Source organism: Triticum urartu, chromosome 6 (assembly GCF_003073215.2).
Source record: "Triticum urartu cultivar G1812 chromosome 6, Tu2.1, whole genome shotgun sequence".
Taxonomy (NCBI): Eukaryota; Viridiplantae; Streptophyta; class Magnoliopsida; order Poales; family Poaceae; genus Triticum; species Triticum urartu.
In genome coordinates this window covers 19,660,602-19,732,690 of record NC_053027.1, presented here as the reverse complement: position 1 = coordinate 19,732,690, position 72,089 = coordinate 19,660,602, and the positions used below count along the sequence as shown (strand labels likewise).

The following is a 72,089-nucleotide window of genomic DNA, read 5'->3' as shown; positions in this document are numbered from 1 at the left end:
TTAAATTATTTTCAACATGAAAGTTGCTCAGGACGATGAGACGAATCCGGATACGCAGCCCGTTCGTCTGCCACGCGTCCCTAGCATAGTGAACCTGCAACATTTCACCTTCGGTTCATCTGTCCAGAAACATGAAACACCGGGGATACTTTCCCGGATGTTATCCCCCTTCACCGGTATCACCTACTACCGCGATTAGGGCACCTCTAACGTCGTTACTTGTCATCTCATGCATCACTATGCATATGCTTGCTTATATATTTATTGTTTCTCCCCCCCTCTTCTCTTCGGTAGACCCCGTGACGATGCTGATGCCCCTGTGGTCGACTACGTCACAGACGACCCCTCTCTCTTGCCAGAGCAACCAGGCAAGCCCCCCCTTTGATCACCAGATATCGCCTACTCTTCTCTATACTGCTTGCATTAGAGTAGTGTAGCATGTTACTGCTTCCCGTTAATCCTATACTGATGCATAGCCTGTCCTTGCTACTACTGTTGTTACCTTTACCTGCAATCCTAATGCTTAGTATAGGATGCTAGTTTATCATCAGTGGCCCTACATCCTTGTCCGTCTGCCATGCTATACTATCGGGCCGTGATCACTCGGGAGTTGATCACGGGTATATACTATATACTTTATACATGATACATGTGGTGACTAAAGACGGGTCGGCTTGAGGAGCACCCGCGAGTGGAGTTTTGAGGCGGAGCGGCAGGGCGGGTTCCGACCACCTCGGAGAGAGGTGGGCCTGGCCCTGGTCGGCGTTCGCGGATACTTAACACGCTTAACGAGATCTGGATATTTGATCTGAGTCTGGCCATTTGGTCTATACGCACTAACCATCTACGCGGGAGTAGTTATGGGTATCCCGGCGTCGTGGTATCAGCCGAAGCCTTCGTGACATCAGCGACTGAGTGGCGCGCGCCGGATTGGACTGGAAGGCCACTAGGCTAGGTCTGCTTTCGGCCGCGTTCGCAACGTGCAGGTGTGCTAAGGGCGATGGGCCCAGACCCCTGGGCGCTTAGGTTTAGACCGGCGTGCTGACCTCTCTGTTGGTCTAGGTGGGGCTGCGACGTGTTGATCTTCCGAGGCCGGGCATGACCCAGGAAAGTGTGTCCGGCCAAATGGGATCAAGCGTGTTGGGGTATGTGGTGCACCCCTGCAGGGAAGTTAATCTATTCGAATAGCCGTGATCTTCGGTAACAGGACGACTTGGAGTTGTACCTTGACCTTATGACAACTAGAACCGGATACTTAATAAAACACACCCTTCCAAGTGCCAGTTACAACCGGTGGTCGCTCTCTCACAGGGCGACGAGGGGAGGATCATCGGTTAGGATTATGCTATGCGATGCTACTTGGAGGACTTCGGTCTACTCTCTTCTACATGCTGCAAGACGGAGGCTGCCAGAAGCGTAGTCTTCGAAAGGACTAGCTATCCCCCTCTTATTCCGGCTTTCTGCAGTCCAGTCCACATATAATAGCCTTATTCCAGTTGATACCAATGCATACATATGTAGTGTAGCTCCTTGCTTGCGAGTACTTTGGATGAGTACTCACGGTTGCTTTCTCCCTCCTTTCCCCCTTTCCTTCTTCCTGGTTGTCGCAACCAGATGTTGGAGCCCAGGATCCAGACGCCACCGTCGACGACGACTCCTACTACACCGGAGGTGCCTACTACTACGTGATGCCCGCTGACGACGACCAGGAGTAGTTAGGAGGATCCTAGGCAGGAGGCCTGCGCCTCTTTCGATCTGTATCCCAGTTTGTGCTAGCCTTCTTAAGGCAAACTTGTTTAACTTATGTCTGTACTCAGATATTGTTGCTTCCGCTGACTCGTCTATGATCGAGCTCTTGTATTCGAGCCCTCGAGGCCCCTGGCTTGTAATATGATGCTTGTATGACTTATTTTATTTTTAGAGTTGTGTTGTGATATCTTCCCGTGAGTCCCTGATCTTGATCGTACACGTTTGCGAGTATGGATAGTGTACGGTCAAATCGGGGACGTCACAAGTTGGTATCAGAGCCGACTGCCTGTAGGAATCCCCCTGCCACACTCCTTGGTCGAAGTCGAGTCTAGACATTGCGAAACTTTTACTAACATGGCTGTGTGCCTTACGGGCCCACGTCGCCATCTGGGTGGTATTAGGATCTTTTACTCCTTGATCCTTACTCTGGGACTCCGATCTCTCTCCTATTCGGGTTTAATGAATTTACTAAAATCTAATTTTAGGATCTCGTTACTACTTCCTCCCGGAGAACCCCTCACTCCAGATGATTGCTCCGTGAACCAGAAGAATTCGAGGATACTCTCCGATATTCTCTCGAGACCTTGTGCCTGTTGCTTTTGCAATTCCCTAGCACCGAAACATCCCTATGGATAAATACTTACACCTGTCGTTCTTAATTTTATTCCCAGTTGATCTTGTTATTACAAGATACCCCGGAATTCTCTCTAATGTTTCGAGTATACTTTGTGCCTACTGCCTTGCAGTTCTTGCCACATGAATACCCCCTACGGATAATTCCTCACACTTACCGGATATCCGTTCTTTCCCCATTGTTTATGTGTTTCACTAAGATCTTCGAAATAATATTCGATCTTTCAAAAATCCTTAGTAGCTTATTGCTCTGCAATACTTGTCTGCTTGCATTATGGATGCTTTCCATATGTCTGACAATATTCGTTAGTATCCTTAGGCACCATCATGTTGATCCTATTGATTCAACATGAGTGCGAATGCACGCAATCATCAGTTGATCCTTTTAAATTATTTTTCTGGCTCAGACGTCATTTTAAACATGAGCTTGTTCTCGATCAATCAGATTGCCATCGATTGTACCCCTAAGTCTATTCAACTTGTTCGTCCTTGATCAGAGCGTTTGCTCCTGATCCCTTGATTTGAAAATCATAATTCCTTTGTTATTTAAACGTTGAATTATTCAGATGTTCTGTAAAACGATGCATTTGCATTCTTTCTTCCTCTGATTGGGTATCGATACTCACATCAGCTCCATTGTGGATCACCATATCCACTGTTGGATTATTATCCGACCATGTCCTTCATAATTAATCACCTTGTGAGTTCTTTCTCCGATACATAATGCCTTTGGTAATTTGTATCCTCTCCTTTTGCCAACCATGCTCTGCTTTCGAGCTGGTAATATTTACTCTCAAAGCTTGTGGTATATGTTTCCACGATACCCTGACGGGTTGAACCTATGCCTTCCTTAATTTGTGTGACCTCGAAAGTTATGCGGGTTATACCCTGCTGACGATTCGTCAGATAACTTTTCAACACTACAACTTCGAAAAGGGGAGGTAAATGTAAGGTTATGCATTGAAGAAGTGGGAGTCGACCTTGAACTTTGTGTTCATGCCCATGGACACGATGTAGATCTTATTATTAAAGCTTCTCTTAAATTAATTACTCCCTTGGTATAAGTTCATATTATATCTGGGATCTGGCCTTTTTCAATCGTGGTTCCGACCATGTTCTCCTTTAAATAACATTTCTCGTGCAAGTTTAAGCACTTGTCTTCTACGGGGTAATACCCCAGTCCAACCTCTACTTTGATTTGCCGTCGAGTATTACCCCCTGGTATCTCAAGGTTATCACGGAACTGCATAACTTCTTATGAGTTCTTCATCAAGTGCTACATTCTCATTGATTCCCAATTTTTCATGGGCTCTAAGTTATTAAACACTCAAAGACACCGATAACTGAACCGAGTCCACACTACGGTTCAACAACTCTTAGTAATCTTCTTTAAGTACGAGTTTGAACTCAATCACGTCATTCCGAGCCTACTCGACTATATCATTATCGTGCCAAATTTTAACTGTGCTACCTGGTCCTTCTTTCCGGAGCACAATTTCAACAATGGGCTAAGCTTACGTCGATCTTCCTTGTCTTATCGTTTCACCTCAAACAATAAACTTGATTTCAAGTTTGTGTCGTACCCGTGGTTCCAATAACCTTTCGCTTCATCATTCCTTTGATCTGATGTTGTCGCTGATCGATTACATCTTCATGAAATCCCGCGACAAATGTGTCGTGAACATCATCAACATCCTGAGCTCTTCCAAAATATCTATTGAATTCTTGAGGAGAAATACCACCCTTTTCTCTGGATGACTTATGTTAACATCGACCACTTTATTGCCTTCTGTTCAACACAAACTTGTCCGTGTTTGGTGTTATACCTTAAGATCCTTGCTATCCAGCAATTGTTCTCCTTTACCTTGGAGTATTACCACCTTTGTTGCCAAGAATGTCATGAGAATATCACCACCCTTATGAATTCTTTATACAAGTGATACTTCCTGCCATCTCCGTTCATTCCTTGGTCCTCGTGTTGATTCCAACCGGGGTACCAACAAGTGAACGGTGCTGTTTGGATTCTACCCTTCTAGCAACCCTATTGCTTTGAAGTTAATGGTCGGCCGTTCATTCTTGGACTATTGATTATTGAATCACCATTCTGACATTGGTCGTGCAACCCAACCCATATTTCGGGTGCACCTTTCAACCAAGGTTTAATTGTGTGTGTTTTCCTCGAGCATATTTCATTATATCATTTGATCTGACAAATGTTATCTCCTTATCCACATAATTGTGGAGATCCATTTTTTGGATACCCCGTTGAATTGTCGCTGAGTCCATCAGCCACCTCCTCATTCTATCCTTGATTTAATAATGAACTCATGATTCGGAACTTGCTTCCACAGTTCAATTCCCGAGAATCTTACAATGTCGTCTCGACAATTTGTGTTGCACCTTTCTTCTCAGGCATCCTGAGTCCGAGTTATCCCGACCCCAATCAGATCTGAATCTCGGTCAGATATGATGGTCGGAACATATTTCCAAGAGTTATAACATTGGTCGTTATATGACCCGGTAAGGTGAAGTCATGCCTAGCACGCCTGGCCGGAGGACCTATTGTTATAGTTTACTTTTAGCAAGGTTATCTAGTCTTCCATGAGGAAATGGTAAGACTTATTCTACAAGTTATTCTTGATGGATCCTTTGTGTTTCCAAAGTCTGATCTTCACCTGATGACCTTGTCAATGCTATCTCGAAGCATGTCAATGGTACTCCGATTTTCAATAGGAACATTTGAAGCACGATGCTAAATTTTATTTATCATTTATCCTAACACCGTTGTATGGGTAATATCATGAGATTCCTCCCCCCTTACCTAAAAGGTTTTCTACTTTATATCCTGTCTTGGATATCATGCTCTGCTTGTCCTTGGGGAGGATATACCCCCGATATATGTGTTTAAACACATTTTCCTTTCCATTATTTGGTTTAACCTTTCTTGTGATCTATATGTTCTAAGCAGTAATATTCTCCTACTTATGTAAACCCCTCGGTGTACAGTTCTGTTAGTAAGAGCCTGTTACTATTGTTGATGGCATTCCGATAACCACCGATGGACGAGAACTTTGCCTATTGGTCCGCCTCGTTCAACGAGCAGGAAAATGGTTCTCTTTGTCCCTCGCCCTTGGTACCGACACTGTTGTCGACATAATCGACATGCTACCCTCTGACATGCCTTGCTATCATGACCATGCAAGATGTCACCGCTCCTCCTACTTTTAAACCACATGGTGGGCCCATAACCCACAGTTCCACAAGATCGAAACCTGACTCTCCTGTACACCCCCTGTTCCCAAAGTTATTCCTCGCTCGTGGCCTCGTATGTAATTCACGGGCCACCGTCCTAGTGATCTATTCTGGTAACAGACGCAATACTCAATCTCGTTGCTCTGGACCCGATTCGCATGTTGTTTCAGACATCGAACGATTGCCTATCCGTTTGAAACTACTCATGGTACCTTCTTACTTTGCTCTCGATAACTTCTTAAGTTTCAATTCGAGAGATACTTATGCTTCTTCCCCTGAGTTAACCGTCCGATGCTCAATTTTGTTAGAATCCATCCTTATAGAGTTTTCTCCCTCTTATCCTTCGTAAGTCCGGAAGGACGACAACTTCATCATGATGCATTGATGCATAGGAATGAAGACATCAATGCTATGGATCGACCTCTTCGAGAAGAGCAACCAAGACCGAGAAGATTCGTTAGAATATAGTAACAAGAACTTTCCCCTTACTCCCCTCTTAAATCTCGGGACGAGATTTCTTGTAGTGGAGGAGAATTGTGACGCCCGGATAATAAAGCTACAGTGAACCTCCGCTAATGATGCCACGTCACCTCAGTTACTGCTGCTAATCCCTCGTTAGTTCAAAAACCGGTTCAAAATTCAAATTCCAAATATGGCATACAGTAAAAGTTTTCAAACATTGAAACAAAAATGTTCGGGGTGAACCAATTATTGCATAGATAATTGTGGTGGAGAAACCAAACCTTGATAAAATGTTTAAGGGCTCTAAAATAATTAAAACCGTAGTGAAAACAATTAAACAAATGCCTATTGAATTTTATAAAAATATTAAAACTATTTTATTATGGGTTAAGATTTAATCTAACAGTAGATTGTTTATAAATACAAATTTAGGTACTAGTTATAATTTTTATAAATCTAAAAATAAAAGAAACTAGAAATAAAACAGTACAAGAAAGTAAATAAAAGAAAAGATAAAAACAAAAAAAAGAAAAGGAGAACTCCCCCCCCCCCCCACCGGGCTCGGGCCCAGCAGGCCACAGCCCCACTGGGCCAACCCACCCGGCCCCCCCATTATCCCCCCATCCCCTGAACCCTAGCCCACTACGCCACCACTCGCACCCCCACTCCCCACGATCCCCTTTCCCCCATCTCGAACGAGATCGAGATCGGGCCAACGCCCGGTCGCTGCCGCCCCCAACACCGCCGCCTCGCGACAGGACGCCGCCCGGTGCCCGCGCACTCGCCCTGGGCCCCGCCGCCGCCCTGGCTCCGCACGGCGTCGTGTTCGGGCCCCATGTCGCCCGACGACCCTGCTGCGATGGACGAGCCGCCCGCCGGCGATGACCCCCCGCCCTCGCGCCTGTGCCACGGCCTCCTCCTTGCCTCGACGCCGCTGCCGCACACCATCACTGCTTCGTCCCGCCACTGCTTCGCCGGAGCCGCCCACAGCCGTCGTCTCCTCCTCGTCCTCCTCCTCGAGCACGCTGCCGATTCCCTGCACCACAAGTGAGGCACTGCCTCTCCTCCTCTCTCCCCTGCTGTCGCTCGAGCTCGCTGGAGCCCGTAACCCCACGGCGCTGCACGCGTTCTGCCGTGCCACCGCGCGCGGCCCCTCCTCCCAACCGTGCCCGCGTCGCCCTGCTCCCGCTCACGACCACCGTCGCCCTGTGTCGTCCCACTGCGCCCCGCCACCGCCATCCTTCGCCGTCCGTGCCCAGCACTGCTGCAGCTCGCCGGACTCGTGGCTCCGCCCCTATTCCAGTCGCCCGCTGCTTCTCCTCGCGCGTGCACGTCACCCCGCTCGCCGTCTCTACTCGAGGTCGCCCGCGGCGACCCCGTCGGCCACCGCGGCCATCTACGACGGCCTCCCGCTCCAGTTCCACCCCTCCGCCGCCTTCCCTTGCCCTGGCTGCCGGCGTTGGCGTGCGCCGTGCGCGCCCAGCCCCCTCGGGCTTGCGCCGTTTGGGCGCCCCGCCCCTTTGCTCGCCCATAACCGCTAAGCCCAGGGGGCCACAGGACAACTGGGCCCGCCCCCCTGTACCTATGACATGGGGGCCCCATCCCCCAGAACTTTATTAAAAAAAGAGAATTAAAAATAAATAAATAATAATTACATTAATTAATTAATCAATAAGTGAATTAATTAAGTTAATTAATCATGTTTAATTAATCTAATTAACTAGTTAGTTTAATTAAATAGTACTTAGTCTAACTAAGACCTAATTAACCTAAACAGAGTATGACAGGTGGGTCCCACTAGACCCACATGTCAGTTTGACCGAGTCAACTCTGTTGACTGCTGACGTCAGCATGACATCATGCTGATGTCATTAATTCATTTTCGAATTAATTTAAATAAACAATTAAAATCAGAAAATGACTTAAATCTTTAGAAAATCATATCTTTTAATCCGTAACTCGGATTAAATTATTTTCAACATGAAAGTTGCTCAGAACGATGAGACGAATCCGGATACGCAGCCCGTTCGTCTGCCATGCGTCCCTAGCATAGTGAACCTGCAACATTTCACCTTCGATTCATCTGTCCAGAAACATGAAACATCGGGGATACTTTCCCGGATGTTATCCCCCTTCACCGGTATCACCTACTACCGCGTTAGGGCACCTCTAACGTCGTTACTTGTCATGTCATGCATCACTATGCATATGCTTGCTTATATATTTATTGTTTCTCCCCCCTCTTCTCTCGATAGACACCGAGACCGACGAGCCCTGTACGACTACGAGTTGACGACCCTCTCTCTTGCCAGAGCAACCAGGCAAGCCCCCCCTTTGATCACCAGATATCGCCTACTCTTCTCTATACTGCTTGCATTAGAGTAGTGTAGCATGTTACTGCTTCCCGTTAATCCTATACCTGATGCATAGCCTGTATCCTTGCTACTACTGTTGTTACCTTTACCTGCAATCCTAATGCTTAGTATAGGATGCTAGTTTATCATCAGTGGCCCTACATCCTTGTCCGTCTGCCATGCTATACTATCGGGCCGTGATCACTCGGGAGTTGATCACGGGTATATACTATATACTTTATACATGATACATGTGGTGACTAAAGACGGGTCGGCTTGAGGAGCACCCGCGAGTGGAGTTTTGAGGCGGAGCGGCAGGGCAGGTTCCGACCACCTAGGAGAGAGGTGGGCCTGGCCCTGGTCGGCGTTCGCGGATACTTAACACGCTTAACGAGATCTGGGTATTTGATCTGAGTCTGGCCATTTGGTCTATACGCACTAACCATCTACGCGGGAGTAGTTATGGGTATCCCGGCGTCGTGGTATCAGCCGAAGCCTTCGTGACGTCAGCGACTGAGTGGCGTGCGCCGGATTGGAATGGAAGGCCACTAGGCTAGGTCTGCTTTCGGCCGCGTTTGCAACGTGCAGGTGTGCTAAGGGTGATGGGCCCAGACCCCTGGGCGCTTAGGTTTAGACCGGCGTGCTGACCTCTCTGTTGGTCTAGGTGGGGCTGCGACGTGTTGATCTTCCGAGGCCGGGCATGACCCAGGAAAGTGTGTCCGGCCAAATGGGATCGAGCGTGTTGGGGTATGTGGTGCACCCCTGCAGGGAAGTTAATCTATTCGAATAGCCGTGATCTTCGGTAACAGGACGACTTGGAGTTGTACCTTGACCTTATGACAACTAGAACCGGATACTTAATAAAACACACCCTTCCAAGTGCCAGATAACAACGGTGGTCGCTCTCTCACAGGGCGACGAGGGGAGGATCATCGGTTAGGATTATGCTATGCGATGCTACTTGGAGGACTTCAGTCTACTCTCTTCTACATGCTGCAAGACGGAGGCTGCCAGAAGCGTAGTCTTCGAAAGGACTAGCTATCCCCCTTTATTCCGGCTTTCTGCAGTTCAGTCCACATATAGCCTTATTCCAGTTGATACCAATGCATACATATGTAGTGAGCTCCTTGCTTGCGAGTACTTTGGATGAGTACTCACGGTTGCTTTCTCCCTCCTTTCCCCCTTTCCTTCTTCCTGGTTGTCGCAACCAGATGTTGGAGCCCAGGATCCAGACGCCACCGTTGATGACGACTACTACTACTCGGGAGGTGCCTACTACTACGTGCAGCCCGCTGAAGGCGACCAGGAGTAGTTTAGGAGGATCCCAAGGCAGGAGGCCTGCGCCTCTTTCGATCTGTATCCCAGTTTGTGCTAGCCTTCTTAAGGCAAACTTGTTTAACTTATGTCTGTACTCAGATATTGTTGCTTCCGCTGACTCGTCTATGATCGAGCTCTTGTATTCGAGCCCTCGAGGCCCCTGGCTTGTAATATGATGCTTGTATGACTTATTTTATTTTTAGAGTTGTGTTGTGATATCTTCCCGTGAGTCCCTGATCTTGATCGTACACGTTTGCGTGTATGGATAGTGTACGGTCAAATCGGGGACGTCACAGTTCGTTATTGTATTGTTGAACTATTTGTTGTGTTTAATTGCACTATTTGTTGTATTGAACGATAAACTGTTTGTTTGAGTTGTAATAAACGAAATTGAACTATTTATTTTTGTTTGTTTTTGATTTTTTTGCTTTTGTTTTTGAATGCATATGTTGTTTGTGCGAGTCACGCGCGCTGCATTTTTGCGCGCTGCTGGAGCGGCGCGCGCGCTGCATTTTAGCGCGGCTACTGGAGCCAGCGTTGCGCGCCGCGTCAAACTAGGCGATGCGCGCGCGGCATACGTGTTTTTTGCGCGCGGCGCGACCGGCGCCTGTTGGAGATGCTCTAATAGCATGACATGAATATGCAACTTGTATTACTAGAAGGCCAAAGCCAGCATATATACACATACATTAGGATGCCAAAAGGCTACAAGAGGATGCAGAGACTAGAATACAAAAGGCCAAAAGACATCAGTAATATAACTCTAACAGTTCTACTGGTTCAGTTGACACATTCAAAAGAAGATGACCTAGTTCACCTCTGCCCAGCCGATTCACTTCTGATGTATGCATCGCTAGAGCAAAACGAAACGTAGAAATAGAAGAATGGGAATTACCAAGCAGAGCTCTGACTAGCACACCAGTGCTTATCTCCAAGCTCCCCGGCGGGAGTGGGGCAGCTCGCGTTCGTGACCACGTCGGGGAGCGCAGAAGGCTGGGATGGTCATCGGCCCCGCGGCCGTCGTCGGAGCGCAGCACCACGTCAGGGGAGCGGCAGATGCGTGGACATGGTCGTTGTCATCGCGGGCGTCGTCGACACAGCCCCGCGTCGGGGGAGAGCAGCAGAAGCCTAGAGGTGGTTGTCGTCGCTGCGCATGGCTGCCGGCAAAGGCCACTCCGCCTCTCCTGCCACCATTCCGCCTCGCCGCCGAGGTTGTCGCCATCGCACGGGTGGGGTGCGGCCGCGTCGCTGGGGTTGAGCGGGCTGCATCTCAGGTGGGTGGGGGGTGGGGTGAGGGCGACGCGCCACGCCGGGAGGGTGGTGCGGTGGTGACGCACGACGGCGCTGCGCCCATCGGCAGCCGCTGCCCTCCTCCCCAGCCGCCGCACATCGACACCCATGCATCGCGCGTCCCCCGGAGCCCACCATGCCACGCACCTACCCCACGCCGGAGATCTTCTCGGGTTCCTCGCGCTGCCGCCGCAGTTCGCCGGGGGAGTCGCCGACGAGAGAGAGATGCGGAGGGAATGGGGATGGCAGAAGAGTGGTGTGTGGGTCAGGGGAGATCGAAAGGGGAGGATAAGCCTGTCGTTCATGACCAAATCGCAGTATCCCGAACACTTCCACATGCTGACGTGGACAGTACCCTGCACTGAGATTCGTGCGCGCAAAAACAACGGCAATGAGTGCGTTCGGCGCCAAAAGACAGAAACCGGCACGTTCGGCACTTATTGATTCCGTTTATTTATGAATATCTTCCAGAAAATAATATCTCCTAGAAAGAAAATGTTTATTCTAAGCCGACTGATTTATGCCTGGCTTAAACCACGTGGATAGCCGTCCGATGGACTTTGATCGCACGACCCTCGTCTTGCCCAGTCGCACGTTCCAGCTGTAGATGTCGCTGGTGTCCACACGCCCACGCGTCTCCACGGGTCCTACCAACCGCTCTCTTATCTTCTTATCTTTAGCGCGACCCGTGAGCCACCCATTTTTCTCTTTTCTTTCCCAAATTGTGCTTCCCTTTCCTTTTGTCTCTGCCCTGCTTCTCAAATTAATCCTCCATTAGCGATGCTCAAATCGCTCCAATCGGTGGTTGTCGTTCCCAAAGATGCAGATCGACGTCGCTACAACGGCTGCCTGCTGCATCTGCCGTCGCTGCAAGGGACGTCTATTACGGCGAGTCGTCCTCGTCGGTGCAAGCACCCCATCATGCTGCGATGCAAGCGACGGTGTGGTAAGCAGTGGGGCATCCATCATGCTGCGAGCAGTTGGGCTTCCTCACTGGCGATGCCTGCTTTAGAGCAAAGCGGGAAGGGAGGTACGTGCTTGTGGAAGGAGTGGTCCTGCAAGTACTGACGTATAGCGGCAACGAGATTTCGGCACCGACGTCTGCTTCATCTCGGCGACAGTGTTGCAGTGGAGGTTCGGCGGAGTCGTTCGTGCTGCGTTGGAGCTCCGCATGGCTGCAATGAAGCTTCGTCGGAATTGCTATGGAGCATCGCCGGAGCTGTCGGTGTGTTGGAGCTCCGCCAGGGCTGTAATGGAGCTTCACGGGAGTTGCAATGGAGCTTCACCGGAGCTGTCGGTGCTGCGTTGGTGCGCCGCCGGGGCTGCAATGGAGCTCCGCCGGATGCCGACGGTGCTGCCATGAGAGCTACAATGAAGCTTTTGTCAGAGTCCATCAATGTTGGTATGAAGCTGCGGCACGTTGGTGCTGCCGTGGCGTTGCTACAATCGTACGGTCACCAGCGAACAGATCTGACGGTTGGTTAGGCGGATGATTTTCTAGGGAAATCATCCGGTTTATTTGTAGCAGCGGCCGTCCTAGAACGGTTTCAACAGGGCCGGCCCTGAGGGGGGCAGGGGGGCGGCCGCCCCGGGCCCCAAGATCCAGGGGCCCCTTTCAGGTGTGATGTACGTATAAAGGTATAGTAGCCCATAGCTCTTATTTCAGATGTACCCAATGAAAGCATTTGGTCCTGACGGATATCCAGCACACTTTTTTCAACACCACTGGGACACCTACGGTGATGAGGTTACAAAGGCGATTTTGAGGATAGTGGAGGGCACGGAGTCGGCTGAATGCTTAAATGACACAATTTTGGTACTCATACCGAAGGTAAAAAACCCAGCCCTACTGTCCCAGTTTCGTCCAATCAGCTTGTGTAATGTTTTGTACAAGATTGCTTCTAAGGTGATATCTAACAGACTTAAGGTAGTTCTATCTGACATAATCTCTGGGAGCAATCAGCTTTTGTCCCGGGCAGGCTGATTACGGACAACATTATCATGGCGTATGAGTGTTTACATTTTATGAAAAGGAACAAAGTCAAGAAAAATCAGTCGTGTGCTCTCAAGCTTGATATGATGAAAGCATATGATAGGGTGGAGTGGCCTTACCTAAGGGCAATACTGATAAAGCTGGGTTTTACAAACCGGTGGGTTGATATTGTGATGAGCTTGGTCACCACAGTCAAGTTTTCTGTGTTGTTTAATGGGAAGAAGCTACAACAATTTATTCCTTCAAGAGGTATCAGACAAGGGGACCCGATATCTCCATATTTGTTCTTGCTGGCAGCAAAGGGCCTTTCATGCCTGTTAGAATCTGAAAGTGAGTCATCCAATTTGCATGGACTACAGGTAGCTCCTACGGCGCCACCAGTAAGTCATCTTCTATTTGCTGATAACAGCCTGCTGTTTTTCAAGGCTAACAGTGTGGGGGCAACTGAGGTGCACCATGTACTGGACACTTACTGTAAAGCGACTGGGCAGCGTATCAACTACTCAAAATCATCAATTTATTTTAGCAAGGGGGTGCCTGAGTCGGTCAGACAAGAGATCAAAGAAACACTTAACGTTCCCAATGAAACACTTAATGAGAAGTATTTGGGGATGCCGTCAGACATAGGAAGCTCAAAGAACGGGGCTTTCAAATATCTTAAGGATCAGCTCTGGAGCAAGGTTCAAGGTTGGATTGAGCGAACTATGTCTTCGGCTGGCAAGGAAGTTCTTGTCAAAGCTGTTGCGCAGGCTGTACCAGTGTTTTCCATGTCATGTTTCAAGCTACCTAGAGGCCCATGTGAACATTTAAACATGCTCATTCGGAAGTTTTGGTGGGGTGCAAAAGATGGAAATCGTAAACCTCATTGGGTTTCTTGGAAAACGTTGACACAACCCAAGGGTATGGGAGGTCTCGGGTTCAAAGATTTTGAACTCTTCAATCTGTCCATGCTCGCTAGGCAGGCATGGCGCTTGTTGCAAGACCCCGAGTCGTTGAGTGCTCGAGTGCTGAAAAGTGTCTACTACCCAACCTCTGATATACTCCAGGCCAAATTGGGGGGTCATCCGAGCCAGGTCTGGCGGGCCATTATAGAGGGAAGAGATGTTCTGAAGCAAGGATTGATAAAGAGAATTAGGAACGGAGCAGACACAAACATATGGACCGAGAACTGGTTACCCAGAGAGGAGATGATGTGGCCCTATGGGAGTATTTCGCCAAACGCACCCACACTGGTTTCGGAGCTTATAACTAATGTGACTGCCTCATGGGATAGACAGCTCGTCCAAGCAACGTTTATGCCAATGGACGATGCTCGAGTTATACTGGGAATACCGATATGCACCCGAAACATCACAGATTTCTGGGCATGGTTTCATGAGAAAAACGGAACTTTCATTGTTAAATCAGCGTACAAGATGCTAGTAGCTACCAGAAATAGGAGAGAAGCGTGGCTGGAGGAAGTACCGGGTCCTTCCAGCTCTAGGGCCGAAGAAGGGGCCTGGAAAAACCTGTGGAAAACAGAAGTTTCGGGCAAGGTACGGATGTTTCTGTGGAGATTGTCGAAGCACTCGCTTCCGACTAATGACGTCCTGCCCATCGCCATATGTCTGATTCGCTACAGTGAGGATTATGTGGAGTTTGGGATTCTTGGCGCCATTCACTGATTGAGTGCACATCTTCGAGGAGTGTGTGGGCTCTCATCGATGAAGAGATCACGCATAAAATAATAGCTACATCGAAGCCAACGGCAAAGCAATGGTTGTTTACGTTGACGGAACCGTTATCACGTGATGAGTTTGCGGTGGTATCGGTTACACTATGGTCTATCCATGAAGCTATCTTTCAGACCCCTCATGCGACCTACGGATTTATCACAAGGTTCATGGCTGAGCTTGGCATTGTAAAGGAGAAGTTGCAGCAGGCTACTGTGAGAGGCGTGACAACAAATCAGGTATACACACATCCACGGAAGCCACCACCAGGTTTTTTCAAGAAACATGTGGATGGTGGAGTACTGGGCACTAGAGGAGGTTCGGCTGCGGCTATATGCAGAGATGAACAAGGGAATTATATGAGGAGCTCAGCACTAGTAGTGCAAGGAGTAACAGACCCACCTACTCTAGAAGCAATGGCGTGTCGAGAAGCTTTGGCTCTAGCAGAAGATCCGGGAATCCATAACTTTGTGGTGGCCTCCGACTGCCAACAGGTGGTCTCGGACATCGACAGAAGAGCCAGGGGAAGTTATGGAGCAATTATTAGTGAGATAAACCTTAGATCATCTTCTTTTCTTTGCACTTTTGTTTTTGAGAGTCATGCTGTTAATGTAGAAGCACATTGTCTAGCCAAGTTTTCATTCTCGAGAGGCCCAGAATGCCACGTTTGGTTTGGTGTACCCCATGACCTCAGATGTATCCCACGCCATGTGGACTTTCATGAATAAACTTGATTTTTACCCCTAAAGAAGGCAAGGATGGCAAGGGATGCTAAAAAAAGCAAGGGATGACATGTAATAATAGTGTACGCACGTAAATCAGGTAAATCAAATCGCGAGGGAAAAAAGATCAGGGTACGCACATAAATCACGTCGTCCCCGTCCTCTTTCCTCTTTTTTTGGCACAGTACCATTCTCTTTCCTTATTCCTTACAATCGTGAAACATTCTCCTAAAAAAAGACGATCGTGCACCATGTATTCATCCCAAATTTTCTATTCTTTGTTCCCTTGTTCCAAACTTCAGATCCCAAGTCGCAGAGGACTGGCTGGTCTCAAGGCGCTGTACGCAGCGAAGACGCAGCATGAACATCGCCTGGCTCCTAAAAATTGACACTGATGGAGTTGGCGCACGCGTACATCGCCGAGCGCCTGCCACCAGACATCCACATCACATCATTGCCCTGATCCAATCAATCTGAGGTATATCATATTACCATTCCCGACAATTTCAAGAAAAATTTCGTGCTACAAGGGAAGAAACAGTTTGATAAAAGTAGTTGACCAAGAAGAAATTCTAGAAGGCGAGAAAAAAATTCATGTTAAATATTTGTTTGTTTTGGATGATATGAATCACTTCATTGAAGAAAGGGTTTAAAAAACTCATGGCGTGTAAATATTTATTCGGATTTACTGTGCATGTGATTTTTGCAACAGCTAAAAGAAGCTTTTCAAACTTGAAATTATTGAAGGAACATTTGGCATAAACAATGACCCAATAGAGCTTAAATGGTTAGGCAACATTATGTATGGGGAAGAAGGATGAGATTGACATCGACACAATCATAAGCGACTTTGCATCAAAGAATGTTACAAGAAAATTATAAGATAATAATGTGTATAAGTTATTATATAAATATGAATTTCTATGCAGTTAAGTATTTATTGGTAACATTTCGTGTAGAATTAAATTAATTATTGTTAATATGATGATTATAATAAGGGGTCTCAAATGTTACTTTCGCCCCGGGCCCCCAAAATCTCAGAACCGGCCCTGGGTTTCAATGTAGATAAAGGTTCTTGACCAACCACAATGTATAGGACATGCCAATCAAATTTTGGATCTCTGCATGATGGAGAAAGCTCGCTCTTTCTTTCAAGTGTTTCACTAGTCTTGTCTCCTATAAAAACTTGTGACTTGTTAGCAGAAAACAAGCTAGAGAAATGGACGAAGGTAGTGCATGTTAGACTATATATACATAGTCTTGTATAGGCCTTGTATTGTACCTCTTGATACATCTATATAATGAGATAGCCACATCCTGTTTTAGGGTGTCGAGCCAGTTTCCCAAACCCTATGTTTTACATGGTATCAGTTTAGGTTACGATGTCTTCCGCTGCACCACCTCCCACCGCCGCCGCGCCGATCTCGACCGCCGCTGCCGCGCCAGCCCTCGCCCCGATGTCGCCCTTCATGGCCTCCCGCCCCCTCGCGATGACGTACGGTGCCGTGCCGCCGCCGCCCACTTCCCCGCAGGCTTCGGGGTCTCCGGACGCTCCAATCGTCCCGACCGAGCCCGCGGCGCTGCCGGCCCCTGGCGGCCCTCCTCCGCCGAGTCTGCACCCGTGGTGCGGTGCTCCCGCGCCATCCTATGGTGCGCCCCCGCCGCCGTCATCCTTCTGGCCGGGGTCGGCCTATGCTATGCTGCCGCCGCAACCCTACACGGCGGTGCCGCATCCGCCGCCACTGCACCACTACTACTAGGCGCCGCCGCCGTCCTATGGGGGCGCGGCCTCCTCGCCGTACGGTGGCCCTGCAGCGCCCGGCCAAGGTGCTTCGGCTGCTGCGGGTGCTGGCCCCTACGCCGCGCCGGGCACCTACGGTCCTCCTGCAGCGCCCGGGCACGGCGCTTTGGCTGCCGCCTCTGCCGGGTCCTACTCCTCCCCTGGCGCCTATGCGATGGTCCCTCGTCCATAGATGGCCCTGTCCATGGATCCCTATGCCCCACTGGCGCAGGTGTACACTGCTCAAACCGCGGCGCCGCCGCCGTTTTATTTCTCGCACCTGCTGCCGGTGAAGCTCGCGCCGGACAACTACCTGTCATGGCGTGCTCAGGTCTTGCCTCTACTCCGCATCCGCTACTTGGAGGGCTACGTCGACGGATCCATCCCGTGTCCACCCTCTCACCATCCGGCATATCACACGTGGGTGGCGCAGGATCAGGCTATTCTCTCCGCTATCCAGTCTTCGCTCACGCCGAGTGTTTCGTCGATGGTCATCTTCGCCGCTACGTCCAGGGAGGTGTGGGCGGCCCTCCACACTAGTTTCACCTCTCAGTCTCAGGTGCGTGCGCACTCTATACGCACCGAGCTCGGTGAGACCAAGCTTGGCGATCTCAGCATCACGGAGTACTTCAACAAGATGACGAGCCTCGCCGACACCTTGGTCTCTGTTGGTCAGCCGCTTCAGGACGAGGACTTCACCACTTTTGTGCTTAACGGGCTTGATGATGATTATGACAATCTCATTGAGAACGTCCATGGTCGAGAGGATACGCTCCCGCGTCGTGAGCTCTATGCGTGCCTCCTTGGGCGTGAGTAGCGCATCAAGGCGCGCCGTGTTTCCCCCAGCTTCGCCTCCGCCAACACCGCCACACGCGGCAAACCTCAGAAGCCGGCCGCATCAGGTGGCAAACCACCGGCTTCCTCGTTGCAGGCCTCGTGGGGCAACGCGCCGACCATCACTGGAGGGACTCGCCCAGTTGCTTGCTGTTCTAGTTGCGGTGCTCCTCAGGCTTGTCAGCTTTGTGGCATCGATCGTCACCTTGCCTCTCGTTGCCACAGACGCTACAAGCAAGACTTCCTTGGCCTTGGTAACAATGGAAAAGGGAATGATAAGCAGGTTGCAGCTGCTGTGACGGGGCACGAGCACAGGCGCACCCAGTCCTACTCTCTTGATCCGACGTGGTACATGGATACAGGAGCGACGAATCATCTCACCAGCGAGATGGGCAGGCTCTCCACTCAGGAACCATATCGTGGACATGATCAGGTGCACACCGCCAACGGAGCAGGTATGCGCATCTCCCATGTTGGTCAGGCATCACTTCTTGCACACAATTTTCGCAAACTGCATCTTTCCAATGTCCTTCGAGTTCCCTCTGCTACGCGTAGTTTGTTGTCTATTCCTCAACTTACTCATGATAACAATGTCCTTGCTGAGTTTCGCCCTTTTCGTTTCTTTATCAAGGATCGGGACACGAGGGCCATTCTGCTTAGTGGTCATCTTCGCCATGGCTTATATGCACTTGACGCACCACCTGCATCTCCTAAGCCGTCTTCTCCTCAGGTGTTCAGTGGTGTTCGTGTGTCGCCTACGCATTGGCATGCGCGCCTTGGTCACCCTGTTGCTCCTATAGTTAGTCATGTGCTGCATCGCCATGAACTACCAGTTGTATCCAATAAAAGTGCTGAAACTATCTGTGATGCCTGTCAGCAGGGCAAGAGTCACCAACTACCTTTTTCAGAGTCTAGTCGTGTTGTGAAACATCCTCTTGAGCTTGTGTTTTCTGATGTATGGGGTCATGCCCAAACGTCTGTTAGTGGTCACAACTATTATGTCAGTTTCATTGATGCTTATAGTCGGTTTACTTGGCTATATCTTATCAAGCGTAAATCTGATGTGTTTGATGTTTTTATTCAGTTCCAAGCACATGTTGAGCGTCTCCTTAAGCACAAAATTATTCATGTTCAATCCGACTAGGGGGTGAATATCACAACCTCAACTCGTTTTTCAACAAGCTTGGGATCTCGCATCGCGTATCTTGTCCTCATACACATCAGCAAAACGGCACCGCTGAACGTAAGCATCGTCATCTTGTAGAGACTGGACTTACTTTACTAGCTCATGCCTCCGTCCCATTTCAGTTCTGGAGTGATGCTTTTTCCACTGCCTGTTTCTTGATAAATAGGCTTCCCTCGCGACTACTGAAAATGAAAACCCCTCTTGAACTCTTGCTCAATGATATCCCAGACTACACGTTTCTCAAAGTGTTTGGGTGCGCGTGTTGGCCGCACTTGCGGCCGTACAACAAGCGTAAGTTAGAGTTTCGGTCTAAGAAGTGTGTCTTTCTTGGGTACAGTTCCTCCATAAAGGGTACAAGTGTCTTCATGTTCCCACCAATCGTGTCTACATTTCTCGTGACGTTGTGTTTGATGAGAATGTGTTCCCGTTTCGTGCTCTTCCGAACCACTCTACCATTAGTTTACCACCTGTGCACTCCGCTACACCTTCGCCTGATCAATTTGTGGATGTTGCAAATGCTCCTGTGTTGCTTCCTAACCATGCTGCAGGTATTGGACGTGGTGCCCGTCTTGAACTCCTAGATGATGAGGCTATGAACAACACTCACGATGGTCATGATGATCCGGTGCATGGCCCATGCATGGCGGGTCGTGCCCGCCAGCCCGATGCATCCACAGCCGACCCGCGGGCGTCGGCAGCGCCCGCCTCGCCCGCGCCGCCGCCAGGCTCGCCCGCCCCGTCGCCCGGCTCGCCTGGCTTGCCCGCCACGCCGCAGGCGTCGCCCTTGCCTAGCCCAGCGGCAGGTGGCCCAACAACCGCTGGCCCAGCGGCCACGGCAGCTACACCGGCCAGCCCCGCCTCGGCCACCTCGGATCCTCGCGAGCCGGCCTTGTCGTCGGCTGGGCTCGGCAGCCACGTCTCGGCCACGTCGTCCGGCACTGAGTCTGATGACTCTGGCTCCTCCAGCCCCGGATCGGTCTCACCTTCGTCTCCTGTGGCAAGCCCCGTGTTGCCGGCGCCGCCTGCTGTGGTCTCTCATCGACCACACACACGCAGCCGGTCTGGTGTTTTTTGCCCCAAGGAACGCACAGACGGGACTGTGGCGTGGCTTGCCGCATGTGTTGCTCATGCTGCTGCGGATCCGACGGCTGAGCCGCGTCATTTTCAGGATGCATTGGGTATCCCTCACTGGCGTGCTGCGATGGAGCAGGAATTTCAAGCTTTGCTGAAAAATGGCACTTGGCAACTTGTTCCTTCGGTTTCTGGTCTCAACATCATTGACTCCAAGTGGGTGTTTAAAGTAAAACGACATGCAGATGGTTCGATTGAGCGCTATAAGGCACGGCTGGTTGCCAAGGGTTTCAAGCAGAGGTATGGTCTTGATTATGAAGACACGTTCAGTCCAGTTATCAAGCCTACTACTATTCGTATACTGCTGTCTCTTGCTGTTACTCGTGGTTGGTCTCTTCGTCAGCTTGACGTACAAAATGCCTTCCTCCATGGAGTTCTTGAGGAAGAGGTTTATATGCGTCAACCACCAGGCTTTGTTGATCCTACACGTCCGCATCATCTCTGTCGTCTGGTCAAGGCGTTGTATGGACTTAAACAGGCGCCTCGTGCGTGGCATGCACGCCTTGGTTCTGTTCTCCGGGCTCTTGGGTTTATTCCCTCCACTGCTGACACATCACTGTTCCTCCTTCAGCATCCTGAGGTGACGATGTATCTATTGGTTTATGTTGATGATATCATCCTTGTCAGTTCTTCTGATGCTGCTGCTGATCGCCTTGTGTCCGCATTGAGTGAGGAGTTTGCTGTCAAGGACTTGGGTGCTCTTCATTACTTCCTTGGTTTGGAGGTATCACTGTCCTCTACTGGGTTGACTCTGACTCAGAAAAAGTATTCTATGGATTTGTTGCGCCGTGCTGGGATGCTCAAATGCAAACATGCTATCACTCCGATGTCTGTGACTGATCGGTTGTCTGCCCTTGATGGAGATCTTCTTTCTGCTGATGACGCCACTGAGTATCGCAGTCTTGTTGGTGGTCTGCAATATCTCACTATCACCGGGCCTGATGTCTCTTATGCAGTCAACCGTGTGTGCCAGTACCTTCATGCACCTCGTACCACTCATCTCTCGGCAGTTAAGCGCATCTTGCGATATGTCTCTTCCACTGCTTCGTATGGTCTGCTTCTTCAGTCTGCACCGTCTTGTGAACTTTCGGCTTTCTCTGCTGCTGATTGGGCTGGAAGTCCTGATGATCAGCGATCCACGGGGGGATATGCAGTGTTCTTTGGTCCTAACTTGATCGCCTGGAATGCTCGCAAGCAAGCCACCGTGTCTCGTAGCAGTACTGAAGCTGAGTATAAAGCAGTTGCTGATGCTACCGCTGAGATCATATGGGTACAGTCCTTATTGCGGGAGTTGAGAATCTCTCCAGGTCATCCTCCAGTTCTGTGGTGTGATAACATTGGTGCTACATACCTTTCATCTAATCTGGTGTTTCATGCTAGGACGAAACACATTGAGGTTGACCATCATTTTGTTCGGGAACGTGTTGCACAGAGACTACTTTGTATCAAGTTCATCTCCTCAAAAGATCAACTTGCTGACATCTTCACGAAGCCTCTTCCACAACCACAGTTTGTAGGCTGTAGGCGCAATCTTAACTTACTTTGTACTTCAGGCTATAGTTAAGATTGGGGGAGGGTGTTAGACTGTATATACGTAATCTTGTATAGCCCTTGTATTGTACCTCTTGGTACATCTATATAATGAGATAGCCACACCCCGTTTTAGGATGTCAAGCCAGTTTCCCAAACCCTATGTTTTACACAGGCTAGCTAGCAAGTAGCAACGCGCATGCATATGCATGCGCATTCGGAAATGTAGTGAACTTCAAAATAGGAGACATCAGGATGCCAAAGCGTAGCAGAAACCAAAGACTCGGTAAGGCACGGTGTTGGGAATATTACTATTGGACGTAAAGCGGCTAGAAGAGGCCGGATTATCCCCATGATGGTTATTTTACCCAGAGCCCATGAAGACAAAGATGGTGACGCTTTATGAAGGCCCAAAGCCCAAAGGCGGGTTAAGGCCTATAGGCATAAACTGACATTAATATATAACTTGTATTGTAAGGTAGAAGGAATAGATACCGAGCCGGACACGTTGATGATCCAGCCTTGGGACTCTGTAAACCGGCGGGCGTCGACCTATGTATATAAAGGGACGACCCAACGGCGGCTTAGGAACACAACAACTCGAGAGCCAGGCAAAGCGGATTCGCTCCCTGGTCATCGAAACCTAGCAATTCCATCACAACTGGAGTAGGCTTTTACCTTCATCGTAAGGGGCCGAACCAGTATAAAACTCTCGCGTCCCTTGTCCGCTTTAACCCCTTTAAGCTAATCTAGATCTAACAGCATGTGATCCAGATTACACGTTGTTAACTACTCCCTCTGTAAACTAATATAAGAGCATTTAGATCACTAATTAAGTTATCTAAACACTCTTATATTAGTTTACAGAGGGAGTACGCATTAAGATTAAAATCTCTAAAAATATGACAAAAAACCAAAAAAATACCTAAAATTGGGCATGTGACTAGAAATGATCTCTAACAATTTAAAATACGTGTATGGTCACAGAAAAACGGTGATGTAATGAGACCATGGCAAAAATCAATACCTACTTTTTTTAACAGCTCATTTTTCACCTCCTTCAATGTTAATATAATAGATCAAGCTAGCAGCGTGTCTATGTAGGTAAAACACTACTAAGTCCCACATATACCATCTTCCATTTAAATGCACATGGAAGTCATCTACATCATCAAGTGCACGCAACCAATAAACCTTTGACTTTCTACTTTCCACCACATACACACCCTCCACATCATAAAGTGCCATGCAATCATTCAACTTTCCATTTGTATCCATTTCCACCACATGCAAGCCCTCCACATCATCAAGCACATGAAAATGCTTCACATGATTGATTTTATTTTTGTTTTTAAATAATAAATAATTGAATATGAATGCATGCATCAGCTTTTCATTTACTCCTAGGCTGAATGGGCTGCGGTAATACTCTCATATATTGTAGTTTTATTTTAAATAAGTTCATTGAAATTCCGCAGAAACGTCCAGGCGTTATCTAGTTCTTCAAATCACACACCTCCCCTACTAACACTCCATATTCTAGCCGCACCTGACAAAAGCTAATGAGACATCGTTGGAGTAAAACGACATGAAGGGTCACCAAACATGAACAGAGAAATGTCTAAGGAAGGTTTCTCGATGAAGGATGAAGAGAGGTTCGATGGCTTATTAGGCTCAGATTATGAGTGCGATGGCAGAAAAATTGAGCGGGAATGATGGAGAGAGATTCGACGTGCATGGGAATCAGTGTCGCATGGGGACCAATCCATGTCGTTGCTGGAGCACTTTCGACACAAAAGGTGATACCAATCCTTCCAACAACTGACAAGACTACAACGCGTTGTCCAATCCCGAGCAACCGCAATAGTATTGCCGCCACGGTACATGGCGCAGGCTCCATGTCATAGGGTGTCTCAATAGTATGTTAGCTGTTGGGCCTAACGCTAGGTAGTTTCGTCAATTACGTTCAGGGGTGGTCCTTTTTGTCAATACAGAAGGGCAGGTGGTCCAATATGCCAAAATTCTTAATAAGACAAGTAGATGGGAATTTTATGCCTACAATGATTAGCTATATTTTATTGTCTAATGTCCCAAAAATTAGAACATAGCCAACTAATGTTTGAATTAATTCGTAGTCTTCTTTTAGTAAGGAGACAAACATATGATCCTTTATTTGATCACCTATCTATCCATGATGACATATACATGTACCATACATTGCTTTCCATCCGAGTGCTAGTTAGCGCATGAACTATGGAAGCATCACCATATAGTTGCCCCATGAGAAAAAGTAGGTCCAGTCACCTTCATTTGTTTTCCCTCTACAATGAAAGCATCAGCCGGTGGGTCTCATCAAGCAAATGAAAAAAAAAATAGAGTACACATGCATGTACTCTACTTTTTCTACCTTTTATCTTAGGACCACTATCTTTTCCTCCCAAGCACCTGCCTCGTGCTGAAAATCCCATAGTACCATTCGAACCCAATTTTTCTAACATCCGAGCCTACATGGTCCGCATGGCATCAGTTTGAGGCTATGCATTGGCCATGCCCTTAGTTCTTCTTTGGGAATAGTGCTAGTTACTTAATTTATTACGGTATGGACATGGAAACTAATGAGTTGAGCTGGCTCACCAAATTTTAAAATGACTGCTAAAGAACTGCGCAAAAGCATCGCATATGAATGAGAAGGCCTCTATGTGGACAATCATTTATTTATATCTTCTAGAAAATAATATGTCCTAGAACGGTTTCAATATAGATAAAGATTCTCGACCAACCACAATGTATAGGACATGCCAATCAATTTTTGGATCTTTGCGATTGATGGAGAAAGCTCGCTCTTTGTTTCAAGTATTTCACTACTCTTCTCTCCTATAAAAACTTGTGCCTTGTTAGCAGAAACAAGCTAGAGAAATAGACGAAGATAGTGCAGGCTAGCTAGCAAGTAGCGACATACATGCATATGTATGCACATTTAGAAATGTAGAGAACTTCAGAATAGGAGACATCAGGATGACAAAGCGTAGAAAAAACTGAATCACCTGTAAGGCACGGTGTGCTGCTCTGGCGTGCCACCGCCCACCAATGGCCATGATAGGCATCTAGCATTTTGTGGTCTAGCCGCCATCAACATGTTTGGCAAATGGATCTACAGAAAGACGACGCCATCCTGTATTTGGGAACAAAATTTCTACACATGTTTACTCGGGTTGTAATTTCCGGAATTCAACATTGGATCTGTGCTTCTGTTTGGCGAGTTCAACTTTGAGCGCGAGCTGCGCTTTGTGTTAGCAAGATTTTGCTTTGCAATGTACCTGTAAAATCCAGTGGGATTAAAGAGGGACACATGTTTTCTAGCAACACCAGAAGAAACAGAATGAGAAGCTAGCTAGCACATGTAAGCCATTGCGCGGTGCACTCAGAAGCAGTTATGTCTTCTACAACGATCACAAATACAGTAGCAAGTTTCAGGGAGCGGTTTGGTGTCTTTTACGATAATCAACGCTGGCCGTCGTCGGCTTCTTCATTCATAGACGCTGCAGGGTCGGCCATGTCGGAGCGAGCAGGGCAGGCTAATCGCCGAGGAGCAAAGCAACCTGCGTGGTACAGGTGGAGATGGAGATCTACTCCAGCGCGCTGGCTGTACCCGGTGTCTCTTCTCTGAATGATTCCTTCTCGACCCTTCCATATTTACCGGACAGGCCACTAGGGCCTCATTCGGTTTGGAGAAAATCAAAACGTAGAAACTAAAAGTAATATAGGAATTTGATAGGACGGCAAGTTGCCATTCTAAGGAATTGTCTTATCTTGTTCCTACGCTCAAAATGAGTTTTGAGTGGATGTATAGATTTCTCCAAAAACACAGAAAATGAATAGTATTCCTATGAAATTCCCGTATGTGTTTCCTACAAACCGAATGCATCTATAGGAATTTTTCTTGTGGGATCTTTGTTCCTACATTTCTCTACTCTTATAAAAGACATAGTTGATGTTGATGGTGTGCCTGCCATCCTGCAATATAGGCCGTCCGATTTATATCTGATGCATAGGAAGGAAACTATGGAATTTTACAAAAAGATACCCACACCCCTCTCTACATTTACAAATAAGGTCTTCTCTCGTTCATCTTTTTCTCTCACAAAATAAACTACTCATAGAAATGCATCTTGACGTTCCATGCAACACATGGGCATCTTGCTAGTTTCCTATAGAAATCCTTCAAACTGAATGAGGCCTAGTAGGGAAACCTCTAGTCTGTTTCGATTGACGTATGAATACTTTACGAATATTTTTTTTTGAACTGCATGTTGTAAATGACCAAGAGCCAATCCGATTTGATCTTGTAACATATCTGCAACCGAATGAATACGCTTTATTTTTCAAATGATTCATATCGTCATAGTCAAGTATACCCATTTCAAATTTCATTCCAATCAAATGATCCATAGCGGACAATACATCTCGTGGTAACAAGAATGTATCGTTTTGAGGTATATCAGGATTAAGTCTTCGATTCATATTTCGTCGACCATTATAAAGTTTTACTACTAGAAGCGTTCCAAGAAAATAGGACGGAACCACTAACTTCACTAACTATCAGCAGTGTCCGAGAAAAAACCAAATGATGCAGACGTGAAGACAGTAGCAACGTTCGGAAAAATGGAACGCTACAAGGTTTGTACATGAAACTAGCCCTTGTACCACAACGTGCAGGCCGCCAGTGTCACTCTTTGTAGCTGCGTGTGCTGTTTTACGAAACACTGCTATTTGGATGTCTGACAGACTGAGCACTGAGAGACACGTGGGTGTTAGAGCATCTCCAGCTGCACCCCCAACAGGTTCTTTTCATGCGTTTTTGCCACGCCAGCGTCGAAAAAACGGCCCAATCGCGTCCCCAGAAACCCGTTTTTTGCCGGCTCGGGTCAAAACTGGTGCCGGCGGACCCAGACCAAACCCAGCGTCCTGGGGCCGCCTGGGGCGCCGGCACAAGCGAAAAGGATGCGTGGGTCCGCCCTATCGGCGAATCGAGCGTCCCTTCCCGCCGTTTTTTCCCGCTTTTCCCCCACTTCCCTCCCATTCTCTTCCTTCCTTCCGCCAATCTCCCTCCCGCTCGCCTCCCAGCCGGCCAACAAGGCCAAGGAGACCTACAAGCCGGACGCGCCGACTCCTGGCGCATCGGAAGGGCGGCCGGACGGCAACAAAGGTGCCAAAAAGGGGAAATACGCCGATGCGGCTACCGCTCGAGTGCAGGAGTCCATCGAGCACTGCCTCGCCAACGCGCAGGCCCGGGCCGTCCTTCGTGAAGAGAAGACTTCTGCACGGTGGTCGGCGTTGATGTCGAGCTGCGCCGTCAAGCTCGACCTGCTCCGGACCAACGTCGCCGCAAAGAAGAGAAACACCGACCTGGCTTTTCTGCTTGGCGGGGCGGACATGCTCCAGAGCACCGACGAGGCGGTCAAGGCGTGGTACTTGGCGGAGCGCGGCCTCATCCTAAACCAGCTTCCCTCGACAGCGTCGCCGCCGCCGCCGCCAAGCCCGCATGATGACGCCTCCACGACGCCCAGCACCACCGAAGCCGCGCCGACACCGCCTAGCGCAGAAGCAGCTCCGACACCGCCAAGCCCGCGCACGCCAACTCCGCCGACGCCTGGGGCAGAGCCCGCCGAGTGATGCGTTGCGCACGCCAACTTCTGCCGCTCTATTTTTTATACGCCGAACAGTGACTTGCGATCGCCGGACTTATTGCGTCTTTTGTGAGTGGGAACGACCAAGTTCAAATTTTCCACGTCCTGGGGGCAGCGCCTGAGGGCGTGATTGGGAGCTAGGTCGCCCCAGGGACCGAACTAGCGTCGGTTCACCCCCAGACCGCTCTTTTTTAGCGCCCTAAGGGGCTGAACGGCTAGAGATGCTCTTATAAGCAAGCGGCGTTTACTTGGCCTGGATGCTGCTAATTGATATTCCCTTCTGTCTTTTTTAGTTCGCATATAAATTTTGTCCGAAATCAAAGTATCTTAATTTGACCAAACTTATAGAAAAAATATTAACATTTACAATGCCAAATCAACATTGTTAGATTCATTATGAAATGTAGTTTCATAGTATATATATTTTGTATTGTAAATACTGGTATTTTTTAATATAAATTTGATCAAACTTTGCAAAGTTCAATTTGACACAAATCTAATATGTGGAGGAAAAAGGACCGGACGGAGTACAAACTAACAACGTTTGCTTGCCCTACACATTGATAAGTTTTGCACTCAACAATTGACCACCCATTCTTCTGGCCTTCCACTCTCTCTTCTTCCTTCATCCCCTTTATTCTGATTAGTGGTTGGGCGCCACCCTGTGACGCCGCTTGAGAGGAAGCTGTGCACATGTTTCCATTTAAAAAAATACATTGAGTCCGTCCCTCCATTTAAAGAAACATTTCAGAAAAAAAATCCTCATCTTCATACCAAAAAAATAAAAATTATAATAAAAAATCACCACACAACCTACGAGCGAGTGCCACTTTGCGTAACCCTCCATTTAAAAAATATCAAAGGTCCTCACCTCCATCTAAAAAGAAAAAATATATTTAAAAAACAATCGACACCTTCATCTTTTTTTAAGATTTCTCACTGCAGCCAACCAGGTTGCGCCATGTGGCATAGCTGGTTGGCCGCCCTTCATGCGTAGCTTAATGGGTTTAATATTCACCCCTCTCCCTCTTTAATTAATTATCCTCAAAATCTGCATACATCACTACATCTAACCCAACCCCACATTTTCATTAATAGATCTATTTCCCACTACTAGGAAAAGGGCTATAGATGAAATGGATACTAATGGCGCACCTGACATGTGATGCGCCACTACAATATAGCAGTGGCGCACCATGTGCAGGTGCGGAAGACACTAATGGCGCACCAGATACATGGTGCGCCACTAGTAACATTTTTTTTCATTTTTTCAAACATAATAATGACGCATCAAGTAGATAGTGCGTCATTACTAGTTAGTAATGGCGCACTGTCCACAGGTGCGCTATTACTAAGTTTTTTTCAAAAAAAAATAATTTTTTTTTCAAAACTAGTAATGGCGCACCGTGGGTGTGGTGCGCCATTATTAGTTTAACTAGTAATGGCGCACCACTCCCACGGTGCGCCATTACTAACTTTCCCCCCTCTATCCCTTTTCCCCCGAGCGCCGCCTCCTCCCCGGCCGAGCCCAATCCCCAATCCCCCCGAGCCCTCGACCTGTTGCTCCGCCGCCACCAGTCACCCCACGCCGCACGGAGACGTCCAGGAGGACCGCCGTCGACTGCTTCTTCATCTACGGGTTCTCAATCGACCGGAGCTGCACCATATCGTCGCCATCGTCGTCTTCCCCAACCTCGGCCTCCCTCGTCCACTTCGTCACATCGCTCTGCCCCGGCCACCCCCGACCTCCCGAGATCATCGTCGAGCACCTCGGTGAGGCCCTTGACCGATTTCCGCCTTCCCCCGTCGGGTTCGTCGCCGTAGCCGCCGTCGTCAAGCTCATGTGTTGCCTCGCTGCTGCGATGTCGCTGCAGTCGGCTACGCCCGTGCACACACACACTTGCGTGTTGCCGCACACGGTCGCGCTCGCCCTCCCCTTGTTGCTGCTCCTCCCTCTTGCTTTACTCCTGTTGCTCCTCCTCTCAACGTCTTGCCGCTGCTCTTCTCTGAAACCTCAAAACTGTTCCTGCTCCTCCTCTCCACTTCCCTCCTACTGCACTTCTCTGAATTTGAATCCTTGCTGTCTCCCTCTCTCTCTATCAAATTTCTATGAATTTGAGAAGTGTACTGTTCAGAATTGTGTAATGTTCAGATTCTATATATTCTTGCAACCTATTAATTGTTCAGTTTAGATTCGTGTTTGTCTAGTTTAGATTCGTGATATATAAGGTACATTGATACACAACATGCAGCTGCGGCCCCCATAGATACTTTTTTTGTTTTGAAAAAGACGATATATGAAATGTGAGAATTCTTAAAATATATCGTGAAGTAGCTTGGTCGTGCCAAGAAAATGCTGCATTTTTGGTACTTGAAAGGTTCATGCTGATTCAACAAATCCATGTGGCCTATTGAAAATTTAGAACTTGTGATCAGGAGATGTTTGGGAAAAAGGAGTGTAGGTACTGTTCTTGTGTTGGGATAATTTTGTAGATTTTTAGGAGCTAGGGGAAATAGGGTTGTAGTTGTAAACTGAAAATGGATCAGAATGGAGAAGTGGGTGTTTCTCTCAAAAATTTCAAAAGAGTAGGATGGGTCTTTTGTTCAAAAATGATTTATAGGAATTATAGGGTCTCCCAAAAAAATTGTGGCAATTTTATAAAAATTATTTGAATTAGTTTTAGTGCAACAGAGGCAACTCAGAGTTTGAGAATGGCATTAAAAGAATTTGTTTTTTGGGTAAATTCTATTATGAAATAATTCCTACTGTTATTTAAAATATAAATGAAATGATTTGGAACACCAAGCAAGAGTTACGTTTCAAGTTGCTGAACCTATTCATATAAGCTTGCAGAAGATTTAATTGATCATACAGAAAATGAAAAACGAAGGTCATACCGATCCTAGTTGGTATTATTTTTCATGGCTACAAGATATATTGTTGTACCCCGAGTGAAGGGAAGGAGTTTGCTAGGTTTTGTCTCCGACCATCGTGTCGTGATGATTTTGCAGGTACTCCCAAAGGCCCTTGAGTTTGCCAGAATGTCGACTAACTTCCGTTCCAGCAAATTCGGGTACTCCATATGTCCTATTTTCAACAAAGGTCATGCTGAAATTTTTCGTGAATTTTAGCATGACTTTTCTAAAAATAGGACATATGGGGTACTTGCGACAAATGCATGGGCTGAGGTATCTTAGTACTTAATTAAGTAGGATCAACTGCCTCTTGTGTTATACATATAGAAGTGTGATATCAACTCATAGTTATTACTAATGTCAGCTGCTCATCATCGATAAACCCTAATCTGGAAGAGGAACCACTCATCCTATGTAGTTTTGAATTATGAATATAGGAAATGTCGTCATCGGACGACGAAAGTCTCCCGGGGGAGTGCGACTGGTGCCACGACGATCGAGGTCTGTGCGGTAGGCCTCACCTGGACGATGATCGGCGCTTCAGCATGAAGCTCGAGGAGACCTTTGAAGTTGAAACGGTACGCAACGACGACAATTGTTTTTTTCATAATTAAGCATGACTTCAACTATTTCAACGTGTAATTTTCATCTTTTACAATTCGAGTATAGCTTATCCCATGCCATGCAAGACGCTATGTCTTGGAGAGGATGGATTTTGAAGACCATGAAATTTCTGAAACAAAAAAAATCACCTAAGGACTCATCACGATGTGGACTTTGAAGTAAATCCGTATAATTCTGGGAGCGTAACCCATTTTGATTGCAAAAATTGGGAAGCATTTTGCAAGATGTATGGTTTTGATGAGGGTATACTTGTCACCATGGATCTTGGTAATCCTGACATCGACCAAGACAATATGGACATTTGGGTCCTTATTGATACGCCTCCAGTTCTACCGCTATGTGAGTTTCTCAAACATAGTTATTAGCTAATTTATATTGTTTATTTCAAAATAGTTGACAGCTTATTTCCATTGACAGCTTATTTTTATTGTTCAAAGAATGTGCGGGAGATGGTAGACAAAACCCACTACACCGATGGCTCCGAATTAACAACTTACAAGGAGAAAAATCATCTGGGCGGATTTTGTACTGACATTGAGAATTACAATATCTACAATCAAACTCCTCAACATTATGGTCAATACGTGCCACTAGTGCATGTGTTCAACTACGGTAACTACCATAGAGATACCCTGGTAAGATTTATTACTATTACGACATCCGTGCATCTTTTGCATACTTCTAAAAACTAGTACACCATTGCTAACTATGAAGTTATTACTATGTTTTTCAACAAATAATCCCAGAGAATTGTGTGCCTCATTTGATATATCAGAAAGGTAGTCTTAATGTTTTGAACATACAGCCAGGTCATCCTACGAATCTCAACTGTCCATACGAGATTTCTAAAAGAAGTGGAGACATGAAAATCAAAGGATGGAAAAAATGTATGGACAGTCGTAAGGAGGTTCTTGGAAGCAAAAGGAAGCGAAACGCAAGAATTGGAGACAGGATGTTCTCCATTCTCCATAATGGAGAGTCAGGGTCTATATTATTTTATGCTATTTTACCTTAAATAGGGTATTTAGGTCCTGCCTAATACTGATGATCATGTGCTAAGAACAATTAAGTAGGGTTGGTTCGATGACTATCAAGATGATCGTATGACTTGTTATTAATAACGAGTAGAAGTTGTATGATGATGATTAGTAGGACTTGTTAGGATTAGTATTACTTCCGACAAACTCGCTACTCGCGGTCTCGAGACTTGTACTTTGTTCGGTCTTTTGAATTCGGAGACTAATATGATGAATTCTATTCAGAGACTAATCTTCTATTGTATTCGATGAATCTGCTGTTGTTGTGTGGTGCTGTCTATATTCTGTCCAATAATATATTTTGTAACCTGTGCAAAAATCAGAAAAGTAAAAAAAACCTAATTCGCCATTAGTATGCCAAAGCACATGGGTAAATATGGCCCCCTGGGAGGCATACTAATGGCGCATGTTGGTCTATACTAATGGCGCACGGCGTGGTCTATATCAGATACTAATGGCGCACCAGTGATGCGTCATTAGTATATGATACTAGTGGCGTGATACTAGTAGCGTATCAGTAGTGCGCAATTAGTAGGCAAAACTGGTACGTCACTGATAAATCCTTTCCTAGTAGTGTCCCTTTGATCTTGGCCTTGTACTTTGCTTCTCTCAACATCAGGTGGCCACCATGAGTTCTCCATTGTTGTCGGATGTGTCGGGTGTCTCATCGCATCGCAATAGCACGTCATCTGGCGGATCCGGCGGCATTTCGTCCACCACCGACAGGGAAGCACACCTTCATCCAGGCAACATGTGCTCTTTTGTGGCTGCAAATACCCTGTTGTGAACAAAACCTTGTACTAAAAAAGAAATCCAACTCGAGAATACCTCATGTGTGCACGCAAGGGAACTCAGGTACGTACAACAAACATATTTTTCTCTTAATTAATTAAATTACATATTTGACTTGTAACTCTAGTTTTCATGGCATTAATTACATACACACTCATGCAGGAACCATGCTCTTGATACACATGGATATGGGTTGATCTCTTAATGACTTACATAAACCAGTTGGTTGAGTACCGCACTCGATCACTCAGAGCCCGGGTTGGATGATGCTTTGACAGACGCACACGAGAAGCAAGGAAAGATGGATGAGGAGCAAGTCAAGATGGATGAGCAGCAAATACAAATGAATGTTATGCACACCCAAAAAAATCCGAGCCAAGATAGAAAACTTTAAGAAGCTTCGATATGCACTCATTGTTATGATGATTTGTTTTGTATTCCCAGCTAGATCAGTTGCAGGATTTCTTCTGGCGGCATCCATTGCACTGGTGATGTTTTCCGCTTAGGCATCATCAAGAGTAGCAATGGCCAGTTATGTATTGCTTTTAGTTCTTGAACTTACCAAAAACCAATTCTTCCAGATTAATATGTATTATGCATGTAGTCCAGATGTTCAAGCAGTACTTCTTCATATATGTATGTTATATATCGATCAAGTAGATAGAACTAATTTCAATATGATATACTGATAGTAAGACAATATGTATAAAAACCTAGTTAGCAGCGTGTGACAGGAAGTGAAACACTATTAAGTCTAGATCTAGCAGCATGCGATCCAGATTACACGCTGTTAACTATGCATTAAGATTAAATTCTCTAAAAATATGAGAAAAACCAAAAAATACCTAAAATTGGGCATGTAACTATAAATGATCTTAAAAAACGTGTATGGTCACCGAAATATGGTCATGTAATTAGACCATGGCAAAATCAATACATAGTTTTTTTAACAGCTCATTTTTCACTTCCTTCAGTGTCAATATAATAGATTAAGTTAGCAGTGTGTCTATGTAGGTAAAACACTACTAAGTCCCACATATACCGTCTTCCATTTAAATGCACATGGAATCTACATCATCAAGTGCCAACCAATAAACCTTTAACTTTCTACTTTCCACCAGACACACACCCTTCACATCATAAAGCGCCATGCAATCATTCAACTTTTCATTTGTTTCCCTTTCCACCGCATGCAAGCCCTCCACATCATCAAGCACATGAAAATGCTTCACATGATTGATTATTTTTCAATAATAAATAACTGAATTTGAATGCATGCATCAACCTTTCGTTTACTCCTAGGCTGAATGTGGTGCAGTAATACTCTCATATATTCTAATTTTATTTTAAATAAATTCATTGCTAAAGAATTTCGCAGCAACGTGCAAGCGTTATCTAGTTCTTCAAAATGCACACCTCCCCTACTAACAGTCTGCATTATTCCTGCCACACCTGACCAAAGCAAATGAGACATCGTTGGAGTAAAACAACAGGAAGGGTCACCAGACATGAACAGAGAAATGGCTAAGGACAGTTTCTCGATGAAGGATGAAGAGAGGTTCGACGGCCTATTTTATAGGCTCAGATTATGAGTGCGATGGCAGAAAAATTAAGCGGGAATGATGAAGAGAGATTTGACGTGCATGGGAATCAGCTTCGCATGGGAACAAATCCGTGTTGTCGGCTGGAGCACTTTCGACACAAAAGGTGATGGCAATCCTTCTAACAACTGACATGACTGCAATGCGCTGTCCAATCCCGAGCAACCACAACAGTATTGCCGCCACGGCGCATGGTGGCAGGCTCCACGTCAAAGGGTGTCGCCATAGCATGTGGCGGCAGGGCCCACCTCTTCCGTTTTCCGATAACCATCAGCTTTGGTAGCCGTTCTGCTCAACTTGCTGCCACGGGCTACGACGGCAGGCCCTGCCTCCTCCAGTTGGGGCGGCAGGTGTCATGTGTCGGCTGTCGGGCCTAATGCCATAGTAGTTTCGTCAATTACGTTCAGGGGTGGACCTTTTTGTCAATATGGTCGCAGGTGGTCCAATATGCAAGAAGTTCTTAATAAGACAAGTAGATGAGAATTTTATGCCTACAATGATTAGCTATTTGTTATTGTCTAATGTCCCAAAAGTTAGAACATACCCAACTAATACTTGAATTAATTCGTAGTCTTTTTTTAGCAACGGGACAAACATATGATCCTTTATTTGATCACCTATCTCCCATGATGACATATACATGTACCATACGTTGCTTTCCATCCGAGTGCTAGTTAGTTCTTCTTTGGGAATTAATAGTGCTAGTTATTTAATTTATTACAGTATGGACATGGAAAATAATGAGTTGAGCTGGCTCACCAAAATTTGAAATGACCGCTAAAGAACTGCGCAAAAGCATCACATATATGAATGAGAAGGCATCTATGTGGAAAATTATTTATTTACGAATATCTTCTAGAAAATAATATGTCCTGGAACGTTTTCAATGTAGATAAAGGCTCTCGACCAACCACAATGTATAGTAGTACACGCCAATCAATTTTTGGATCTTTGCGATTGATGGAGAAAGCTCGCTCTTTGTTCCAAGTGTTTCACTAGTCTTGTCTCCTATAAAAACTTGTGCCTTGTTAGCAGAAACAAGCTAGAGAAATGGAGGAAGGTAGTGCAGGCTAGCTAGCAAGTAGTAGCAACGTACATGCATATGTATGCGCATTTAGAAACGTAGTGAACTTCAGAATAAGAGACATCAGGATGCCAAAGCGTGGCCAAATCTGAATATCAAGTAAGTTGTGGTGTGGTGCTCTGGCGTGCCACCGCTCACCCATGGCCATGATAGGCATCTAGCATTTTGCGGTCTAGCCGCCCTCAACTTGTTTGACGAACGGATCTACAAAGACGCGAAGCCATCCTGTATTTGGGAACAAAATTTCTACCCATCTTTAGCCTGGTTGTAACTTTCGGAATTCAACATTGGATCCGCGCTCCTGTTTGGCCAGTTCAACTTTGAGCACGAGCTGCATTTTGAGTTAGCAAGGTATCTAGCACATGTAAACCATTGTGTCGTGCACTCAGAAGCAATTATGTCTTCTACAACGATCACAAAGAGCAAGTTTCACGGAGCGGTTTTGTGTCTTTACGACAGTCACCGCTGACCATCGTCGGCTTCTTCATTCATACATGCTGCAAGGTAAGCCATGTCGGAGCGAGCGGAGGAGGCTGATTGCCACGAGGAAAGGGAGGAGGAGCAAAGCAATCTGTGTGGTACAGGTGGAGATGGAGATCTAGTTGCTCCAGCGCGCTGGCTGTACCCGGTGCCTCTCTTCTCTGAACGATTCCTTGTCAACCCTTCCATATTTACCTGACAAGGAAAACAGAACACCATGACATACAGTTTTGCGTCTAAAAAGAAGATGAAAGAAGGGGAGTGAAAAGAACGGACCGGCCGGTGATCCTTCTAGTGCGACTTCAGAGAATTAAACTACAAGAAAACACTACTGAAGGAGCTCTCGGCTGACATGAAAGGGCTAAAAAGAAAAGAACACAAAAAAGATGGCTTCGCCCGGGTTCGAACCGGAGACCTTCAGTGTGTTAGACTGACGTGATAACCAACTACACCACGAAACCTTTTCTGTCCAAATTTTGATTTAGAATCCTTTTGTTCGGAGATTTCACGCTGGAGCTTCCCCACCGCAAGCTATCAGGCACTTGATCAATTTATTTACCGTATCAGTATTCTTCACGTTAGACAGTGGCTGATGGTCGCAAGTGTCGCAATCTTTCTTCAAAGCGTCATTGTGGAGGTGTGCTCATCCTTCTCCCTGCGGCCTTGTCTCCCGAGGTAAACCTCAAGTTCTTGGATTGGGTGATGGAGGCGTCTTCGTGTCTTTCTCCCCCTTTGAGGGCATCGTTTCAGAGCTGACTACGACAGGAAAACCGGTGGTTGGGGGTATCTTATCCGCGTGGTTTGTTGAGGAAGTTGTACTAGGGACGATGACATCTGCTTGGCACAAATGATGGCGTCAAGATGAGTTTAGGCCGTGGCTCGAACTCTGGTAGTTTGACTCTTTTCGGTGGGTCCGATGAGTTCTTCTGTGGTTCACTAGGTTGTTGTGGAGTCGGAGCTGCGTTGGAATGAGTCCAGCTGGTGATGATGGTGGGCACTTGATGGTCGCTTGCGGTGAGCCCAGTTGGTGTAAGCCCTGCATATTTCCCTTCCGATGGTTGTAGACAAAGTCGAAGTTGTCGGTCGCTAGCGTGTATGGCCAGTTGTTGGCATGGGCCATCATGGCCTGTGTACAACTATTTGTGGGTTGGGTTTGTTGGTGGGGCTCTACTATAAAGTCTGGGTCGTTTGTTCGGGGGCAAACAATAATGATGATGTGCTTGCGACCTCTTCGATGGTTGCCTTTTTTTTGCTACTCTGCACGTCAAGTGACCAGTTGGTCGATGTTGGGCATTGTGTGTGGGTTGAATTGTGTTGGTTTTAGCCCAATTTTCTCCTAATTAACCTAATAATTCTTGTTTATTTATTGATTAATAATGAAAATGGCAAAATAAATACCCTGCCCGCCCTTGACCCCCGCGTCGCCCGAGTCGGGCGACTCAGAGGAAACTCTAGACGCCGGTGGCCGGCACCCATCCTCCACCTGCCCCCGCGTCACTGCCGCCAGAGGGCTGGCCGACGAAACCACGCCGGGCCTTGGGATGGTGCGGCGGGGCTGTCTTTCCTCCCCCACCCCCACCCCCCGCCAGATCTGTTTGGCAGCGGCAGAGGCTGCCTCTCCCGGCTTCCCCTGCTCGCTGGCGGGGTGGGTGCTTGCCTCGGCCGAACTTCCCCCGTGGTGGCTCACTGTCTGCCCCGGACGCGATTTGGACGCCCTTTCTAGCTGATTGTAGTGCTCCGGCCGGCCAGCCATGGCGGCCGGTTGAGCCCTGCTAGCTGCGGCTCCACCCATCTGCTCGAGCTTTAGGACCGCCTCTTCGCGAGGCGGCCATGCAGGCTGTTGGATGCGGTTGTTCCGATCGGTGGTTGCCTTTTGGATTGGTTGGGAGTTTGGCTGCGTGTGAGACCACTTCGACGACGACGACCACTACCACTCCCAGGGGCGGCTTCAGCCCGGTGGGCATGGACTTGCGTTCACGACCGGTCGGTGCGGCTTCGGACTGGACGAGCCTCGGGAGATGCGCTCTTTTACGGCTTGTTGGCTCCTTTGGCTCGTTGGCTCCTCGGCGTCTCTGCACCACCACCACCTAGCGGGTGCCTTGGTTAACCATCCATCCCAGTGCATCTACGTCTCTGGCATGTTCTGGAGCTGAATCCCCTTCCAGCTCCTTTAGTCCGTCTGCACTCATGCTGCCCTGGTCCCCGCGGCCCGGATCTGTGCCTTCTTCTAGATCTTGTCTTGTCCGAGGCTACGATCACCGTCCCATCCCCGCCGCCTCTCATTCCGCGCGGCCACACATCCTTCCCCTCCTCCAGAGTTCTCATGTCCGGCGATGCCCGGTTCCTCCTTCAACGTCGTGCGTGGTTCCCCTTCCCGCAGTCGCAGCTCCGGCCTATGCCCGACGACCTCCTCTTCGACAGTGTTCCAACGGCTTGAAATTGGCCTGGGCTAAACCCTACATCTTATGCTAGCAGCAGCGACACCCGCGGGTGCTGTCCGCTTCTTGAAGGCGCTGCCATGGCCGTTTTATGTGCCCTCTTCGAGCATTGGGGGAAACTCTAGGTCCGAGTTTCCGGATCGGATGACGATGGTGTCTAGGTGTCACTATTCTCCTTCATGAAGGTGTTGTCTTGATTGCTCGCGACATCCTCGGTGCTGGCTTTGGAGTTTTGGTCGTCTAGTTGTTGATTGGATTGCTTCTCCAGTTGGCGAGTTTAGCCGTGTTCTTCGTTGTTTGGGTCGAGCATCTCATGTCTCTTCGCTTCGATCATCATGTTCATGCCCCTTTGCGTCCATGCCATGTGTTTTACAAGCTCATTTACTAATTCTAACTTTTTCTATTAATGTAATGATTGCATATTGGCGAAAAATAAATAAACGCATCCCCGGTTCCCCACCCGACTCCTTTCTTCTTCAAGAAAAAATAACTCATTTTCCTCTTGCTTGCGCGTGCTAGCGGTTCCCAAATCCCACCAGCGCCGCCACAAGCCGCCGGTCGCCGGTGGCCGCTCCCCCGGATCCCGCCGTCGCCGCTCCCTCGCTTCCTCCGTAGTGCACGCATCCTCCGCCGGACGCCGCCCCACCTCCCCCGTCGCGCAGAGCATCCAGGCGGGACGCCGACGCCCTCCCTCTTCCTCGACGCCCATCTCCTAGCCACCGCCCTCCTAGGCGCCCCCTCCTCGACAACGACCCGAATCTGCCTCTTCTCCAACGCCGGCCGCCGCGGATCTGCATCTGCCTCGTCGCCGGGCGGTGAGCTCCTCTTCCACTCTCGTGCGTGTGCTAGCTGCTGCCGCTCGAGCTACTGGTGTTGTGCTGCTGCTTGTGTTATGGATTGGTGGTTGTGTTGATGCTAGTGGCTGCTTTTCTCGGAAATTTGTCAATTTTTCAATTGAAGCATGTGTACACAGTGGGGGCATTTTTTCCCCTAATACACAGCGGGCATTTTACTTGTGGAGATAGTGTGCATTGCTCTGTTGTTTGTAGATAGTGCTTAATGGACTTTTTTTATTTTTGATACACTAGTACATTTTACACATCGCACTAATACAGCGGTCTGGCGCATAGGTGAAGTACAGATGCAAAAGCAGAAATGCATCTGTAGCTGGTTAATATCACAAGTGTTCCCTAAATGGAAGTAGAGATGCAAGTATCAGTACTGATGCGAATGTGATTCAAGTATCAGTACAAGTGTTGGTTGCTATCTCTTATTTTTTGACATGCCTGACTCGTCAAAATACTGCATTGTAGCTGTGAAAGTGTTTGACTTATACTTGCTTGTTCTTTGAGTTTTCTTGCTTACGATGACCCATTATGTGGATGAAACTATTTTCTTTCTCCTCCAGGATGTTCCTCGCCAAATCCAAGGAATCGATGCAGTATCAGGTCATGGAGGGGAGGAAGGGCATGCAAGAGTCAGACACTGCACCTGTTGTTCAAGTACCCAGAGAGCCTGCCATCGTTATCAATGGTGTCCCACACTTTCCTCCTGATTTCGCATCTGGTTCACAACTTGCAGTAAGAGATGCCCCGCGATCTGGAGTTGATCATCGCTTTGGTGAATGGCTAGTAGAGAGGAAAGTGAGAAAGTGGTTTGGAGACAAGTACTATGCAGGGCAAGTTGTCAGGTATGACAGTGGAAACAATTGGTACACCGTTGTCTATGAAGATGGAGACCAGGAAGATCTTGAGTGGCACGAACTGGAGGAGATCCTGCTACCGTTGGACATAACCATTCCACTCAACACACTTGTGATGGACAAATTCAATCATCAGAATATTGCTCCTGACTACAGAACTAATGTTGCTAGCAATCAGATGGTGGTCAGAGCGGTAAATCGCCAACAGTCAAACAACCTGCCACTACCAGGGCGGCTTCAGGCGTCAGCATCAGCAGGAGAAAATGCTCTAGTATGTCTGAAACCTAGTGATCAACCTAAGAAAAGGGGCAGGCCTCGAAAGGATAGAAGTACATCAGGTGATATTCAACCTGTGCGCAAAACAACAGGTGATATTCAACCTAAAAAAAGAGGCAGACCTCCAAAAGAACCTGGAGAGAAGAGTATTGATAGGCGCAAATTAGAGACTGTCAGGGCAGAAAAACTGAAGAGAGAAAGCATGCTTCTGCGAGGGCCACCACCTGGAAGCCAGTCATTCTAATAATCAATATCACCGTTCCAATATCTAGTAGATATCTCTAAATATTCCAGTCTATGTATGCTTGCGACACTAGCTTTCAATGTACTTTGTACAACCCAACCCAGCGTACTTTTAAATCTATATTTACTATGCGACTGCTGCTGTCATATCAAAATTTTCTCCTAGACGAGTATATCTGCAAGCTGCTTAAAATTCTTCTGGTACAGTCTTTAGAAGTTCCCCTTGTGGAAATGGAACCTAGTTGTGGGTTAATTTCTTTTCCTGTGCAAGTGCATCTGCAACTTGTTTAAAATTTCTTCTGGTACAGTCTTGCAACTTCTCCTTCTGGAAATGGTACCTAGTTGTGTTCGTCTGGCTGAATTCTTTTGAAAGATCCTTGAGTTGTTTCACGAGTGCTGGAAGGCTGACAATAGATGGAAAACACCTGTAGATTCATGTATACATATTAACTACTGCTTGCACTACACAGTGTAAATCTGCCATGACAAGGTGTTCAGCGATTTTTGCTAGCCTATGCGAGATTTCCTTTGCTCCAGTTTGGTCTTGCAAAATGCGTACGAATCTATAAGAGACGTATCAGCAAATACCTTGCTTCAAGAGACGGTGCCAACACCATTTTTTGGCATTTGGAGTGACTGAACCATGGCAATCAGCGCGGTGAATCACCTGCGTGCGTGCTACTGGTGGAGACGGAGATCTACTCCAGCGCGCTGGCTGTTCCCGGTGTCTCTCTTCTCTGAATGATGATTCCTTCTCAGCTCTTCCATGCTTACCTGACAGACAGGAAAACAGAACACCATGACATACAGTTTATCTGCAGCTATCTATCCTGTTCCATACTGCGTTGAGTTGCTCTTAAGAAGATGATACGACACAACGGTGATGAACTGATAGAATTAAACTTCATGAAAAAAAACTACTCAAGGAGCTTGGCTGACATGTGTTCAGAGAAGAACACACACAAAAAATGATTAAATGGCTTCGCCCGGGTTCGAACCGAAGATTCCTAGTGGGGTTAGCGATCAGGCAATCAGTTTATTCTTCAGGTGAGATAGTGGCTGATGGTCAATTTGTACTATGAGATACCCACGGCAGATTCTGAACAGTCTTCTAATTTCAGATCATGATTTGGATTATATCAATTAGTACTTTCTATGTCCAGAGCAACCAAGAACCACCAGTGCTGGTTCTAGCACAATATGAAAAACATCATATATACCAATCTCTGTAATATCACATGCTTGTCGCAGGCAAGTGTAGAGACAATAGACACCATACCAGCAACAACTTCGCAACAAGTTAAACATACAAAACACATCATATCATACATACCAACCTCAGTCGATGGCGTCACCATGAATACATACATATCTGTGACTAGTTCCGGCACAACACAATTGAACATTCATGATAAATCTCCAGGGTATTAAATTACATGTCCACGGCAAACCAAGAACCAACATATGCTGGTTCTAATACAGTACAAAAAACAGCATACCAATCTCGGACGATGGCATGCACCTTGAATGCATACATATCCCGACTAGTTCTAGCACAATACACTTGAACATCGATTGATACATGATAAATCTCCAGAGTATTTATCAAATTACATGAGAGCAAAGAAAGAACCAGTGTTGTTGATCTCTTCTCAGCTTCTACCCATTAAATAGTTTACCTCGCAAGGAAGCCCAGGTAACAACCACTTGGACATAGACCCGGTTGTACAGGCTGTCACATAGCGAGTACCACGAGGCTCTCCATCTCCTCTTGAACAAGAAGGTGCAGAAGACCACCCACAGACCCATCACATATCCGGAACCAGTGGCGACGAAAAACGAAACCACATCACCATCACCTGCATCTCGATGGCTTTCTCCTGGAATTGGCTCTGGCTGTGAACATTTCCGCGAGAGAGGGGGGGCACAAAGGCCCGTGTTGCCAATATAAATAGATGCCTGGTCTTCAAGTGTTTGCAGTTGATTTCCAGCCGGTATCTTTCCTTCCAGATTGTTGAAGACAGGTTCAGGCGACTCAATGATGTGAGAGCCGACAAGCTTGAAGGGATCTCACCAGACAACTCATTTTGTGATAGGTCAAGTGACTCCACTTGCACTAAAGCGCCAATATTCTCAGGAATTTTGCCGTTGAAGTTGTTCGATGATAGGTTCAGGTTCTTCAGTTGTACAAGAGTGCCGATCTCTGCAGGGATCTCTCCGGTAATACTATTACAGGATAAATCAAGATTCACCATGTATATAATCTCTCTTGACCTTTTGTGAGTACCGTGAAATTCACAGTGTAGTCAATTAGTTGATTTTGACCAAAACCAAATTCAGAACTAGAGGCATACTGAAGATAATCAGTTTTGTCTCTTGTTTGTGCCATGCCTGTGGGACTAAAAATGGATCTCGGTATGCTCCCCGATATATTGTTGTAGGCAAGGTCCAAATATTGAAGATTGACAAGTTTTGAAAGCTCGACTGGAATGGGACCATAAAACGTATTGGATCTCAGTCGTAAGAATGATAGAGACAATAGCTTCTCCCCAATCCATGCTGGTAAAGTCCCAGAGAACTGATTATGTCCGAGATCAAGAAAGATGAGTCTTGGGCATTTCTGGAGTAGTGAAGGAAATTCACCCGAGAGGTTGTTGTTTCTTAAGCTTAGATTGGCAATACCCAGGCCTGTCATGTTTGTGCTGGATTCATTGACTAGGCAATCGGTAATTGACCCATTGAGACCATTTCTTGATAGATCTAACAATCTCAATGCTCGCAAACTGCACAAAGAAGATGGAATGGCGCCAGAGATCATGTTGTTATATAGAAGAAGTGTCCTAAGCCCCGGCGCTCCAAAGTCTAATGGAAGTGGCCCAATTACTCTGTTCCCACTGAGATCAAAGCTAGTGAGATTGCTGGGAAGCTTAGGTATTGGACCATCAAGCTGGTTAGAACTGAAATCCATTACGACTCCTCTCATAAATTCCATTGTTGATGGGAGGACCCCTGAAATCTGATTATTTCGAATATTGAGATACTCTGCTGAGGAAGCTGCGATCCAAAACCAACCTGGTACAATGTCATTTATGCTTGTGTTTGATATATCAAGATTCCATAAGTGTGTTTGCCATCTAAGCCACATTGGAAATTTAGGCCCTAGCTGGCAGGACCGAAGGTGAAGCATTCTTAGACTGAAAGGAGGAACCCATGTTGGACTCACTGTGATGGTTACGGAGTTGTGTGACAAGATCAAACTGTCTAACATATCTAGACGCGATAAATGGCCTTCGCGTATGACCCCATCTAGGTTATTGGAGTTAAGGTCCAAAATTGTCAGCTCCGTGAGCTCTCCTATCCACAGTGGCAGATGACCAGTGAGTTTGTTATGATCGAGAACCAGCCAGCTCAGGTTGCTTAATGCTTGTACTGGTGCAGTTGGCAGGCTTCCAGTCAGATTGCTGTCCGATAGATACAGCTTCTGTAGTTTATTCCTTGAACAATTGGGTAATCGATGGAGTAATTCTGTTATACTCCCATTGATATTGCTCGTATAAGAATATAATACCTCCAGATTACATAGGTTCTTCATATTGGATGGCATCATGCCAACAAGACTATTTGCTGATAAATGAAGTTCCACCATGGAGGTCATATTACCTATCTCGTCCGGAAACGGGCCATAGAAACCATTGTATGAGATATCTAGATACTTGAGGCTAGTTAAATCCCAAAACCAGTTGGGCGTGCTACGCTGATGGAACTGGTTGCCCACAAGAAAGAGTGTTTCAAGAGATGTCAGATTTGAGAGCTGAAGAGATTCAGGGCTAGTTCTAAGCTGGCAAGAGGTAAGAAAAAGAAATTTCAGAGTTGGAAGCATGTTAACCACTGGAAGCCAGTGAACAATTGCACTGAGGTCCACGTAGGTCATATCCAGGTGCTCAAGGGAAGTTAACCGTGACAACCACATGATATCCGTGGAGTATGTGCCATCATGGATATCACGGTCCTGGTACGAGGACCGAAGATCTAAGTATTGTAAGTTGGAGAGATTACCGAGCTGCGGTGGTATCCTTCCGATGAACATTGACATTGATAGGTCAAGATATCTCAACTTATGGAGAGAACCGATGAACTCCGGTATTTGCATCTTGTCAAATTCATTGAAGCTGAGGTCGAGATACCGCAGATGTTGTAAACCGAGCAACGAGGAGCTTATGTTGCCTGCTAGCACCTTCCTACTGTCACTGTCGATTGTGTAACCGCTGCCTTGGAGATCGAGCTTGACAACATGGCCGGTTCTGTTGCTGCAATAGACACCCTTCCACCCGCAGCAGTCGTCACCCTTCCATGACGAAAGGAGGTTGGCCGGGTCTGAGAGACCTGCCCTGAAGGCGAGAAGGGCAGACCTCTCACTGGCTATACAGGCGGTGTTTGTATCGTTTGGCTGCGGGGTAGATGTGTGCTCTGTGGTGCTCTTGGCTTGAGCGAACAAGAGAAAGGCTATGGCTATCTGGATGTAGGAGAGTTGAAGCGTGTCCATGGGTGATTTTGCCATGAGTACGTGTTCTTGTTGGTGTTGGATACCCCATGGTATGCATGATATATATGTAATCCGACTCTTGGTGTCACCTATGGTGGTTATTCAATGATGTGCATGCTCATGGAGTTTCCTGCCGTGTTCATTTTGGCATCTTAGGTAGCACACCAAGGAGGACTCTCGGGCTTGGAATTGAGTAAAAGCAACTGGAGAGTGTAGTTGCATATTATGTTTAATTAAAGCAACCGTCTGTAATGAAATATGTAATCCAAACTCTTGGTGAACCTATGTATGGTGGTTACTCAATCTCATGCACGCTCCTAAAGTTTCCTGTCTTGTCCTTGTCGATCTGATTGCTATTCAATCATATGCACCGACTGATTGCGATTCAATCATATATATAACCGGTGGGCTGTTAGGCTTGGGATTTGATTTGATTAAGGCAACTGGAGAGTGGCCGGAGTTGCATATAATCAAGCAGAGCAGTTGTTGGCAACAGGAAAAAGGGCCTACTATATGATCTGGTTACCAGTAACCCTGAATGTAAACATTCCAGTAATTTTATAATCTACTCCGTATATGTGTAGGATGTTGATGTGTGTTCTTATATAGAATAACTGATGAACTCCATAGCTAACAGATCCATCTAGGGTCCAAATTAAGTTTGGTCTGAAATAAGTTCAGATCTTCAAACGTATGGCATGAATCTGCGAGGGCAAGGAGTGTAGGAAGGAGAGAACCTGGCGGTCTTGGCGCCGGTGACGAGGACGGACCGAGAAGCCGTCGAGCTGGTGGGAAGAAAACGCCGCCCCCTTCCCCGCTGGTATCGGCCGTGGCGCGACGTGGTGGCACAGGTCGCCGGCCATGCCGGGCCGACGAGGAAAGGGAGGAGTAACATAGCAACCTCCGTGCGTGCCTCTCTTCTCTGAATGATGATTCCTTCTCAGCTCTTGCATGCATGCATGCTTACCTGACACCATCGGCTGAGATGAAAGAGTTCAGAGAAGAACACACAAAAGAAAATGGCAACAAAAAAATATTACAAATGGCTTCGCCCGGGTTCGAACCGGAGACCTTCAGTGTGTTAGACTGACGTGATAACCAACTACACCACGAAACCTTTTCTGGTTGTTTTTCAATAACAAACATATTTGTTACGTTTGTTCTGACAGAAAAGGTGATGTGGCACTGTAGTTCATTTTTTACCGCTCGGCAACCAAAAGGGAAACATCAAAGCTACTGGAGATCCATCCCATCAAACGTGAGTTATTAGCAACAGAACTACGGGCTTTCATTTAACAATGTGCAATTCAAGGCGATTGAGATCGACTTCAATCCTAGAGACCGCGGATAACTTGTAAATCTAGCACAGCCCAAGAACGGTTAGTTCTGCAAGCAACCAGACACTCGATCCGTCTACTGATCCAATCACAGCACCATACACCGCAGATGCTCTCAAGAAGGATCATTCTACTTCTGCCAGAAAACTATACATTGCATGGTTTTTTTTGTTGAACTTGGGAGGCAATACATGGAACACCACATAGAGCCGATGCTGCCCATATACAACCAGAGGTTATTTTTGTTTGTAAATTATATATATATAAGAGAGAGAGAGAGAGAGAGAGAGAGAGAGAGTTGCTAATTATGGCATACTGACATTGCTTGTATAATTCCTGTAGGTATGAACTTTTAGTGTTTATCTAGAGGTCCAATGCACTTTCAGTACCAGTGCATTGTGGACTTTAAAACTAGATCCTTAACTGTAACTGCTTTGCACTTTGTTCAGTTTATTTTCAGAAGGGATTTGAGATGGTGCCCAACATTTAGTAACTCAGCTTCTTATTATCTACTCCCTCCATAAGATACATCCATTTCTCAGACAAGTATTTCCGGACGGAGGGAGTAGATAATAAGAAGCTAAGTTTATGGCATTAGAGCATTTACCTAGGGAATGATTTGCCTGCTCCCGTGGAAGAATAAAGAATCAAAAGTTGCCAGATTCCAGATGTCAAAAAAAAAATCAGACATTAAGAATCTCTGATTTCTGTGTTACAAATTTGTTCAACAAGAAAGTCTTAAATGAACTAGTTGGATGATCTTCTGATTGCTTGAACTTGAGAGGTGCATCACAAGGGTCTTGGGTTCAGGTACATCTATGTCGATTGGCTGGACATATCCCATGGCTACTTGTTGTGCCATTTCTGACCAATTTTTTTTTTAGAATAGGTTCTGCTCCATTTTCACCCTATTTGTTTCATGGCATGCCTACTTGTTTCATGTTTAATTAAAATTTTGCTTACATCCCGATGAGTTGCCTTTTCGACTCTTTTTTCCATGGGTGCGGCGTTGTATTGACTCTCTGAAGTGCTTTTATTCCACTCTTTCTGAATGTCCCATAATATAGGACGATTTTGCAGTTCATATGGAACTGCAAAAACGTCTTATATTATGGAACGGAGGGAGTAGATAATAAGAAGCTAAGTTTATGGCATTAGAGCAGTTACCTAGGGGATTTAATTCATTGTTGCACTCTGCCTGCTCCCGTGGAAGAATCAAGAACCAAAAGTTGCCAGATTCCAGATGTCCAAAAACTTCAGACATTCAGAATCTCTGATTTCTGTGTTAAAAATCTGTTCAACAAGAAAGTCTTAAATGGACTAGCTGGATGATCTTCTGCTTGCTCGAACTTGAGAGGTGCATCGCAAGGGTCTTGGGTTCAGGTACATCTATGTCCATCGGCTGGACATATCCCATGCCTACTTGTTGTGTCATTTCTAACCGGTTCTGCTCCATTTACACCCTACCTGTTTCACTTCCATGTGTAATTAAAAATTTGCTTACATGCTGATGAGTTGTATATACTCTCTCAAGTGCTTTTATTTCACTCTTTCTGAATGCTGAGGACCAGCATGTTTTCAGAGCCAAAACTGTTAAGAGTAAATCTAGTTTGTTGTAGTGTGCAAATGTGTTTTGCTGGCACAGTGGGGTGGGTTGATGGTGGACTGTGCCTGTTGCAGCCATCAGTTCACGCATTGGGTGTACTGAAGATGAAAAGAGAGGAGCCGGCGTGTGTTGCTGGTTCAGTCTTGACTGAGAAAAAAAGGACGGCATTTGTTGCCTGGATCACAACTGAGTCATCCTCTGTTCTTGTTCGCCTGTGTGTTGAGTCCATTTCATCGAGCGCTTTGAATCCACTAAAACCTGTCGAGACAACAAAAGAGGTGGCCAACAGAAACAAATTATTTCACTAAATCCAACCAAAAAAGTGGCAGCATGGTAGTGCATGCTAATGGTAGTTCACTGAGGGAAATTAATTTTGTTGACATGAGGATATAAATACTGAAGAACTTTTTTCCCTCTCAAATTGACAGCGGGGCTACTTGGTCGACTGCCACTACTCTCTGTCTGATAACCGGCTATGCCGATTGGCGGCACAGGTGAGGGGACACTAGCATGGTTGCTTCCCTGTAAAAAATGATGTTGTGGGAGCGATTGCTTCGGCGGAGGCGGTCCTCCAAGAAGATCACATATTACTTGATAAATCATCGGTTATCGCGATTTCCTTCAAGTAGGTCCAGAATTCATTGACTGAATCTTCTGCGTGCTTAATTATGGCGGGCAGAGATGTCTTGCAGAGTCGTTACTCATCTTTGAAGCCAGGCTAGGAGTGTGTCCTATTGAGAATAGAAGGTACTCCTATTCCAGAGCCGAAATCATGGTACCTTGAGTAGTGGAGTCATTTGACCCAATTAATACCTGGTGTGCTACTGTGGTGTACTTCAGAGCTTGTGAAATAATGAAAAAAAAAAGAGTAAACTTAGTACAGCAACGAGTATATCAGTATTATGCCATCAATAATTAAGTTTATATTGTCTCGTTTGATTTCCAGGACTATCTTTAACTTGTCTTACATGGTATATGCACCCACCAAACAAGACAACCTGAAGATAACCCCTATCCCAAAACTACTAGCAGAAAATCTACCCAACTATGACCTCTATTTTCTACTATGTGAATATAAATACATGCATATTTTCTTATGCTTAGTATCCATATATGTATTTTCTTCGAGCTAATTTCTTATGCTAATATAGAATATAGATCACCGCTGCCTTCAGGTATGCTATGCAAGGCAGGCCGCCACCCTCTGTAGCAACCGACGTCCTCCTGCTTCCGGTCCTCCGACCCTCCTCGCAGGAGAGCCACCATGTCGTCCATGGAGACGGCCTCGTCGTCCTTGCCCAGCATCCTCCTCAGCTCCTGCTTGCTGATGACCAGCTTCACCCTCACGACGGCGCCCTCCGGGTCAGCCGCGGCGGCAGGAGGCGCCTTAGCATCGGAGGGGAACAGGCGGTGCAACTGCCCCATGCCGCCCGCCCGGCCGTCGAGGCCTTGCTTCTGCGGCCGGAGCGCGTCGTCGGCGTCGGAGGAGCCGGAGACGCGTGCGAGGGCGCCCTTGGAGAGGGGTGGCGCCGGGAGCGGCTTGAGGACTTCGCCGTCGACCACGCTCATCACCTTGATCTCCCTTCTGTCCTGGATCACCAGGCAGTTCCCCATCGCCGGTGAGGAGCTGAGCTGCGGGTAGATTGGTGATGAGCTACGAGGGAAGCACGCGCAGCGGAAAGATCACAATACGCAAGTGCTCGTTGTGGGTTGTGGCTATGTAAGTGGGGGGTTGGACGGACGGACCAGTGGAGTGGTCTATTTAAAGAATTGATAGCAGAGAATGTCCAAATATTTGAGAGCTTATTTCACTAATGCCATTGCACTATTTACTTCCATTTTTGTGGCAAATTCTCTTCTTTTTTTCCCTGTTGAAAGCGCCTGTTGGAGATGCTCTAAGTGAAGTGAAGTTGGCTCCTTGGGACAACAGCAGCAAAGCTATAGCCATTACACGAACGAGCGCTGTTTCGTTGGGACCATCTACTCTTTAGGTAACTGAATTTGCAATATCTGTGAACTGCAAAACGTCTTATATTTAAAAACATATAGATATTATCTCTTTTTTTCTCAGTAAACAAAAACATAAATTGTGTAGTTATGAAAAACAAAACAAAACATTCTAAAGGAAGAAGGAACTGAAGACATCGATGTGACCAAAAGATCGGTATTGAAATGCCAAACCGGTGCTGGACTGCCTATCGCGGCTTTCCCCGTGAGGTCTCCTGCGCTCTCTGTGACCAGGAACTAGAGTGCACGCAGAACCTACCCTGCAACTGCTCCTTCTCGCACCAAGTTTGGCACGAGGTCTTCTCCCGGTGCGGGCTTACGACCCTCCTTCTCGCCCAAGACATTTCATTCATGTGATGGTGGGCGAACTCCTTCCACCTAGTGTCGGTGCAGCTGCGCAAGAGTTTCACATCCATCGTTTCTCTCATAGCCACCGTTGCTTTGGAAGCATTGTAACGACTGCATCTTGGACACCCAACGCCCCTCCTCTAGTTGTGCCATCCAAACCATTCAAGAAGAGGCGCGTCTCTAGGTTCATGTCGGGGCCAAGGGTATAGGAAAAATCCTACAGGTGAGTTAGTGCATGTTTTAGTGGGGTTGAGCAACCCCCCCCCCCCCATCTATGGACTATGTTCTGCTCCTCTGATCACACCGCATCGTCCCTGTGCATTGCTTTAGAAGGCCATTTATTTATTTTAGGGTTTTTTCCCTTTATTTGAATACGAGGCTTTAAATTCCCTCAATTCCAAATGTCAAAAATTTTAAACAAGATGCATGAATGCTTTGATGCATTTATTAAATTACCATAGTCTAGGGTTGTGACACCATGTGAGACCACGAGTCCCATCATCATATGCCTGCTGTTACGGAGGAGGGATGGGGTGGGGACCGGGGACTGCATTGCGGTGCTATAGTCAGGCCACTTAGGATTAGAGTTTCATTCTCCAATGGCAGAGTTGTGATGGTGATGGAGTGGGGGATCGTCTAGTTGTTGTTGTTCTAAAGAGGTGGGTTTGTTTTCCTTCATGTTATGGAGGTGGTCTTTGACAGTGTCTTCTGGCATAGCAGGCTTCGTGTTTTTCTCATCCAGCTTCTTCTCCGACTGGCGTTGTTCGTCCATCTTCAACATCGTCATGGAACTTGTGAGGATTTGGTATCTCAGATATATTTGGTCGAATCTGGGGGGTGGTGATGTGTTTTACAGATTGTTGTTCATGGCAACTTTAGGGTTTTCCTGGCGACTTCTTGGTCGCTGCCTTATCACCGTTTTCTTGTCTCTGATGATCTTTATGAGGTTCAATGGCATCATCAAGTTTCGCTCATGGGCTACACCAATGAGTGAGGAAGACGATTTCGATTTCTCATAGGATCAGGTTGATAGACTTCAATATGGGGCTTCGGCCTTTCACAAAAGTAAAAAGAAGAAAAAAGACTAAACAAAAGGGGGGAAAGGCGTCTAGACGCAAAAGAAAATTCAAGCAAGTGAATAATAGCAAAAATGTCTTTTGGTTTGTTCCTTACTGTCTTTGATTGCGCTTGACGACCGGGGTGTCCCTTGGGTTAGTAATTAGGAACCATCGCTCTTATTTGTAAATAAAAAAAATCTCTCGCATTGCGTCTTATATATGTTCTACAATGAAATAGATTAACAAATAAATAGGCACCAAACACTATTTTTCATAAAATAGTTTAACTTTCTTGGTGACACATAGTCAATCTCAATTTTGAATCCTGTTTAAACCTTTATGATCACTAATTTTATGTGGCGCCCCCCTTCCACTTCACCTCATGGATAGGTAGAGGGAATGCACATTTGACATGATGGAGAATTAGTGACAATACTGATACCGTTTACAAGTTTTAGTTAATTTTATCAAGTCTGAATTTAATATCAAATAATCATATAAACTCAACTTGATTTTTTGGTTTTTTGGTATCATCATGAAAAGCCGATTATCGACTATTAACACAAAACTTTCGCAAAATCCTATAGAACAAGTTATTGGGAAAACCATATTTGTGGGGAAAATGGAGTTTAATTGCTTACTAGCAACAACCTACCATATCTTCACGTAAGTATGAGGTTAGAAAATATTATGCGGGGCCCCAGATCTTGGAGGCAGGCCTAATCCATGTTGTGCTTGTGCTAGCTTTTATAGAATGTAGTGGAGCTAATAATCATTTGCATGTTGCCAAATTTGCAGCTGAAACATGAAACAATATCCCAAAAAATTATGTGCGTGTAGTGGTGATAAGTATGGGGAATTGGTCGAGAACAACCCCCGCCTTCCCTTAGCACTAACAAGTAATAACAACCAACCCATGAAAACATCCATTGCACCATATCATTTTTTATTTAATTAATTAGTAATTGCTCGGTAGGCCCCAAACATCCACCTTTGTTGTGTTATGCGTGTTTCTTTTGAGAACTTATGCGTGTTGTTTTACATGGTCTTTATGTGGGGGTTGGAACCTATTGAATTGCAGCATGATTATCTCAACATGAGTACAAAACACGGTTTGGTTAATATTGTGAAAGTACTTGACCTTTAAGTCATCTTAAGATGATTATAATTATCATGAAAACAAGCTTTATACTTAGCTTCATTAGTTGGCCAATTTCTAGCCAATTTTTGGGCAGATATGGTTTGTTCATGTGGCAACTTAATTTTGTGTATATAAACCCCAGCAACAAAATATCTGGTAAAATGACTTCAAAATTACGTATTTTCTCGTAACATGATTTCTGTATGCACACAAGCAAAAGTAAGAATTTTGTTTGCAAAAAGTTATGTTTACTTTCATAAAATAGTAAGTATTTTCATTTATTGTTTTCCATTTGATTGTACGGTTAGAATATAAAGCCAGATGAATGAGTCCATTAATAATGTGCCATAGACTTTGGTTTGTCCATCATTTTTTTCATGTGAAACTTTTGACATACCCATTTCTCATAATTGTCAAATAAACACCTTTAAATCCCTCATGAAAAACATTTTCGTAAGGTATGTATTTTATATTGTAGATGTTCATATTTCCCCCCTATAAACTTAGTCTAAGTTTACAAAGTTTGACTTTGCCAAAACTTATATGCACTAGAATTTGGCAAGAAGGGAGTACTTGCAATCATTCTTTCCCAACTTTGCCTCATGTTGTGAAGTTAATTTATAATTTCCTCATGCAAACTAACATTATTAGATTTACCATGAAAACTATTTTCTTAATATCAACTGTAAATTTGCAAGATGAAATGCATTCACAGCACATTATCACAGGGCCGGCTAGAGTGTTTGAGCCGGCATGAGCCTTTTTTCTCGTTTGCACGACGTAAGCAGGAGACCGAATCTAGTGCAAGACAATAAAAGCGCGTGTCATGGTCGATCTCTCCATCACATCATGCATGTAACCATCAGCACATTCCCAAGCCCCACTACAATCCTACTTTCTGTCATCTTTTCCCTGCACTTTTCTTGGTCTGCACATTTTATCTCTCTAGTGCGCACTATGGGGCCTTTTAGCAGCAACACAAGGATTTTGTTATCATCACGTACGGGCGACACAATAAAGTGATGTGCACTAACTTGCTCAGTCAAAACCTCAAGAGAGTAGTAGTAGGTAATTAAGCACGTCCAGTGTGGCCCATTAATTTATGCAACATGCATGGTACTACCAAATATCATATTCTACATGCTTATCTTTTATATCTAAATAGCTAGCCCCCACTAACTATTTCTCTCTTACCAACGGTCAGCTTGGTAAGCTACCTACAAAAACTTGCAAACACTAACTATTTCTCTCAACATACAAGCATGTCATATCATCGCACAATATCCATGAGAAAAGACCCACCCCCACTATCATATGTCAATCAACATGCAAGCATGTCACTTCATCATGAAGTGAATGAAAAAATACCCATCTCAACATGCAAGTATATAATAAATTTTTCCCACTACATTTTTCTGTATTTTTTTGTTTTGTTTTGCAACATATTTCCGTATGACAGCGAGATATTCTTGGTACAATGGAAATTCGCCCACTTCGATCAAATTTATAGAAAAGGTCTTTTTGCGAGATTATAGAAAATAAGTTAACATATACAATACCAAATCAATATCATTAGATTCATTATTATTGAATATATTTTGACATCATATGGATTTGTTATTGTAAATATTTATATTGTTTTTATAAATTTGATCAAACTTTATAAAGTTTGACTTTAATCAAAGCTAATATGCATAGCAAATAAAAATGGAGGGAGTACTATATTGCACAACGTTGTCTCTGTAATCTGGGGCATTACATTGTCTGGCGAATGGATACTGCGTAGAGTTTCCATTACATTATCTGAGCTCCACGTCAATCTTATTAAGTCGAGATTTCGCAAACTCATCATTCAAATGATACTTTTTTTTAGATTTCGCAGACTCGCGACTGCGTCAAAAGTAACTACAGATCATTCATTCGACGCCATCGAAAACTCGATGGTCTCCATATCTAGGGCTTAATAATTATAAATCTTGTTGTAGAAGAATAAGACTTGGTGGAGCATATGCTTAGCTCCTACTACTATCTAGCTAGTAATAGACTAGTGGACTGGTAGCAGATTTTTCTTTTCTTTTTTGCGGGGTGACTTGTAGCAGATTGACACATGGCTAACGAGCATACTGAATTTCGTAGTAAAAATGACTCCTACACTACCACTAAGTAGGTGGTAGTAGTAGACGACTGGTGGCCGTAGCCTGTGGCCGGCCGGTGCATGCATCCGGCCGTCCCTTTGGCCAGCCCGTTGAAGGTTGAAACGCTTTTAGCCGCGCGTCCTGATGCAGACCAGATCTTTGTTCCTTGCCGGGAAAGAGACGGCCGGGCGGCGGGCCGTGACGCAGCGGCTCACGCGTGCACTATGCATGGCCGAGCCGCCGATCTGGTGGGGCGGCACCGCCGCAAAGACAATATAGATCGACGCACCACCACCACTCGCACACGCACACGTCGCCGTCGTCGAGAGCGACGCCGGTGGGCGGACCACGACGACGACGACGTCCGCGCACGCTCGATGGATCCAGACGGGTGGAACGACGCATGCGTGCATGTACTCGCCCGCGTGCTTCGAACGAGAAACCAGCGGAGACTTGAACGGCAAGGCGTATGCTAGCTTTGGGTATTCTGCAATGCTGACCCGTAAATTTGCTCCGGTATTTGTTCGCAGATTGGAAAGACCAGTCCATGAACATTGATGCCGAAGATCGTCATCCAACGCTGCCCACATGCATTTCAACCACATTTTGAACTAACCGGACAAAATTCATACAAATACGGCAGATTTCATATAAACCGGACGAAATTTATTATATTTGAACATTTTTTGAACTAAAAACTATACCGGACTAAGGTAAAACTAGTCTACGGCCGGCGCCGGCATATATTCATTCCCATGACACGGACACCCTTGACTAGTCTATGGCTGACCACGTCGGATCTCCATTGTCTTCCTCATGTCCGACAGCCCGCTCATCGGACTGCCGTGAGCTCCGGAGGTATATGTTTCAGCGTAATGGGCGGCTCGCTTCCCCATCTTCGGCAGCGCCGCTCATCGGAGTAGAACCGCCTGGATGTGCTTCAGCTAGCGGGGAAGGGGACAACGGTGGCCTTCATGAGACCCAAGCGGCGGCGTCCTCCTATGTTCTACTTCTCCTCGATGATGGTGGTTGGCGCAGACATTCTAGCCACCGTTTCGTCGATCTTCGTGAAGTTGTCTTCTTTCTCCGCCGGCATGGCGCAGTTATGCGTTCGTTGATGATGGATGGCGCAGTCGCAGGCACGGGAGGAGCGGTATGACGCGGCATCGTCCACGGCAGCCACAATGCCCTTGCCACTGTGCTCCCCCGCGTGCCGGTATGGAGCATCTCGCCACTCCTCGTCGAGCTAGCTTGGAGTGGCGAGTTGCTGAACGACACGCCGACTTAGAGCTTCTGCCTCTGCGAGCTGGTCTCCGAGGGCTAGGATTTGCCTGGATCGTATCCGGCGGGCTCGATGGGCCACCCAGCCGTCTTTCATGCCGGAGAACTCCTCATCCTGCTCGCCAGATGCCATGTAGATTGTGGAGAAAATTATGCACGGAGGATATGGGAGCAGGGTGTGGTGCGATTTTGGCCCCACGTCTGGCAATGTTTAGATAGTGGGCGGATGGCCGGAGCCAACAGACGTTGTGTTTAATGACGGGTGGCTTGCGAACGGACGTGTGACTGGAGTAGGTTCCTCGACACACACGCGACTTTAGTGGAGGAAGGCGTGCAGTCTATGGTCGTTTGAATGCGGCGAGGAGACATGTTCAGTCGGACGTGAAGCAGGCGGCACCCTCTCGCCGTTGTGTCGCTTCAATGCCGATAGTGAGAGGTCGCGTGTGTCCTACGCTGATGTCAATGTGGAGCGGCCGCTGTCCAACGGCATGAATCCGGGCAGCTAACGCCGTGCGCGTGGGTGTTTCGGGTGGGCCAGTGCGGTCAGGAGCGGGCGTGGCAACGGTCTGGACTCCCGCCAAGCCCCCCACTTTGTCTCTGGTTTGCGTGAAAAAGTACATTTAGACTGCCCGGAGAAGCGACACAGGTCCGCATTGGATGACACAACACGTCCAGACCGCATGGTCAAGACGTATATGGGAGGTTTGATGGTCCGAGTTGGAGATGCCCTAATAGCATCTACAACAACATTTGCCTAAGTTGATCCTCTATATATCCACGGATGCGTGTGCCTACAACATCAACGCACCCCACATATGTCCTGTCCTCAGTCGCCCCCTCATTTTCTACTCACAAATTTATACAAACCAATCATGTATAACCAAATCCATACAAAGCACAGAGATAAAGTTCAAAATATTGCACATGACAACGAAAAGGGACAGCAGTTAATCACAAAGCATATCATCGGATCCTACCAAAGTATGCTATAAATTTAACTTGGTAAGGAGAGGATTCACCGCTTGCATTTGCCCTTCCTCTCTCATCTCCGGAGCGGTGGTAGTACATGGCGAAGACAACGCAAGGGTTGTTGTTTGAGGGGCAACTGATTCGAAGGAGCTGGTGCCAGAGGAGGAGGACGAGGAGCAGGGGAGCCCGCTGAGGCATCTAGCAGTGGGGGCCTGCGCCACACTACAGCGCCATGCTTTGGTGGCCGCCGCCACTTTCTTAGTCGTGTCCCCCTCGGACGCATCGATGCCCTCCTGCAACACCTTCACATTCTTGCGGCGGCCACCGCCACTTTCTCAGTCATGTCCCGCTTGGACGCCTTGATGCCCTCCCGCAATGCCTTCACATTCTTGTGGCGGTGGCAATTAGCATCCATCTCCGTGGCGGTTAACTAACCGCAGAGAACCTTGCAGAAGACCTGGTCGTCCTTGAGGCGGGTGATCAAAACGGCGCTGCACCGGCTAGATTGGTCCTTGGCCTGGTGCGGTGAGTCGTCCGCACCTTAGACTCCGAGAGCCGTCACGAACTCGGAGGACATCACACAAACAGCCAACAACGCCCGGGAGTCTATGCAGGTGGTGATATCGGGGATGGCACGGAGCTGCACGAGCGACATCGGTCCACCGACAACGGTGCAGGGTGCCTTGACCCGCGGCAGCATTCACCCTGGCCAGCCGCCAAGGACGGCGGAGCTCGAAGAGCTGCCTTTGTCCACCCACGAGCGTCGGAGGGCGACGCAACTCCTCGCCGGACGACGCAGAGGTCGAATCCTCAACGACTGATGCATCCTAGCCGATTGGGTCGGGTACGCTGTTGGACCCATTGCTGTTGCTGGAGCCGACCATGATGGAGTGGAGGAGAGGGGAGAGATCAGGAGGGGAGTGGATGGGACTGGAGTGTGAGCGGAGTGGAACGGTCGAGAGTGATGAGGGCAAGGGTTTGGTCTGGGTGGGGACGAGGACTATGTTTTTTTTTTGCACCGGTATTCTCCTGACTTAACCTGTCCCGTTTTCTTATCCATGCATGTACTCCGGTCATTTTTACTTTGCATATAAGCTTTTTCTGATGTCAAAATTCATAATGTTTGATCAATTTTATACGAAAAAATATCAACATCTACAGTATTAAAGTTATATAAGATGAAAGTTAAATTCATGACGTATCTGATGACATTGAAATTGTATTGTGAATATTGTTATGTTTTTCTATAAAGTTGGTCAAACTTTATGAACATTTCAGGCAAATTTTATATGCCGAGTAAAAAGAACCGGAGAAAGTACGTACGCATGCAGTATGTATTGATCGTCCAGCTCTCGCAGCTCACTCCGTACCCACAGTGTAGAAAGCCCTGGTCTTGTACAAAAAGGTCGTGCACATTTGGTCCGCGAACGCACGCGATGCTCAACGCGTGAAGATCAACCTAAACGTATCTCTCACGGGCAGAGGGAATCCCAAAATGGTTGTAAATCAATGTCTCTTTCTTCTTTCAGCACGCGTGGGGCCTCGTTTTTCCTCTTTCGGAGACTGTTTAAGGCCTCCTTTAGTTTAGAGGAATTTTATAGGAATTTTAGAGGATAGGATTTTTATAGGATTTTTTCTTTTAGAGTCTTTTGGTTCATAGGAATGGATTCCTATTTCTACATAAGATTAGTTCCTATCCTTCATATTTCATAGGAAAATAAAAAAGAGCCTAGACTCAATGGAAAAATTCCTTTGGTATCAATCAAATGACATCTTGTTTCCTATTCCTACTCATAGGATTTGAGATACATGTCATCTCATTTCTTACAAGATTCCTATTCGTATGATAATCTTATCCTATGAACCAAAAAAGGCCTTAACAAAGAGGATTGGCTCCTCCTGTTTGGATTTTGTGTCCATCTGAGTTGGCGTGTTTCATGGGCTGTTGCTTGCTAGGTAGGGGTTTGGTAGACTTGATAGCACGATTGGCCGAGTGGACTGGCACTGGATGGCAACGACCACCCAAAAATTACGTCGAAACACAGGAAAGGTGTGCTTTTTATGGGCATGCCAAAAAGTTACGTCTTGTTGCAACCTGCAACCCAGGAACCGAATGGTATATCCAACGTTGATCTCTTCCCACTCCAAAGAGAAAACATTACGGATCTCTTTGTTTTCATAAACATTGTACATTTTTCGTATAAACCTAGAACAATTTTATACCCCCTCCGTTCCATAATGTAAGACGTTTTTTTGACACTAGTGTAGTGTCAAAAAGCGTCTTACATTATGGGACCGAGGGAGTACATGTTAAACATTTTGCAAATACTCCCTCTGTCCCATAATGTAAGACGTTTTTTGACTCTAGTGTAGTGTCAAAAAACGTCTTACATTATGGGACGGAGGGAGTACATGATTAGCATTTTTTGAATGGTATGAACATTTATCAAATACACGATTTACCTTTTTCTTAAATACATATTTTGAACACCTTTTATCATTAAATGTTCAAAATATTTCAAGTACATGTTAAACATTTTTTTAATAACAATAACCAGGCTTTTAAACTACACAAACACTTTTTTTGACATTGTGTAAACATTTTACAAAAATATCATGCACATTTTTTTGAAACACGTGAATACTTATTTAAAATCTGACATACATCTTATGAATGGAAATAATTTTTTTATATTGTATAAACCATTTCCTAAATGTCAATTGTTTTTTGAAATGCGAGAATACTTTTTTAAAATGTCATGCACATTTTTGTTTTAATGGTACGAAATATATTTTTTATGTTATGAAATCTTTTTTTATGTTGTATAACAATTTTTTTAAAAACCCATGAACATTTTTCAATGTCAGTAACATTTTATTTTAAAGCTACTACCTCCGTTTCAGTTTATAAGTCCTGCGCGTATACCTAGGTTGCCAATTTTATCACCCTAATATAAACTATATAACATAAAAATTATACCGCTTGAAAATAGAACATCTGAAGTTTATATTGCTATATTTTTTGTAATATATGACTTGCATTAGGTTGGTTAAATTGACGATCTAGGGATACGCGCACGCCCTGTAAACTGAGAGAGAGGTAGTATCAACATTTTCTTATACTGCACTCTACAGTTCAAAAATTATACTCCCTCTGTCTTCAGTGATCTAAACGCGCTTATACTGCACTCTACATTTTCTTATACTGCACTCTACAGTTCAAAAATTATACTCCCTCTGTCTTTAGTGATCTAAACCGGTTCAGGAGTATCTCTTTACGGAGGGAGTAATTAAAAAAAATTCAAGTAAACTTATTATTAAAAAAATATTTAAACATTTTCAAAAATATGAACAAAAAAGGAATGACAAAATCTACCAAGTCACAATTTACTTATGCACTGGAGCGCGAGCCATGAGTGACCGAGCAGTGGACGTATTTTCGGCCCAACATATGTACTGTGCGATTGAATCGAGCGCTTCTTCCAATGCTGAATCCTATCTAGCACCTTCGGAATTCCCTAACGGATGCTCGCCGCGTCAAACTGTTGTTGTTTCGCGCAGGGACATCGAGCGAGCAATCTGCTTGGGCCGACCCATTTAATCGCTTCAGCGATCCAGGTTTGGGGAAGCTTCTGGAGGTTCCAGCCGGAGTTTTTCCGGCTTTAGGAAGCTTCTAGAAGATTCCTGAAGCGCTTTTTCCTTTTTTTTCTTGTTATATTTCTTTTTTCCTGCTTCTTTTCCATTTTTCTGTTTATTTCTCTTTACGTTTTTCCTTATTACATTTCTTTTTACCTTATCTTTCCTTTTTTATTTTCTTTCATTTTTATTTCCTTTTCCCAAGTTTATTTTCCTTTTTATTTATGTTTATTTTTATTATTTTTAATTCATCCCCCATTTGTTTTTCTCTTTTCCCTTTTTTTATTTTTTCCTTTTTCTATTTATTTTGTTCAAAAATTTCAAGTACCATTCGGAATTTCAGAAAATGTTTCCTTTTTCAAAATTTTGTTCACATTTAAAAAAATATTCAGCAATTTCACAAAATATTCTCATTTTCAAAATTTTGTTCGCAATTTTAGAAAATGTTCTCGTTTTCACAGTTTTGTTCGCAATTTCAAAATTTTGTTCACAAATTCAAAAACAGTTCCTGTTCTTTGAAAATTTGTTCACAATAAGAAAAATGTTCATGGTTTCAAAATTTGGTCAAAAGTTTAAATATGTTCGCTGTTCCAATTTTTTTTGTAATTTGATGAAAAGTTCCATTTTTCAATTTTCTTCATAAATTGTAAAAATGTTCGTAGTCATGATTCATGAAATATTCCATTTTTCCAAATATTTTTTCAAAAAAAATAAAATTGTTTGTGTTTTGAAAAATGTTCTCGTTTTCATAATTTTGTTCGCAATTTCAATTTTTTTTTACAAATTCAAAAACAGTTCCTGTTCTTTTATTTTTTTTCACATTTAAAAAAATGTTCACGGTTTCCAAAATTTGGTCAAAATTTAAATATGTTCGCTGTTCCATTTTTTTGGGAATTTGATGAAAAGTTGCATTTTTTCAATTTTTTTCATAGATTCTAAAAATGTTTGTAGTCATGAATTTTTGTTCGGAATTTCATGAAATTTTCTATTTTTACAAATATTTGTTCAAAACATTTAAAAAAGTCCGTGGTTTCACAATTTATTCACATATTTGAAAATTATATTCCTGTTGCCAAAAACTTTGTTCATAAATTTTAAAAATGCTTGCACAGTTTCAAAGTCCTGATTCAAAATCGCTAGAGTACAGCAGCCCAGTTCTATGCTGCCGTCAGTTCATTAAGTTGTGCGCTGCAATTTTAATCAAGAAACTTGCCTGGTCGAGTCGTTATGAGCTCACAATCGCAAGCTGCTGGTCCCCTGTTCGAGTCCTCACATCGTGCCTCGATTTCTGCCATCTTTTTTCGCCCCGCTATACAGCTCGATGGGCCGGCCCAGTCAAGCCGTCTCGTGTGCATTTTGCCGCCAATTTGACGCAAAGAGCGTCAAATAGGGGCTCCCGGCACCTTCTGCGCCAGTTAATGTGCATTTCATTAACTGGCGCCAGTTAATGTGCATTTCTGTGGAGCTCATCAGTTCCCCTCTCGTTAGGGTTTGCTATCCTCTCGGCGACGGCGTCGCCCTCGCCGTAGAGATCTGAACTCCCCTGCCCCTCTCTCCGCCGGCGGCTCCTGGGGCCGCGGGGAACAGGATCGCTAGGGAACAAGCTCCGCCCGTGGATCGCAACACCCCCGGGCCAGAGAAACCATGGACAAGGCTTCATCGAGCTCGGGACAGGCCATCATCGACCTTGAAGCAATGATGGAGGAGCTAGGTTTGAAGGAAGAAGATCTGCAGGACGTGGTAGTCGAGGATGACGAGCTGCCTAAGGAGGCGACAAGATGGATGGCTCTTGCTAGGGTACATACAGATAAATCCTATAGCCAATATTGGTTTTTCAGAAACATGAGGGTGGCTTGGGATTTGGCACAAGATGTGAAGTTTAGACCCCTTGAGGACAATCTCTATTCGCTGCAATTTGCGTGCCTAGGTGATTGGGAACGGGTGATGGGAGAAGGACCATGGCAATTCAAAGGGAAGGCCGTCGTTCTGGAGACATACGACGGATTCACGAAACCATCACTGATCGAGCTTAACAAGATTGATATATGAATCCAAATCCATGACCTACCAGATGGTTTCTTCTCAAAGGTCAAGGCACTGTCAGCAACGATGGGAGAATTCATATTTGGCGAGCCAAAATCTCAGGACTTTGAAGGGAATTTTGTTCGTGTACGTGTGAGGATTGACGTCACCAAGCCCCTCAAGAACGCAGTCTCGCTAGTGGTTAAGAAGAAGAATTCAATTGAACGAGTAATCTTCAGAGTGAAGTACGAACGGTTACCTAATTGGTGCGCTGTTTGTGGAAACCTTGGGCATCTATTCAAGGAGTGTGGCGACGGGGTTCATCCCCCGAAAGCACTGGTCTTCAAGGATCTTAAGGCCACTTGGTTCAGAGGTCCAGGTAGAGGACCGGGAGAAGGCAGTGGGACAAGAGGAGGGCGAGGCAGAGGCCGTGGTGGCAGAAGTGGGGGACACACAGGCTCCCAGTACAACCCAGATGATTATGTGGATGAAAGCAGTGAGTATTCAGGCAGGGACGTGGCAATGGATGAAACAGATGGGAACAAGAAAAGGAGAGCACCGGCAAGTGCAGATCCGAAGAGTACCCAGATCGTCCCAGCTCCAACTAGTCAGGTCAACATTATGCTTCTCCTGCCGCCAAGTGAGAACCCTAGCAGTCCCCCGCCGAAGCAGGATCCAAAGAGGAACAAACCAAGTCCACCGACCCCTTCGAAGAGCACAGCTACTACCAACAACTTTGATGCGCGTTTGGCGGGCTCCCAAGGGGAGTCGCGCCGAGCGCAATGAGTCTTCTATGTTGGAATTGTCGTGGGGCCGGCAAGCCCGCGACAATTCGTGAGCTTCGTGATCTAACGAGGCAACTTGCCCCCTCTATAGTTTGTATCCTTGAAACCCAAATAGAGGGACCGAGAGTTGAAAATTTGGTAGGTTCATTAGGTTTCAATAAACGTTTTGCTGTGAGTAGTAATGGTAGAAGTGGAGGACTTGGTATTTTCTGGAATGAAGAAATAAAGCTTGAAGTTGTGGGTTACTCTGAGTACCATATTGATGTGATTGTGGATGATCTGGTTGAAACAAAAAATAGACTAACCTTTGTCTATGGGGAAGCCCAGGTTCCTGAGAGATACAGGACATGGGATACACTGAAAGGAATTGTGGGGGCCAACAATCTGCCCTGGTTTGTCCTAGGCGATTTCAATGAAGTGCTTCACCTACATGAGCATGACGGTGTGGGCAATCGTAGCCAGGCGCAGATGGACGCTTTTCGGGACGCGTTGGATACGTGTGGCCTTTCAGACATCGGCTACAAGGGAATACCATGGACTTTCGAAAAAAAGGTCGCAGGTGGCTCTTACACAAGAGTGAGATTGGATCGTTGTGTGGCTAGTCCAGCGGCAATGCTTGCCTTTCCGGAAGCAAGTTTGGAGCACAAAACCGCAGCTACTTCCGATCACGTAGCAATCTATCTACGTTTGCATGAGTCCACATGCAGGCGGGGCCCCTGGTCATTGAAGTATGAACTTTGCTGGGAGAGGGATCCATCACTGTCCAACGTGATAGAGACGGGCTGGTCACAAACTCCCGGGGAAACAGCGGACGGGCTGCGACAAAAGATGCATGCGTTGTCAGGGAATCTCGCTGCATGGGACAGAAATCAGTTCGGCAATGTTCGTCAGGAGATTGCAAAATTGAAAAAGGAGCTACAGGCAATGCGGGAGACCCAAGGACGATCCGGACCCAGCGGTGCAGAGACAAAAATCTTGGATCGCCTAGTGGAACTGTACCATCGCAAGGAAATCCTTTGGCGTCAAAGGGCAAGGTTAGATTAGTTAATGCATGGGGACAAAAACACTTACTTCTTTCATCTACGTGCTAGCAGGCGTTGGAGGAAAAATCAAATCAGAAGCTTGGAAAGACCGGACGGCCAGCTGACTGATAACCCAATCGAGATGGAGTCTATGACAAGGGTTTTTTACAAAAATCTGTATACCTCAGAAGGGGTATCGGATATGGACCGGGTCCTGTCTACGGTTCCACGTAAAGTGACAGCGGATATGAATACTCAGCTTAACGCACTGTACACTGAAGAGGAGGTTAAATGCGCTCTATTTCAGATGTTCCCCACTAAAGCGCCGGGACCTGACGGATTCCCGGCCCACTTTTTTCAGCGTCACTGGGAAGTTTGCAGTTCAGATGTGACCAAGGTAGTTTTACGAATAGTTGATGGCACAGAATCAGCTTCATGCATAAATGACACCATCCTGGTCCTAATCCCGAAAGTGAAGAACCCGTCACAACTATCACAGTTCCGTCCAATAAGTCTATGCAACGTTCTATATAAAATAGCATCCAAGGTAATCTCTAATCGTTTGAAGCTAATTTTACCGGAGATTATTTCAGAGGAGCAATCAGCTTTTGTTCCAGGGAGGTTGATCACGGATAATATCATCACAGCTTATGAGTGTTTGCACTTCATGAAGAGAAACAAGGCAAAGAAACACCAATCGTGTGCACTAAAACTTGATATGATGAAAGCGTATGATCGGATGGAGTGGCCCTATCTGAAAGCGATCATGTTAAAGCTCGGTTTTGCGGAAAGATGGGTGAGTATCGTTATGAGCTTGGTGACCACGGTCAAGTTTTCTGTTATGTTCAATGGGACAAAGCTTGAAGAATTTACGCCATCACGAGGAATCAGACAAGGGGATCCAATTTCCCCGTACTTGTTCTTGCTAGCAGCAGGGGGCCTTTCGTGCCTGTTAAAATCTAAGAGAGAGTCATCCAACTTAAGTGGTCTACAAGTGGCAGCTTCCGCACCACACGTGAACCATCTTTTATTCGCTGATGACAGCCTGCTGTTTTTCAAGGCAAATAGTACGGGTGGCAATGAGGTGAACCAGCTCTTGGACACATATTGTCAAGCCACGGGGCAACGAGTGAATTATGCAAAATCTTCCATTTATTTCAGCAAGGGAGTGCCTGAAAGCACAAGGAATGACATAGAGGCTGTTTTGAATGTTCCAAATGAGACCCTCAATGAGAAGTATCTGGGGATGCCCTCTGACGTTGGTAGTTCCAAAAACGGAGCTTTCAAATATCTAAAGGATCGCCTCTGGAGTAAAATCCAAGGCTGGTTTGAGAACACCATGTCAATGGCAGGGAAGGAAGTGCTAGTTAAAGCTGTGGCCCAAGCTGTCCCTGTTTATTCGATGTCATGCTTTAAACTACCTAGAGGTTTGTGTGAGCACTTGAACATGTTGATAAGGAAATTTTGGTGGGGAAGCAAGGAGGGAAAGAGGAAGCCACATTGGGTATCTTGGAAAACCATGACACAGCCTAAAGGTATGGGGGGGTCTGGGTTTCAAAGACATTGAGATTTTCAACTTGGCACTGCTAGCTAAGCAGGCCTGGCGGCTGCTACAGAACCAGGATTCTCTTAGTGCTAGGATTTTAAAAAGTGTATACTACCCTAACACTTCCATATTGCATGCGCCTTTGAGTTCACATCCTAGCCAGATATGGAGAGCTGTAGTAGAAGGCCGAGACATCTTGAAGCAAGGTCTGATCAGAAGAGTCGGCAATGGTGAAACAACTGACATATGGATGGATAATTGGATACCTCGTGATCATATGTTGAGACCCTATGGAAGCTTGCTTCCCAACCCGCCTGTACTGGTATCTGATCTGATCAACTCCACAAACGCGTCATGGGACATCCAAAAGCTCCAACAAGTTTTCATGCCAATGGATATCCAGTCTATTGTCCAGATCCCGATTTGCACGCGAAACATAAGCGACTTTTGGGCGTGGCACTTTGAAAATAGTGGAAGTTTCTCGGTCAAGTCTGCCTACATGATGTTGGTTTCAACGATCCAACGAAGGGAGGCTTGGCTTGAAGAACGCCCTGGTTCCTCGAACATGTCGGCGGAAGAAGGCTCCTGGAAAACCTTATGGAAGACGCCTGTCCCTTCCAAGATAAGAATGTTTCTATGGCGCCTGTCGAAGCATTCACTTCCAACAGAAGATGTGTGCTCCCACAGAAAAATGACGGAAACTACATGCTGTGGACTATGCGGGGCAGAGGACTCGTGGAGGCATTCGCTTATTAATTGCACTGTCGTGAGATGCACATGGGCACTGGTGGATGAGGAGTTAGCGCAGCACCTAATAAGCACAACGGAACCGAACGCAAAGCAATGGCTTTTCACACTCATGGAAACCCTGCAGCACCATCAGTTCGTGCTCATCGCTGTAACGTTATGGGCAATATGGTCCTCTAGGCGCAAAGCAATACATGAGGGCATTTTTCATTCACCACAAGCGACTCATTTGTTTATCAAAAGATTTATATCTGAGCTTGACATGTGCAAGGAAAGTCACCCAGCAGCGCATGCATCTTCCGCAAGAGGGCCAAGACGATCACCAAGAATACCGCCACCGGGTTTTGCAAAGATCCATGTGGACGCGGGAGTTCGTTCGGGTAGAAGAGGATCAGCGGCGGCAGTCTGCAGGGATAGACAAGGGAATTTCTTAGCAAGTTCATTATTGGTGATCCAAGGTCTTGATGATCCAGCCACCCTTGAAGCGATCGCATGTCGTGAGGCACTGGCGTTAGCCAAGGACTTGCATCTACAGAGCTTCATTGTGGCATCGGACTCAAGACAGGTTATCTCAGATATCAACAAGAATGCTCGGGGGAGATGTGGTGCAATCATTAGCGAGATTCGCCTTCAGGCAGAACAATTTCAATGTCTTTTTACTTTTGAACGTAGGGAAGTGAATGTAGAAGCTCATAGTTTAGCTAAATTTTCTTTGTCTCTAGACCCGGGACGCCATTTCTGGTTTGGCCAATCCCATGATCTAAACCGTATCCCACATGTTGTGGATTTTGATGAATAAAGACTAGTTCTACCCCTCAAAAAAAAGAAGTTAATGTGCATTTCTTTAACTGGCGCCAGAAAGCGTCTGAATTGGACGGCCCATCTAAAGGTGCAGTGGGAGAAAGCTTCCTAGCCTGTAGTTTTTTCTTTTTTCTATTGATGAACTTTTTAAAAATATGTGAACATTTTTGCAAAATCAATGAACTTCTTTTTCAAAAGTCATGAACTAATAGTAATTGCCTTGTTGAAAAGCTGAATCAAATTGTGAGCTATTTTCGAATAATGATTTTTTCCCCAAAATCTATGAATTTTTTTCAAATTTGTGATTCTTTTGTCAAATCAATTTTTTTCAGATTTCATTAACTTTTTTATATTGCTATTTTTTTGTTAACTTCTTTAAAGAATGATTTTTTTCGAAATCCATAGTCAACGGACCATCGGACAAACAAATCAACCAGTCAAACAATGGAACAGGAGAAAGAGGGGGGGGGGGTTAGGCGAGCAAACTCGTGTTTCTGGGCCTCCGCATACATGGGCACGCGTGAGTGAGATCTCTCCTTTGCTGCGCTGAAGGTGTGGAATAGGAGCCGCCTCTTCCAACTCAAGTTGAGCGACACATACCTTTGCCCGCAGGGCACCCCTATGTCTTGCTTATAGCAAGACGTATGGAACCATTCCGGGCGAGATGGGCCAGGCCAGGCGCGCACGAGGCCACAAACCACAATTAGTTTTTCCTATTTCTTTTCATGTTTTTTGTTTTTATATTTTGTGTTCCTTTCCTGCTTTTGTTTATACTCCCAAATATTATGAATATATATTTTTAAAAACTTACAGAAACCATTTGAAAATGTTAAATGTATATGGAGAAAATGTTTCTCTTGTATATACAAAAGTTGATCATGTATTTTAAAAAATATAAATCAAGCATTGGGAAAAATCATAATGAAGTATTTGAAAATTTTAATCAAGCATATGAAAAATGTTAAATGTCTATAAAAATGTTTTTCATGTATACGGAAAATATATTTTAAAAACACATTTTTTTTGAAAACAGTAAGTTTTACTTCCACAATAAAAATGAAAATTAATGCACGAGAATGGAAACAGTAAGAACCGAGAAAGAATCAATGAAAACAAAGAAACCCAGTGAAACCCAAGAAAGAAACCAAGAAAAACGAAGAGAAATAAAGAAGGAAGAAAAAACCTTATTTTAAAAGAATGAGAGGAAAAAAGGAAGCAGTACTACTTTTATTTTTGAACATTATTTTAAAAAAAGCAATACTCCTTCATGTATTTTTAAGAAGGAAGAAGAAGAAAAAGAATGAGAGGGAAAAGGAAATAAGAAGAGGAAGAAAGGAGAAGAAAAGGAGAGGAAGAAGAGGAGAAATAAATAAGAAAAGGAAAAAAGAAGAAAAAAAAGAGGAGAAGAAGAAAAAAATAGAAATATTCTACTTTTTTTTCTTCTCCTCTATTCCTTTCTTCTTCTCCTCTTTTTTTCTTCTTTTTTTTTCTTCGATCTTCTCCTCTATTCCTTTCTTCTTCTCCTCTTTTTATTTGTTCTTCGTCTTCTTATTTTTTATCGGATATGTCGTTGTCGATATACCCCGTGTCCCGATAACTTCAACACGAGGGGGGGGGGGGGTTCGACCTACCCCCTCCCCGATAATATTATTTTCCCATGTATGTATGCAAAAGTTACATTTTTAGAAAAGTTTTATATATCTAGCTAGGAAAGGAAGAAGAAGAAAAAGAATGAGAGGAAAAAGGAAAATAAGAAGAGGAAGAAAGGAGAAGAAGAGGAGAGGAAGAAGAGGAGAAATAAATAAGAAAAAGAAAAAAGAAGACAAAGAAGAGGAGAAGAAGAAAGGAATAGAGGAGAAGAAGAGAAAATAGAATATTCTATTTTCTCTTCTCCTCCTCTATTTCTTTCTTCTTCTCCTCTTTTCTTCTTCTTTTTTTTCTTCAATCTTCTCCTCTGTTAATATCTTCTTCTCCTCTTTTTATTTTCTTCTTCGTCTTCTTATTTTTTATCGGATATGTCGTTGTCGTTATACCCCGTGTCCCGATAACTTCAACACGAGGGGGGGGGGTTCGACCTACCCCCTCCCCGATAACATTATTTTTCCCATGTATGTTTGTCGTCGTTGTCGATATAACCCCCTCCCGGATAATTTCGACCGTGATAACTTGTACCACGGGAGCACCCCCCGGCCCTCTCGCTCGACCAAAACTCTCGAGGACACCCAAACCCTAGAAAAAACGATGCCGGTCTCCTACCCCCTTCCCGCCGCGCCCCTGCCCTTGAAGCGTTGCCGAGGCCACCCCAAACCCGGAATAAGCTAGTTCTACATTTGGCACTAATATATCCACATGCTGTCATGTTTGTGTAATAATTTCCATGTTGTAATATTTGTAGAAACAATGGAGTTCGGACGAGATGAGGAACAAGAACAGGTGTTGGGGGACATAATCTTAGCCGGAGGTGATGTCATGTCGTATCTTAACGACAATGATGATCTGGAAGCAGAACAGGGTGAAGAAGAAGCAGGCTACGGTGATCGAAGAATGGAGGAGGAAAGACATGATTATGATGGCTCCGGTGACCCAATGCTGGTGCAAGACGGAGCCCGTGGTGATGGCTCCGGTGACCAAACAGAGTCTGGCCAGGTAAATCTATTAGTTAAGTCTGTGATGACTAGCTAATTGACGCATTCATTGTTTTGGTATGTACACATATTAATTAACTCTCGTCTAATTCTTCTTTTTTCTAGCCCTCCGGATCGAGCACAACTTCGGTAAAGAGACGAGGCCCGAAGAAAAAGTTGTGCTCGGATGAAAGGTATGAGATCATAGAAATCGCGCGCGATGGCATGCCGATTGAACCCATCCGGACAAAGGAAGCATTTGCTGCTCAGTGCGGGGTTCTTGTTGGGGACAAGATCCCGATCAGCATCCAGCAATGGTGTAAGCCTAAGAACCAAGACTGTGAGGTGTCTTATGTCAATGATATGGAGAAAGATGATCTTTGGACTGAGCTGAAGGGAAATTTCACCCTACCGCCAGAGGAGGATCCGGAGAAGCCAGTTAAAGAGCAATTAATCAAGTCTCATGCTCTTAAAAAGATGGCAGACCTATTCAGGAGGTGGAAGAATGAGCTGAAAACGTTTGTCGACAAAGAAGAGACACCAGAATTCATCGGCAGATATGAGAAGATTAGAGATCACTTACCCGCATTTGTGGCCTACAAGACATTGGAAAAGAGTAAGAAGATGTCGGCGACAAACAAGAAAAATGCTGCAAAGAAGAAGCTTCACCATCGCACGGGGTCAGGTGGCTACCTCAAAGCCCGGCCTAAGTGGGCCAAGGCTGAGAATGATCTGCTTGATAAAGGGATCGAACCAGAGACAATGAACTGGCCAGACCGTTGCCGGACTTGGTTCTTCGGGGCTGGCGGAACCTTGGACCCTGTATCAGGGAAATGCGTTTGGACGGACGAGCAAATGAACATACCAGTCAAGAAGCTAAAGCACTATATCGATGCAGCGCAGCAAGGGACATTCGTTCCAGACAGAGAGAACGACGAGCTCACAATGGCCCTCGGGAATCCTGAGCACCCTGGACGGACACGAGGCACGCCAGGCTCCGTTCCGTGGAATGCTGGTTTTTCGGACGCAGGTGGTTACAAATGCTAGGAGAGGAGGAAAAAAGTGGAGCACGCCCAAATTCAGGCGTTGCACGCAAGGGTACAAGCGATAGAGGAACGAGAAGCAAATCACAGCAAGCGACCTGGCGAAGCTTCCCTCGAAGCTACCCCGCCATCTCAGCGGAGAAGCAGCGTGGCTTCCGCCGAGCTGCTTCAGCCGGAGCATGTCTTGACGGCTCCAGCCAGCTATCCCGTGGATGCTATCACGGAGTCTCAAAATTGCCACCTTATGACGCAATGGATGAATTTGAAGGTCAAGGCGGTTGTTGGCTCTGTTTTTCCTACTGAATCCGGCGCAACTTTTCACTGCCGGCCGATTCCATAAGGATATTCTAGGGTGATGGTGGATGAAATAACGGAGGGATTTGAGGACCTCCAGCTTGACCACCCTACCGGTGAAGGGGAGACTCGGCTGGGTTCTGCTCTGAAGACTCCATGCCTATGGCGGAAGGAGCTCATCAACCTTCCGAACTGGACTCCTTCGCCTCCTCCTCCTCCTCTGGCGAGTCAGGGCACTCCGCCTCCTCCACCGCCTCCTCCTCCGGCGAGTGACGATCAGGGCACTCGGCCTCCTTCTCCGGCGCGTGGCGGCACTCCG

General features: G+C 45.9%; 2 protein-coding genes, 2 non-coding genes and 1 pseudogene across 5 annotated transcripts; 1 reads left to right on the top strand and 4 right to left on the bottom strand.

Moving 5' to 3' along the window:
- Positions 1-36,553: 36,553 nt before the first annotated feature.
- Positions 36,554-36,627, bottom strand: TRNAV-AAC. The gene has a single exon. It is a non-coding gene; the product is annotated as a tRNA-Val (tRNA).
- A 2,437-nt stretch (positions 36,628-39,064) lies between these two features.
- On the top strand, positions 39,065-40,996 carry LOC125513463. 2 transcript variants are annotated; one of them, XM_048678582.1, is made up of 3 exons: positions 39,065-39,419; positions 40,013-40,644; positions 40,675-40,996. In XM_048678582.1, exons 2-3 carry the CDS (start codon positions 40,014-40,016, stop codon positions 40,824-40,826), a joined length of 783 nt encoding a protein of 260 aa, XP_048534539.1. In that variant the 5' UTR covers positions 39,065-39,419; position 40,013; the 3' UTR covers positions 40,827-40,996. The 2 variants fall into 2 exon arrangements, with proteins under 2 accessions (XP_048534539.1, XP_048534538.1); XM_048678581.1 differs by having other exon boundaries at positions 39,066-39,419; positions 40,013-40,996.
- A 1,208-nt stretch (positions 40,997-42,204) lies between these two features.
- LOC125513461 lies at positions 42,205-45,788 on the bottom strand (annotated as a pseudogene).
- A 623-nt stretch (positions 45,789-46,411) lies between these two features.
- On the bottom strand, positions 46,412-46,485 carry TRNAV-AAC. Its single transcript has one exon. It is a non-coding gene; the product is annotated as a tRNA-Val (tRNA).
- A 2,720-nt stretch (positions 46,486-49,205) lies between these two features.
- On the bottom strand, positions 49,206-50,045 carry LOC125513595. The gene has a single exon (XM_048678735.1). It carries the CDS (start codon positions 49,923-49,925, stop codon positions 49,449-49,451), a length of 477 nt encoding a protein of 158 aa, XP_048534692.1. The 5' UTR covers positions 49,926-50,045; the 3' UTR covers positions 49,206-49,448.
- Positions 50,046-72,089: the final 22,044 nt, after the last annotated feature.

Bases quoted from the DNA above. Each gene is read 5' to 3' on its own strand.
- LOC125513595 (XM_048678735.1), bottom strand. From the start codon at position 49,925: ATGGGGAACTGCCTGGTGATCCAGGACAGAAGGGAGATCAAGGTGATG.
- LOC125513463 (XM_048678581.1), top strand. From the start codon at position 40,014: ATGTTCCTCGCCAAATCCAAGGAATCGATGCAGTATCAGGTCATGGAG.